The sequence below is a fragment of the Tursiops truncatus genome, chromosome 4, assembly GCF_011762595.2.
Source record: "Tursiops truncatus isolate mTurTru1 chromosome 4, mTurTru1.mat.Y, whole genome shotgun sequence".
NCBI lineage: Eukaryota > Metazoa > Chordata > Mammalia > Artiodactyla > Delphinidae > Tursiops > Tursiops truncatus.
In genome coordinates this window covers 129,051,814-129,123,902 of record NC_047037.1, presented here as the reverse complement: position 1 = coordinate 129,123,902, position 72,089 = coordinate 129,051,814, and the positions used below count along the sequence as shown (strand labels likewise).

The window sequence follows — 72,089 nt, the reverse complement described above, 5'->3', positions numbered from 1 at the left end:
TGGTCTTAAGTAGGGGCTATTCCAATTGTGGGCCAGCTAGTTTGCAGCAGTAAACCCACCATATGTCGATCTTCTTCTGGTGAAAAAGTGTCTGCTGTGTGAGCTTACCACTTCACTGTTGCACATCTACTAACATTTCTGAGAGAAACTGAAAGTCCCCCTACCCCGGGACCTACTTACCATTGTCTGAAAAAAGAAAAAGACAAAATCAAAAAGCAGAATTCTTCCTAAGGTTAATTTCAGAATATATATCCAACATGATTCCATAGGAAGTATTAACATGGTCACATAATATTCACCTCTGGTTTCTCAAAGAACAGAGAAATAATCTTCACATGCATCTCATCTCATCAGTCTATAAAAGCCAGAGACATTTCCAAAAGGAGCCGAAATAGTTTAATACAAACATCTTAGCTTTCGAAAACTGACACTAGTTGGTTATTTAAGAGAGAAATTCAGTTTAGAAAGAAATTGCGGGAGCTTCATGATGGTGGAAGAGTAAGACGTGGAGATCACCTTCCTCCTCAAATATACATCAGAAATACAACTGCATGTGGAACAACTCCTACAGAACACTTACTGAACGCTGGCAAAAGATCTCAGACCTCCCAAAAGCCAAGAGGTTCCCCACAAATCCTGGGTAGGGCAAAAGAAAAAAAAGCAGAGACAAAGAATACGGATGGGACCTGCACCAGTGGGAGGGAGCTGTGAAGGAAGAAAGGTTTCCACACACTAGGAAGCCCTTTCGCGGGCGGAGACTGTGGGTGGTGGAGGGGGGGAGCTTCAGAACTGCGGAGGAGAGCACAGCAACAGGGGTGCGGAGGGCAAAGTGGAGAGATTCCCGCACAGAGGAGAGATTCCCGCACAGAGGAGAGATTCCCGCACAGAGGATCGGTGCCGACCGGCACTCACCAGCCCGAGAGGTTTGTCTGCTCACCCGCCGGGTCAGGCGGGGGCTGGGAGCCGAGGCTCGGGCTTCGGAGGTTGGATTCCAGGGAGAGGACTGGCGACATGAACACAGTCTGAAGGGGTTAGTGCGCCACAGCTACACAGGAGGGAGTCCGGGAAAAAGTCTGGAACTGCCGAAGAGGCAAGAGACTTTATCTTGCCTCTTTGTTTCCTGCTGTGCGAGGAGAGGGGATTAGGAGCACTGCTTAAAGGAGCTCCAGAGACAGGCGTGAGCTGCGGCTATCACCGCAGACAACAGAGACGGGCATGAAATGCTAAGGCTGCTGCCGCCGCCACCAAGACGCCTGTGTGCGAGCACAGGTCACTCTCCACAGCTCCCCTCCCAGGAACTAGTGCAGTCCACCACTGCCAGGGTCCCGTGATCCAGGGACAACTTCCCCGGGAGAACGCACGGCGTGCCTCAGGCTGGTACAATGTCATGCTGGCCTCTGCCGCCGCAGGCTCGCCCCACATACGTGCCCCTCCCTCCCACTGGCCTGAGTGAGCCAGAGCCCCCGAATCAGCTGCTCCTTTAATCCCGTCCTGTCTGGGCAGGAACAGACACCCTTAGGCGACCTACACACAGGGGCGGGTCCAAATCCAAAGGTGAATCCCAGGAGCTGTGCGAAAAAGAAGAGAAAGGGAAATCTCTCCCAGCAGCATCAACAGCAGCAGACTAAATCTCCACAATCAACTTCATGTACCCTGCATCTGTGGAATACCTGAATAGAGACAACGAATCATCCCAAATCAAGGAGGTGGACTTTGGGAGCTGCGATATATATATTTTTTTCACTTTTTCTCTTTTTGTGAGTTTGTATGTGTATACTTCTCTGTGTGATTTTATCTGTATAACTTTGCTTTTACCATTTGTCCTAGAGTTCTGTCTATCCGTTTTTTTTTTTCTTTCTTTTCTTTTTTTCTTTAAGTATAGTTTTTAGCACTTGCTATCATTGGTGGAATTGTTTTTTGGTTGGTTGCTCTCTTCTTTCTTTCTTTCTCTCTTTTTTTTTTTTAATTTTTTTATTACATAAAAATTTTTTAATAATTATTTTTTATTTTAATAACTATTTTATTTTACTTTATTTTACTATATTTTCTTCTTTCTTTCTTTCTTTCTTTATTTTCCCCCTTTTATTCTGAGCCACGTGGATGACTGGCTCTTGGTGCTCAAGCCAGGAATCAAGGCTATGCCTCTGAGGTGGTAGAGCCAAGTTCAGGACACTGGTCCACAAGAGACTGCCCAGATCCACTCATTGGCAAAATCTCCCAGAGATATCCATCTCAATGCCAAGACGCAGCTCCACTCATTGACCATCAAGCTACAGTGCAGGACACCCTATGCCAAACAAGTAGCAAGACAGGAACACAACCGCATCCATTAGCACAGAGGCTGCCTAAAATCATAATATGGCCACAGACAACCCAAAACAAAGCACTAGATGTGGACCTGTATACCAGAAAGACAGGATCCAGCCTAATTCACAAGAACACAGGCACTAGTTCCCTCCACCAGGAACCCTACACAATGCACTGAACTAGCCTTAGGCCCAGAGGACAGACACCAAAAACAATGGGAACTACAAACATGCAGCCTGCGAAAAAGAGTAAGTTAAGCAAAATGAGAAGACAGAGAAACATACGGCAGATGAAGGAGCAAGGCAAAAACCCACCAGATGTAACAAATGAAGAGGAAATAGACAGTTTACCTGAAAAAGAATTCAGAATAATGATAGTAAAGATGATACAAAATCTTGCAAATAATAGAATGGAGAAAATACAATAAACATTTAACAAGTAGCTAGAAGAACTAAAGAGCAAATAAACAGTGATGAACAACACAGTAAATGAAATTAAAATTCTCTAGAAGACATCAGTAGCAGAATAACTGAGGCAGAAGAACGGATAACTGACCTGGAAAATAAAATAGTGGAAATAACTACTGCAGAGCAGAATAAAGAAAAAAGAATGAATAGAATTGAGGAAAGTCTCAGAGACCTCTGGGACAACATTAAACACACCAACATTCGAATTACAGGGGTCTCAGAGGAAGAAGAGAAAAAGAAAGGGACTAAGAAAATATTTGAAGAGATTATAGTTGAAAACTTCCCTAATATGGGAAAGGAAATAGTTAATCAAGTCCAGGAAGGACAAAGAGTTTCATACAGGATAAATCCAAGGAGAAACATGCCAAGACACATATTAATCAAACTATCAAAAATTAAATACAAAGAAAAAATATTAAACACAGCAAGAGAAAAATAACACACTAGGGAATCCCCATAAGGATAACAACTGAACTTTCAGCAGAAACTCTGCAATCCAGAAGGGAGTGGCAGGACATATTTAAAGTGATGAGGGAAAAAACCTACAACCAAGATTACTCTACACAGCAAGGATCTCATTCAGATTTCACAGATAATAAAACCTTTACAGACAAGCAAAAGCTAAGAGAATTCAGCACCACCAAACGAGCTTTACAACAAATGCTAAAGGAACTTCTCTATGTAGGAAACACAAGAGAAGGAAAACACCTACAATAATAAACCCAAAACAATTAAGAAGATGGTAATAGGAACTTACATATCGATAAGTACCTTAAATGTAAATTGATTAAATGCTCCAAACAAAAGACATAAACTGGCTGAATGGATACAAAAACAAGACCTGTACATATGCTGTCTACAAGAGACCGACTTCAGACCTAGGGACACATACAGACTGAAAGTGAGTGGATGGATAAAGATATTCCATGCAAATGGAAATCAAAAGAAAGAGGGAGTAGCATTCTCATATCAGACAAAATAGACTTTAAAACAAAGACTATTACAAGAGAAAAAATAAAGGATACTACATAATGATCAAGGGATCAATCCAAGAAGAAGATATAACAATTGTAAATATTTATGCATCCAAAATAGGAGCACCTCAATACATAAGGCAAATGCTAACAGCCATAAAAGGGGAAATTGAAAGTAACACAATCATAGTAGGAGACTTAAACATCCCACTTTCACCAATGGACAGATCATCCAAAATGAAAATAAATAAGGACACACAAGCTTTAAATGATACATGAAACAAGATGGACTTAATTAATATTTATAGGACATTCCATCCAAAACAACAGAATACACATTCTTCTCAAGTGCTCATGGAACATTTTCCAGGATAGATCATATCTTGGGTCAGAAATCAACCCTTGGTAAATTTAAGAAAATAGAAATCATATCAAGTATCTTTTCTGACAACAATACTATGAGACTAGATATCAATTATAGGAAAAAATCTGTAAAAAATAAAAAAACATGAAGGCTAAACAATACACTACTTAACAACCAAGAGATCAATGAAGAAATCAAAGAGGAAATCAAAAAATACCTAGAAACAAATGACAATGAAAACACAACGACCCAAAATCTATGGGATGCAGCAAAAGCAGTTCTAAGAGGGAAGTTTATAGCAATACAATCCTACCTTAAGAAACAAGAAACATCTCAAATAAACAACCTAAGCTAACACCTAAAGCAATTAGAGAAAGAAGAAGAACAACAACAACAACAAAAAAACCCAAAGTTAGCAGAAGAAAAGAAATCATAAGGATCAGATCAGAAAGAAATGAACAAAATGATAGCAAAGATCAATAAAACTAAAAGCTGGTTCTTTGAAAAGATAAAAAAATTGATAAACCATTAGTCAGACTCATCAAGAAAAAAGGGGAGAAGACTCAAAAAATAGAATTACAAATGAAAAAGGAGAAGTAACAACTGACACTGCAGAAATACAAAGGGTCATGAGAGATTACTACAAGCAACTCTATGCCAATCAAATGGACAACCTGGAAGAAATGGACAAATTCTTAGAAATGTACAACCTTCCGAGAATGAACCATGAAGAAATAGAAAATAAAAAGACCGATGACAAGCACTGAAATTGAAACTGTGATTAAAAATCTTCCAACAAACAAAAGCCCATGACCAGACAGCTTCAAAGGTGAATTCTATCAAACATTTAGAGAAGAGCTAACACCTATTCTCTCAAACTCTTCCAAAATATAGCAGAGGGAGGAACACTCCCAAACTCATTCTACGAGGCTACCATCACCCTGATACCAAAGCAAGACAAAGATGTCACAAAGATAGAAAACTACAGACCAGTATCACTGATGAAAATAGATGCAAAAATCCTCAACAGAATATTAGCAAACAGAATCCAATAGCACATTAAAAGAATCATACACCACAATCAAGTGGGGTTTATCCCAGGAATGCAAGGATTATTTAATATAAACAAATCAATCAATGTGATGCACCATATTAACAAATTGAAGGAGAAAAACCATATGATCATCCCAATAGATGCAAAGAAAGCTTTCAACAAAGTCAACACCCATTTATGATAAAAACCCTCAGGAAAGTAGGCATATTTCCTCAAAATTTCCTCAAAATATTAAACGCCATATATGACAAAATCACAGCCAATATCGTCCTCAATGGTGAAAAGATGAAACCATTTACACTAAGGTCAGGAACAAGACAAGCTTGCCCACTCGCATCACTATTATTCAACAGAGCTTTGCAAGTTTTAGCCACAGCAATCAGAGAAGAAAAGGAAATAAAGGGAATCCAAATCAGAAAAGAAGAAGTAAAGCTGTCACTATTTGCAGATGACATGATACTATACATAGAGAATTCTAAAGATGCTACCAGAAAACTACTAGAGCTAATCAATGAATTTGGTAAAGTAGCAGGATACAAAATTAATGCACAGAAATCTCTTGCATTCTTATACATTAATGATGAAAATTCTGAAAGTGAAATTAAGAAAACACTCCCACTTACCATTGCAACAAAAAGAATAAAATATCTAGGAATAAACTTATCTAAGGAGACAAAAGACCTGTATGCAGAAAATTATAAGACACTAATGAAAGAAATTAAAGATGATACAAACAGATGGAGAGATATACCATGTTCTTGGAATGGAAGAATCAACATTGTGAAAATGACTCTACTACACATAGTAATCTACAGATTCAATGCAATCCCTATCAAACTACCACTGGCATTTTTCACAGAACAAAACCAAAAATGTTCACAATTTGTATGGCAACACAAGAGACTCCGAATATCCAAAACAGTCTTGAGAAAGAAAAACGGAGCTGAAGGTATCAGGCTCCTTGACTTCAAACTATATTACAAAGCTACGGTAATGAAGACAGTATGGTACTGGCACAAAAACAGAAATATAGATCAATGGAACAGGATAGAAAGCCCAGAGATAAACCAATGCACACATGGGCACCTTAATGTTGATAAAGGAGGCAAGAATATACAGTGGAGAAAATACAGCCTCTTCAATAAGTGGTGCTCAGATAACTGGACAGCTGCATGTAAAAGAATGAAATAAGAACATTCCCTAACACCATACACAAAAATAAACTCAAAATAGATTAAAGATCTAAATGAAAGGTCAGACACTAGAAAATGCTTAGGGGAATACATAGGCAGAACACTCTATGACATAAATGACAGCAAGATCCTTTATTACCCACCTCCTAGAGAAATGGAAATACAAACAAAAGTAAACAAATGGGACCTAACGAAACTTGAAACCTTTAGCACAGCAAAGGAAACCAAAAACAAGACAAAAAGTCAACTCTCAGAATAGGAGAAGATATTTGCAAATGAAGCAACTGACAAAGGATTAATCTCAAAAATATACAAGTAGCACATGTAGCTCAATATCAAAAAAACAAACAACCCAATCCAAAAATGGGCAAAAGTCCTAAATAGACATCTCTCCAAAGAAGCTACACAGGTTGCCAACAAACAAGGGAAAGAATGCTCAATGTCATTAATCATTAGAGAAATGCAAATCAAAACTACAATGAGACATCATCTCACACCAGTCAGAATGGCCATCCTCAAAAAATCTACAAAAAATAAATGCTGGAGAGGGTGTGGAGAAAAGGTAAGCCTCTTGCACTATTGGTGGAAATGTAAATTGATACAGCTACTATGGAGAACAGTATGGAGGTTCCTTAAAAAACCAAAAATAGAACTACCATATGACCCAGCAATCCCATTACTGGGCATATATCCTGAAAAAACGAGAATTCAAAAAGAGTCATGTACCACAATGTTCATTGCAGTTCTATTTGCAATAGCCAGGACATGGAAGCAACCTAAGTGTCCATCAATAGATGAATGGATAAAGAAGATGTGGCATGTATATACAGTGGAATATTACTCAGCCATAAAAAGAAGAGAAATTGAGTTATTTATATTGAGGTAGATGGACCTAGAGTATGTCATATCAAGTGAAGTAAGTCAGAAAGAGAAAAAACAATACTGTATGCTAACACATATATATGTAATCTACAAAAATAAATAAACAAAGGTCATGGAGAACCAGAGGCAAGTTGGGAATAAAGACACAGACTTACTAGAGAGGGGACTTGAGGATATGGGGAGGGGGAAGGATAAGCTGGGACAAAATGGGACAATGGCGTGGACATATATACACTACCAAACATAAAATAGATAGCTAGTGGGAAGTAGCTGCATAGCACAGGGATATCAGCTTGGTGCTTTGTGACCACTTGGAGGAGTGGGATAGGGAGGGAGGGAGGCACAAGAGGGAAGTGATATGGCGACATATGTATATGTAAAACTGATTCACTTTGTTATAAATCAGAAACTAAAACACCATTGTAAAGCAATTATACTCCAATAAAGATGTTTAAAATAAATAAATAACCATTTAAAACGTTAGAACTTTGTATATATTTTGACCCAGGAATAAATAATAAATAATAAATATATAAATAAATAAATAACAAAACTTTAAAAAAAAGAAAGAAATTGCCCATCCACCAAATTATTTTAACTTAAAAATTACAGATGAGTATTTATTTACTATTCTTTCAAAATAAGATCAAAGTAAATTTTCTGAATGAGAGTCTGCCAACTCGAGTTCTTTTTCTTAGAAAGAATAATCATAAATCATAACTGTGCCTGTGATATTTGTGACTTTCAGTCTCATTTTTTTTTGTTTTTGTCTTTGTTTTTTTTCGTTTCACAATGTTAATTCTTCCAAGAACATGGTATATCTCTCCATTTATTTGTATCATCTTTAATTTTTTTCATCAGTGTCTTATAATTTTCTGCATACAGGTCTTTTGTCTCCTAAGGTGCGTTTAATCCTCGATATTTTATTCTTTTTGTTGCAATGATAAATGGGAGTGGTTTCTTAATTTCACTTTCAGAATTTTCATCATTAGTGTATAGGAATGCCAGAAATTTCTGTGCATTAATTTTGTATCCTGCTAGTTTACCAAATTCATTGTTTAGCTCTAGTAGTTTTCTGGCACCATCTTTAGGATTCTCTATGTATAGTATCATGTCATCTGCAAACAGTGAAATCTTTACTTCTTCTTTTCTGATTTGGATTCCTTTTATTTCTTTTTTTTCTCTGATTGCTGTGGCTAAAACTTGCAAAGCTCTGTTGAATAATAGTGATGCGAGTGGGCAAGCTTGTCTTGTTCCTGACCTTAGTGTAAATGGTTTCATCTTTTCACAATTGATATCAATGTTGGCTGCGGGTTTGTCATACCTGGCCTTTATTTTGTTGAGGTAAGTTCCCTCTATGCCTACTTTCTGGAGGGTTTTAATCATAAATGGGTGTTGAATTTTATCAAAAGATTTCTCTGCATCTATTGAGCTGATCATATGGTTTTTCTCCTTCAATTTGTTAATATGGTGTATCACATTGATTTGCCTATATTGAAGAATGCTTGCTTTCCTGGGATAAACCTCACTTGATCATGGTGTATGATCCTTTTAATGTGCTGTTGGATTTTGTTTGCTAGTGTTTTGCTGAGGATTTTTGAATCTATGTTCATCAGTGATATTGGCCTGTAGTTTTCTTTCCTTGTGACATCTTTGTCTGGTTTTGGTATCAGGGTGATGGTGGCATCGTAGATTGCGTTTGGGAGTGTTCCTCCCACTGCTATATTTTGGAAGAGTTTGAGAAGGATAGGTGTTAGCTCTTCTCTAAATCTTTGATAGAATTCACCTGTGAAGGTGTCTGGTCCTGGGCTTTCTGTTGGAAGATTTTTAATCACAGTTTCAATTTCAGTGCCTGTGATTGGTCTGTTCATATTTTCTATTTCTTCCTCATTCAGTCTCGGAAGGTTGTTCATTTCTGAGAATTTGTCCGTCTCTTCCAGGTTGCCCATTATATTGGCATATAGTTGCTTGTAGTAATCTCTCATGATCCTTTGTATTTCTGCAGTGTCAGTTGTTACTTCTCCTTTTTCATTTGTAATTCTATTGATTTGAGTCTTCTCTCTTTTTTTCTTGATGAGTCTGGTTAATGATTTATCAATTTTTTTATCTTCTCAAAGAACCAGCTTTTAGTTTTATTGATCTTTGCTATGGTTTCCTTCATTTCTTTTTCATTTATTCTGATCTGATCTTTATGTTTTCTTTCCTTCTGTTAACTTTGGGGTTATTTTGTTGTTCTTTTTCTAATTGCTTTAGATGTAAGGTTTGGTTTTTTATTTGAGATGTTTCTTGTTTCTTAAGGTAGGATTGTATCGCTATAAACTTCCCTCTAGAACTGCTTTTGCTGCATCCCATAGGTTATGGGTCATCATGTTTTCATTGTCATTTGTTTCTAGGTATTTTTTTTTTCATTTCCTCTTTGATTTCTTCAGGGATGTCTTGGTTATTAAGTATTGTATTGTTTAACCTCCATGTGTTTTTATTTTTTACAGATTTTTTCCTGTAATTGATATCTAGTCTCATAGCATTGTGGTCGGAAAAGACAGTTGATATAATTTCAATTTTCTGGAATTTAGCAAGACTTTGTTTGTGACCCAAGATATGATCTATCCTGGAGAATGTTCCATGAGCACTTGAGAAGAATGTGTATTCTGTTGTTTTTGGATAGAATGTCGTATAAATATCAATTAAGTCCATCTTGTTTAATGTATCATTTAAAGCTTGTGTGTCCTTATTTATTTTCATTTTGGATGATCTGTCCATTGGTGAAAGTGGGGTGTTAATCCCCTACTATGATTGTGCTACTGCTGATGTCCCCTTTTATGGCTGTTTGTATTTGCATTATGTATTGAGGTGCTCCTATGCTGGGCACATATATATTTAAAATTTTGTATATTCTCTTGGATTGATCCCTTGATCATTATGTAGTGTCTTTCTTTGTCTCTTGTAATAGTCTTTGTTTTAAAGTCTATTTTGTCTGATATGAGAATTGCTACTCCCGCTTTATTTGATTTCCATTTGCATGAAATATATTTCTCCATCCCCTCACTTTCAGTCTGTATGTGTTCCTAGGTCTGACGTGTCTCTTGTAGACAGCATATATACAGGTCTTGTTTTTCTATCCATTCAGCGAGTCTATGGCTTTTGCTTGGAGCATTTAACCCATTTACATTTAAGGTAATTATCAATATGTATGTTCCTATTACCATTTTATTAATTGTTTTAAGTTTGTTATTGTAGGTCTTTTCCTTCTCTTGTGTTTCCAGCCTAGAGAAGTTCCTTTAGCATTTGTTGTAAAGCTCGTTTGGTGGTGCTGAATTCTCTTAGCTTTTGCTTGTCTGTAAAGGTTTTAATTTCTCCGTCAAATCTGAATGAGATCCTTGCTGGATAGAGTAATCTTGGTTGTAGGTTATTCCCCTTCATCACTTTAAATATGTCCTGCCACTCCCTTCTGGATTGCAGAATTTCTGCTGAAAGTTCAGCTAGTAACCTTATGGGGATTCCCTTGTATGTTATTTGTTGTTTTTCCCTTGCTGCTTTTAATAGATTTTCTTTGTGTTTAGTTTTTGATATTTTGATTAATGTGTGTCTTGGTGTGTTTCTCCTTCGATTTATCCTGTATGGGACTCTCTGTCCTTCCTGGACTTGATTAACTATTTCCTTTCCATATTAGGGAAGTTTTCAACTATAATCTCTTCAAATATTTTCTCAGCCCCTTTCTTTGTCTCTTCTTCTTCTGCGATCCCTATAGTTTGATTGTTAGTGAGTTCAATGTTGGCCCAGAGATCTCTAAGACTGTCCACAATTCTTTTCATTCTTTTTTCTTTATTCTGCTGTGCAGTATTATTTCTCCTTTTTTCTTCCAGGTCACTTATCTGTTCTGCCTCAGTTATTCTGCTACTGATGTCTTCTAGAGAATTTTTAATTTCATTTATTGTGTTGTTCATCACTGTTTGTTTGTTCTTTAGTTCTTCTAGGTCCTTGTTAAATGTTTCTTGTATTTTCTCCATTCTATTTCCAAGATTTTAGATCATCTTTACTATCATTATTCTGAATTCTTTTTCAGATGTCTGGTCTCAGTGGCTTCGGTTGGTTCAGTGGATTGTGTAGGCTTCCTGGTGGTGGGGACTAGTGCCTGTGTTCGGGTGGATGAGGCTGGATCTTATCTTTCTGTTGGGAAGGTCCACGTCTGGTGGTGTGTTTTAGGGTGTCTGTGGCCTTATTATGATTTTAGGCAGCCTCTCTGCTAATGGGTGGCATTGTGCTTCTTTCTTGTTAGTTGTTTGACATACGGTGTCCACCACTGGAGCTTGCTGGTCTTTGAGTGGAGCTGGGTCTTGGCATTGAGATGGAGATCTCTGGGAGATTTTTGGCATTTGATATTCCATGGAGATGGGATGTCTCTTGTGGACCAGTGTCCTGAATTTTATTCTCCCACCTCAGAGGTAAAGCCCTGACACTTGGCTGGAGCACCAAGAGCCTCTCATCCACACAGCTTAGATAAAAGGGAGATAACAGTGAAAGAAAGAAGATAAAATTTTTTTAAAAAGTTCTTAAATTAAAAATAATTCTTAAAAAAAATTAAAGTAATAAAAAAAAAGAAAGAAAGAAGAGAGCAACTAAACCAAAAAACAAACCCACCAATGGTAACAATCGCTAAAAACTATACAGAAAAAAAAAAAAGAAAGAATGAAAATGGACAGACAGAACCCTAAGACAAATGGTAAAAGCAAAGCTATACAGACAAAATCACAAATGGAAGCATACACATACATACTCACAGGAAGAGAAAAAGGGAAATATATATATATATATATATATTGTTGCTTCCAAAATCCACCTCCTCAGTTTGGGATAATTCGTTGTCTATTCTGGTATTCCACAGATGCAGGGTACATCAAGTTGATTGTGGAGCTTTAATCTGCTGCCCCAGATTCTGCTCGGAGAGATTTCCCTTTCTCTTCTTAGTTCGCACATCTCCTGGGGCTCAGCTTTGAATTTGGCCCCGCCTCTGCTTGTAGGTCGCCAGCGTGCATCTGTTCTTCGCTCAGACAGGACGGGGTTAAAGGAGCAGCTGATTTGAGGGCTCTGGGTCACTCAGGCCTGGGGGAGGGAGGGGTACGGAGTGCGGGGCGAGCCTGCAGCAGCAGAGGCCGGCGTGACATTGCACCAGCCTGAGGCATGCCGTGCGTTCTCCCGGGGAAGTTGTTCCTGGATACTGGAACGCTGGCAGTGGTGGGCTGCACAGGCTCCCAGGAGGGGAGGTGTGGATAGTGACCTGTGCTCGCACACAGGCTTCTTGGTGGCTGCAGCAGCAGCGTTAGCATCACATGCCCGCCTCTGGGGTCTGCACTGATAGCCGGGTCTCACGCCCATCTCTGGAGCTCCTTTAAGCAGCGCTCTTAATCCCCTCTCCTCGTGCACCAGGAAATAAAGAGTCAAGAAAAGGTTTCTTGCCTCTTCAGCAGGTCCAGACTTTTTCCCAGACTCCCTGCCAGCTAGCCGTGACGCACTAGGCCCCTTTAGGCTGTGTTCACGCTGCCAACCCCAGTCCTCTTCCTGGGGTCTGATCTCCGAAGCCTAAGCCTCAGCTCCCAGGCCCCGCCCGCCCTGGCGGGTGAGCAGACAAGCCTCTCGGGCTGGTGAGTGCTATTCCGCAGTGATCCTCTGTGCGTGAATCTGTCCGCTTTGCCCTCCGCACCCCTGTTACTGCGCTCTCCTCTGCGGCTCCGAAGCTTCCCCCCTCTGCCACCCACAGTCTCCACCCACCAAGGACCTTCCTAGTGTGTGGAAACCTTTCCTCCTTCACAGCTCCCTCCCCGAGGCGCAGGTCCTGTCCCTATTCTTTTGTCCCTGTTTTTTCTTTTGCCCTACCCAGGTACGCGGGGGAGTTTCTTGCCTTTTAGGAGGTCTGAGGTCTTCTGCCAGCGTTCAGTAAGTGTTCTGTAGGAGTCGTTCCACATGTAGATGTATTTCTGATGTATTTGTGGGGAGGAAGGTGATCTCTGTGTCTTACTCTTCCACCATCTTGAAGCTCCCTTATCTTTTTTTTTTTTTTTTTTTTTTTTGAGTGGAGGGAAAACTTGAAGCGCTCGCAAACCAATCTAACAAATATAAGTTTGCTAAAATCCTACAACTGGCCTTAGGTAAGGAATCACTCAGTGGTGATAGTAGATGAAAGTAATCTACTAGTTATAAGTATTCAGCATTCTATGGACACCAATTCATATGTTTTTTCAAAGAAAATGAGGTTTATTGGTCAATCAAGGAGTAAGTTAAGCAGAGGCCAGCTAAGAGCCTCTACTGTATGTTCTGTTTCTGTTGATAATCCCAGGACAGCTCTTAAAGTACATTAAGAATATGCAGTTAATAATACTTAAATTGCTTCTGTCAACAACAAAGCCAGAGCTGAATTCTCTGATGAGGCTTTAGGTGCTGATACTTTGTATTGTTGCTTGTGGAGGTCCTCATTTTTAAGATATCAGAGGCTTAATGCATGTGTTTGTTGAGTGGGGGAATTTATTTCTCCAGAGACAGGATACAGTTTTGCTTTGGGGCAGGACCAGTTTCTCAAAACAAAACAAAACAAATGTAGAACATAGTTTGAACATAGTTTTTTGAATCTGCCCATGCACTTTGGAAAGTTCTAGCATATGACCCCAGAATTCTGAGCCACAAAGAAGAAGAGATATTTTCATTTGAAAAAAATGCCTATATGACTCATTTTGACTCTACTCAACTCTGCATGATGCTTCTGGAGTCTAGAATGTCTGCTTCTGAATAGCAGGAGTTTCATTCTAAGGAAGGATGATCCTACCAGGATAAAACTGAAATTGTGCTTAGGTCAACCACAGAGTGATTCATGTCCAAACGGTAGAAAATCATCCTCCACCATATTATCAGTCATACTTTACATGGTAGTAAATATTTAGAGTTCATTCACCGTCTGATAGGTATTACACAGTCCAGTATTGGATTTGAAATCTTAAGCACATGTATGAAATTTTATCTGCATCTGACACATGCTGATACACTTAACTTTTAACACTGGTTTTGGGATCTGTTCTGACCATTCCTGCTTTTATTCTTTTGGGCCTTTTGTTTGTATCATTTATATTCTTCTTTTTGAAAAATGCACATGAATAATGTAACTAATGCTTCTCATGCATCTCTTTTGCTTCTGCAGGAGGAATTTTTGAAACTGTGGAAAATGAACCTGTTAATGTTGAAGAATTAGCGTTCAAGTTTGCAGTCACCAGCATTAACAGAAATCGAACCCTGATGCCTAACACCACATTAACCTATGACATTCAGAGAATTAACCTTTTTGATAGTTTTGAAGCCTCACGGAGAGGTAACTATTTTCACACTTCTAAAACCTTCTTTGGGTGATATGTCTGCTCTACAAGTCAACTTCTTTTTGCTACCTGCTCTTTTTCAAAGTGGACATCTCTGTGCAAATGGGTTTGCAGGAACTTTTGGTGCAAGATGTCACTGTCCAGTACAATCTGAACCATCCTAATGGATGTTGCCTAGCTCTGTTTTCTGGGCCTTTCTGATTAGCTTAGCCTTCAGTGCCCTCCACTCTATGATTAACTGGTTCAGCTGAGAATGGAAAATGTCAAGCTTGATCTGTTTTTTCCTTCCTGAGGCTGAGACACCACCATGAAATTGTACAGTGCAGTCAAATAAAACTTTGTGGAAGGTCATACGCAATTAGCATGTGGAAATGCCCACAACACACAGAATTCACAACCTGAATCTTAACAGATTGTGAGCTACTGGGTTTACCTACCATCCTCTCAAATAATTTTCTAACCCCTTTCCACAGATCATAGAAATGTGAAGATTATAAACATTGAATCATTATGTTTTACACCTGAAATGTTATAATGTTATGTGTTGATTATATGTCAATTTTAAAAAAGGAAAAAATTAAGAAAAAAATTAATGGAACGGTACAAGCAATCAAGCAAGCAAGGGACTTGGGGTCAAAGAAAATTAAACCTAGGAGAACAATCTCCACATTTGATTCCCTTTTGCATCTGAAAAGAAGACAAGTTCCTAAAAAGTAATCTAATTTGTACGCAGGCTGCAAGGTTTGTCTCATGGAAAGAGTCATTGGAAGGGTGGGGCTTGTTTGCACATCCTTCAGACACTTCCAAGATGACTCTTTGAAGCCACATTTAACATGCTTGAAGGCTGGCCTCTAACTAGGGAGTTGTTGGACCTCCATACAGGAGTTTGTGTGGGTACATCACCCCAGAATAGGAGAGGCTCTTTCTCTCCTAGAGGAAAGCTTTGCCCATCAAACACACACAAGTAAATGGAATACAATGAATGCCATGTTCATGCTGATTTCTAAGTAACTAAATATTGATTGTTTCCACATAGAATTAACCCAGTTTGGATTGCACCTAGTAGACTCTTCTGCAAGATTCTTAGTGTCCCTTAAAAAAAAAAAATGTGAAACTTTTTTTTTTTTTTTTACTGTATGGCATGATCTTAGTATAAGAATATTTTATTTTCAAAGATGGATGGAGTTGTAGGTACTATACAGGTCAGAGTTGTCTATGACAAATAATAAAATGCTATGTTTATACAGCACTTTAAAGTTTACAAGGCATCTTTACATAAATTATCTCTATGTGTTAGATCTCTATCTTCCTCTCTCCATATCTCCCTTTCTGTGTCTCTGTCTGTTTCTGTTTCTCTCTCTCTGTTTCTCTCTGTCTCTCTCTCTCTCTCTGTCTCTCTCTCTCACACACACACTCACACAAAACATTGTTGAATAAATACCCCAGAAAGCCAACCACATTTAAAATCCAAAGCGTTTTTGTGACCTGAAGTACCTGCCATACTTGTAAATTAAACACCCCCAAAACTTCTTAAAACTGGTAATTTGCTGGCAAACAGAATTCAAAAGGATTGCTTTTTTGTCAAGTAATATTAGCATCCCAGAGCTAAATATTAGCAGGAATCTCAATCCACCGCCTACTCTAGATGAAGTAATAGTTCATATACTTTCATGCCCTCATTTTTTCTTGCTAACCAATGAAAGCACATCCAGAAAATGAGCTTCTGAGGACAGTTTTCACTTCTAGCACTTAATACAGAAAGTTATGTCTTCATACCTCATGTGATAATTCAGTACCGAAGAGCACAGTGTCAGAAAGTTCCTTGTGAACATTTGCTGTCCCACAGATATTTGAAATATGGCTCTCAAATATTACTTATTAATTTTTCTCTCTAAATCAAGTCAGATAATTTTGACAAAGCCATATAATTTTTATACTTATTTTTATTTGTATGATGGCATTATGATAAAAATTGACAATTTCATTTAAATATTTTGCTATTATTTAATTCAAATATTCAACTATTGTTTCTTGGCAGTTCCAAATCCCTTTAAACTAGAATTAAAATGTAAATTTGAAATGTTTTTACATTTATATTTAATGCCAGCATAAATTTATGCCAGCATAAAATGAGTAGGCACTATTTTACATTGTCATAGAAGATAATCTGTCCCAACATTTCTGGAAGGAAATTTGGTTTATATGTATCAAGTGACTTAAAAATATCAATACCCTTTAATTACAGATTTCAATCTACTCAAAGAAAATAATGTAAAATTTAGAGGAAAATATAAGAACTAAGATAAGTGCTTATAATATTACTTATAATAACCAAAAATTAGGAGCAGCTTAAATATTCAGTATCATAGGACTAGTTAAATAAGTAATGACATACTCATGGATTAGGCTATTCTATGACACTAAAAATATACTTTTGCAGAATTTGTGATGACTTAGGGGAAAGGGTGTGCTTTTAGCATTAAACTTAGTGTTAAATACAGAAAGCAATGTATCAAACTGTATCTATATCGTGTTCAATTTTTTAATAAATTAGAACACCAAACTATGAATAGATATCCCAGTGATGGAATTTCAGAGCCTTTTTTCTTCCTTATACTTTTCAATATTCTAAATTATCTCAATGTGTGTATATAATCTTATAATGCAAAAAATAAATAAATGTTAAAAATTAATTTTTGTGTACATGTTGGCTGATATTGAAATAGAAAGAAGCCTGTCCTTGAGCTGGGTCCCTGGGCTCTGGTCAGTTCTGCCACTGTCCAGTGGCCCTGACTCACTTCATTGCCTATGATATTAGTGGGTTGGAGAAAATGTCTTCTAAGATCCCTTTAAGCTATGCTAATCTATTATTCTATAATTAATTAGCTATCAGTATCACTTAACATTCTTTAGCAATTTTTCAATATCCTGGACCTCCTTTCTGAGTTTTGGGAAGGACTGGAACTAAAGTACTCTGCAGCCATCCAGAGAGTCTTCTGAATTCTCTGACCCATTAATACCTTCATTGCCACATTGCCAGATGACAGAACTTGATTTATATGACATTCACTTGGCAAATGGCTTAAAGAATAGCTCTGAGTGCTTCTGGGTAACACCACACCAAGCAAGAGATTTAGACTCCATCTGATTAAAAGTAATGAAATGAGGACTTCCCCGGCAGTCCAGTGGTTAAGACTCAATGCTTCCAATGCAGGGGCTGGGGGTTCGATCCCTAGTTGGGGAACTAAGATCCCACATGCCGCGTGGCATGACCAAATTAAAAAGAAAAAAAAAAGTAATGAAGTGAGACCAACAGCTCATTTTTGTTTGCAGGGAATTGGCCTTGTGATGTGTTGCTAATCATTTCTCCATTTACATCTCTAATATTTAGTATCTCAGGAATATTGGAAGCTGGATGAAGCATATTTCCTCAGCATACAGATGGAGAGTGGATAATAGTTTCCAATAGCGAAAATAAGGAGGAACCATGAAAGGGAAGATTAAATTCACAGAACTCTCTCTTTCTCTCCCCTCTTCCCTGCTTTCCCTCTCCACCCCCTCCTTGTCTGTGGACATCAGCATGTGACCAGCTGGCTCTTGGTGTGGCTGCTCTCTTTGGCCCTTCCCATAGCTCCTCTGTCAGTGCTGTGCAGTCTATTTGCAATGCTCTCGAAGTTCCACATGTACAGACTCGCTGGAAACACCCTTCAGTGGACAACAAAGACCTGTTTTACGTCAACCTCTACCCAGATTATGCAGCTATCAGCAGAGCGGTCCTGGATCTGGTCCTCTACTACAACTGGAAAACAGTGACTGTGGTGTATGAAGACAGCACAGGTATGGGACTCACACAAGCCCTCACATGGCCATGTCTGGTCTGGAAAAAGGGAACCAGAATTTGCTACAGGTCTTGACTCATCAGGCAGAGTGCATGAACATGTTATTTTATATGAAGCTAATTGAGTTTTCTAATTGGGAAATGCCATGTGTAGCTAATTCCTTTTCCTTTTGGTGAGTTGACCCTTTCTGATGACCCATTCATCATCAAACTTAAGGCACTTTTTTAAAAGAAATATCACCTTATTAATATATGTTGTAATCCAATCTGAATATTAAAGATGTAATTTAATGTATCCAACTCTGTTAAGACTGACCACGACTCCATTCTTAAATAATGCAGAGAAAGTTTGAAATTGACCATGAAGTATGATTCCAATTCAATAAGTAGCTGCATTAATGCCTTGAAAAGTTTCTAAAGTACATACACAGAGGAATAATGTTAGAGGTTGTATCAATAAAATCTGACCATTTCATGCGAAAAGGACTATGAACCCCAGTAATGAGCCCTTAGTGAAGCTTGCTTTGTTCTGTCTGCTTATTTTAGGATGCAGGACAGACATGGGGTGCTCAGCGCCTCACTAGACATTTCTCTGACTCTCTCCCATTTGAAGTTTCTCTCACTGGCGCCTTCCCCCTTTGCCTCCTGTTTACATTTTGAGGTTTGTTGGAGTTCCAGATCCCTTTTATTCAGTTAAATTCTTCCAGTGACTCTTCATTGTCCACATAGGAAAGTCCAATTCTAATTTAACGCTCTTCACCATCTAATCATTTTCATCTCCATTAACCCAGGCACCAGCTGCTCTACATCCCTGTACTGTTACATCACTTCTTAAATACCCCCAAGTCCATCCCTACTCTTTCTTTCTGAGGCTGGCCCCTAACTTTGGATAATCCTCCACATAACCCCCAAGGTGATAAGCTCCCTCATTCTCCATGATCACACCCAAATATCATTTCTTTTTAAAGCTCACTGAGACGACATTAGGAATTAGTAGCAGGGTGTAAATATAAGCATTATATCACATGCTTCAATTATCTGCTTAAATGTTTTTGAGACTAGGAATTCCAAAAAGTTGGAGTTTTATCTTTTTATAATCTGCTACCTAACACAGTACTGTTTACTTTCTGAATATTTTTTCTTCAAGAATTGAAATTAGCTCCTTTCCTTAATCTACACATTTGGTAATAAGACTAATAAAAGTATCAGTGAAAATTAACAAAGCAAAGCACTTTTGAACTTTTTTAATAGTATTTCATTTTTTTCACTCATTTCCAAGAGCCTCCTCTATTTGGCACTAAATCCTGCTTCCATTTTAAACTGTCAGGTAAAAGTGACTATTGTGATTGGAATTCTTGTTGTTGTTTGTTTGTTATTTTTGTTTGTTCGTTTTTGCCGTACGCGGGCCTCTCACTGTTGTGGCCTCTCCCGTCGCGGAGCACAGGCTCCGGACGCGCAGGCTCAGCGGCCATGGCTCACAGGCCAAGCCGCTCCGCGGTATGTGGGATCTTCCCGTACAGGGGCACGAACCCGTGTCCCCTGCATCGGCAGGCGGACTCTCAACCACTGCGCCACCAGAGAAGACCCCGGAGGGAGTTTTGCCTCACATCTCTCTCTCTGGTGCCTGGATATTCTTCCCATCAGTCATCTACTTCTCTCTGACTCCCTCATTCAGAGGTGACCCTAGGCAATGCGAAATCACTGCTCATTGTTCATCCCCTCTGCTTCTTTAGACCCCTGGTGGAAGCCTGGCTTCTATCCCTTCACACTCTTCAAAAAGAGCTGAGAAGCTGAGCACCAAATGCAGTGTGGAGAATATTCAACAGTTTCTGCTTTCTCAAGGCTAATCTTAGTGAAATGTAGCCATAGCTGATTTTGTAGGGCAGGGACCAGGAAGCTTTTCTCTCAAAAGGGTTACATACTATATAGCTTAAGCTTCATGTGCCATAGTGTCTTGATCACAACTATCCCACTCTGCTGAGGTAGCAAGAACACAGCCACAGGCAAAATATAAATGAACAGGTATGTTGTGTTCCAATAAACCTTTATTTACAACAAACAAGGAAGCCAGTGTGACTGGATCAGACTGAGAGGGGAAGGGTGGTGGGGTCAGAGAGGAGGGTCTTCATGATCATGGAGGGCTTTGTAGATTATTGGAAGAGCTTTTGTTCCTCATGAAATGGGAAGACATTGGAGAGTTTTCAGAAGAGGAGTGACATGATCAGATTTATACCATAAAAAGATCACTCTGGCCCTTGTATTAATAAAATGTCATAGAGAGGGAAGCATAAAATTGGAGGCTACTAGAGAAATCAAGGCAAGAGATGAGGTGATAGCAACAGAGGAGTAAGAAATGGTCAGATTCTGGAAATATTTTGATGTTGAGCTGGAATAATTCTCTGAGGGGTAGAGGCTGAGTGAGAAAAATAGAGGAGTTAAAGAGGACCCTAAGCTTTTTGGCCTGAGCCAAAAGATGGAGTTGCCATTGCCTGAGATGGGGAAACGGATAAATGGACATAGTTTGGAGAAATAAGGCTATCAGGAGTTCAGTCATGAATATGTTAAGTTTGATTTTGCAATGTCTACTAGACATCCAAAAAGAGGCAATGAGTAGGCAGTTAATATATGACTCTAGAGTTCAGGAATGTGGTGTAGGCTGGGGATACAAAATTGAGGGTCCTCAGCATATACATGGGACTAGATGAGGCCATCAGAGAAGTGAGCTGCAGACAGATGTGTTCATAACACAGTACTTAAGAGGGATTTTTTCATCCACGGTTGCCTTAAATCATTTTTCTCAACACACCAGAGCCATGAGATTTATAAAATGCAACCTGCCATAAAGAACTATTATCTGTCACTTACTTAAAACATAGTCTCAAAGCTTTACAATGAGGATTCATTTGAGATAAGATTAATATACATAAAAATGTCAGTGATTGAAAGAAACATTAAATCCAGAAAGAAAACCCAAGAAAAATGACAACCACAAAAATCACAATAACTAAATTCTTGAAGTGCTGACTGATTGCCATGCATTGTTATAGTTATTTTATATAATTAACTCATTTAATATGCTCAACCACCCCATAAATAAGTGCAATAGCTACTCTTTGGGCTATATTTAAATAGTGACTTAGATTTGTTATGCTTATTATATTTTCCTTCATTTCCCCATAGAAAATAGAAAGAATATATTGTTCGGAACCAAGAATCTTGACGAGCCCTAAAATTTAGACTTGAAGAAAATTAAACATTTTGACATAGGTGATTAAGCCAAAATGTAAACAATCAGTGCCAAGTAAAAGAATAAGTGAATCATTTCACCTTAGCAATCACAATTCACACCTCTGTGTTGTTATGATGACTCATGCTAGCCAAAACACTCTACCACATGCCCTCCCAAAATTCCACCTGAAATAGTTGGAGAATGGAAAGTCCTTGGCATTCAGCACCAGCAAGATAATATATTATAGTTCACTTTTTTCTGCCCTTACTCTTTTTTACCCTTCCTATTTACCCACTCCAGTCCCCTGACCAGAACCCTATCAAATTTTCAGAGTTCTGCTCAGGAAATCAATTTTTAGATATCTCATGGTGGTTTATTATTTTTAGCTACCATTGATATTGGCCAGAATTTAGGACCAAAACATACTGATAGAGCTAAATGCAGCATAGTTAATCTAAAATATTTTGACTAGATTCTTCTATGAGGTTCTTTGCGATCAAGGAACACAATTTTTCTTTTGGGAAGTCTTTAGCCTTTTTTGATGCACTTTTGAAAAATCGTATGTATGGAGATCTGCACTTATAAGTGCTGTATTTCCACAGGTAATTCACTCACTTACCCATCTCCTTTTCTCAGTTCTGATTTTTTCCTCCTCTCTGGAGGGTATATAGATCCCCTTAAGAATCCTGTTAGATTTGGATACATTAATATACCAACAGGTTTGTGAAATGCCATTTTGCATGTTTCCAAGTTCAAATGAAGATGAAATTAACATTTAAAATGTGCGATCTTATCTTTGGGTCCCAATGGTTTATTACATTCATTTTTATGACATCAAATCCACTGTTGTGGTACAATGAAAAGGGAATTGGACTAAGACTCAAGAAAACATAGGTACTTTTCTTTTAAACTGCTGCTCATTAAATATAACTAAGACTGTCCAGAAATGGATTGAGTTGCAAAAATTGAGGTAGAGAATTTCTCGAACCAAGAGGTGTTCAGCAGCAGCTGTGTAGCGGGAATTCATGCATCAAGTAGGGGCTTGACCTTTAAGGTCTCTTCCAATTTCTGGCTTCTGTAACTCATTTTCAAGGCCAATCCAAACAATTAACCTCACTGTGCCTCACTTTCCTTACTGTAAAACAGCACTGACACCTATCCACCTCAGAGGTATATTCTGAGGTTTACTGAGCTATTTATAAGACATGCAGGATACTTCATAAAAAAGGGCAATGCAAATAGCAAAGTTTATTATTATTTAAGGAGAAGACAGGGAAATTTTTAAACAGCTACTGGAAATAGCATGTTCTTTTTTTCTCCTCCATATGCTCCACCTGTTCCCAGAGTCTACGTGCATACAATCAGCACTTTTCTGTGTCATATCTGAGTGCGCAGAGTAGATAGATGGCCAAAGAAAGAGTTTAGAATTTGAGCACTTTTGAATGTTATCTTTACATTCAGAGCCCAGATCAAACTCATGTGAAATAAACAGACTCCTTGCTCTCAAGCACTTTTCAAACCAAAGGTGCAATTTCCAATTGCATTACTAGAGGTGGGAGTGGATGCAGGAGGCTCATATTTTGTCTTTTTATTAAGAAAGATTTGAACTTACAGAAAAATGGCAAGAAAGGTACAATGAACTTCTGTACATCCTGCATCTAAGTTCAGCAGTTGTCATCATTTGATCACATTTGCTTTGATGCTCTATGCTTCTCTCAATATAACAACAGCAACAACAAGTAGTAGTATTGTCGATTTGAAAGTAAGTGACAGACAGCATGACCATTTTACCTCTAAATACATTAGAGTATATTTCCTAAGAACAAGGACCTTCCTTTTTATAACCACACTACAGTTATCAAACACAGGAAACTTAACACGGATACAGTTTTTAACATCTATATCAATATTAATGTCTATATAGATATATACGATATTCTAGTTTCCCTAATTGTCCCAATTGCAGTTTTTTTTTTTTTTTAATCCAGGATCACTCACTGCATTTAGCTGTCAGGTCGTTTTAGTCTCCTTTGGTCTAAAACAGTCTGGCCTTCCCTTGTCTTTCATGACCTTGATATTTTTGAAGAGTCCATACCAGTTTTACTGTAGAATGTCTCTCTATTCGGTTTGTTTAGTTATCTCCTTTTCTGCATTTCATTTTTAAAGTGTCTCTCCTACAATGGACTAGAAAATCCATCACCATTGCCAGGTTTGCACACACCCTTACCATTCTCTGCAATTGGAGTCCCATCCTAGAAGCACTGGGTCACTCTGGCAGGGCTGGCATCCACACACAGGAGGGCCATTAGCAAAGTGAGGAATTGTGCCTATATCAATTTTCTTTCCCTGAAGTAACGACTTGTTTAAAGACAAGTTTTAACTTTTTACAATGAAGTGTAATGGATTGCTGGATTGCTGTAAAATGCAAATAAAAGGGAAAGCTTTCTCTAAATTTTGTCTCCTGTGGACTAAAAAGCTTTTCTAATTGTAAATTGTGTGATGTTTGCTAATGAAGGCAGCAAGGCTTCTTTTAAGCAAACAATTGCTTCGAAAGAGAAATGTAAACCTCCCTGTTTCTTGCTCTTTGTTCTTCCTACATCTTGGGTCTGTAACCTTTAAATCTGCTGATCTTCTCCTTTCCTGAGGCCAGTTCACCTGCATATGGACAAAAAGAGAAAACTAGGGCTTAGTAGTGAGTTTTTCTGAAAGGTAAATTTAGTCCAATTAAAAACTAATCTTTTGTACTGAGTTCTCCTTTCTCCTCTATTGGTATTAAAATAAATTTCTTTTGTGAAACAATTGTGAAAGCTCACAGTTACTTTTTTTGAGGAGGGAACCTGTTTATTAACAGCTTCATTTGCCAAATAAAGGCTGAATGTTTTATGCTGGTCCAAATTTTTTAAATTTTTTTCTCTATTTATCCAGATATTTATTTATATAGTTAGTTAGTCATTCAGCCAGTTAGTTAATTGATCTTAAATCTCAAAGTCAGGAGGAGCCGCTGATTTGATGAAAGAGCCCTAGCTTGGGGAGTCAGAGGTGGAACTAGCTTTAAACCCTGGATCTGCCACATGATAGCCTTACACAACCTTGAGCAAGTTGCTCCAGCCCCCGTCAGCCTCAGGTCATAGTTTATCAAATTAAGTAATAAGTGATGCCCCATGCATAATACAAGATGTGTTCATGTTATATTTCCAGCCCTTAACATGGATGGGACTTGGCATGGAGTGAACATCCAGAAAATGTTTTCCCATAAAACTGAATGAATGAAGGGAGAGAATATATTCAACTTTAAATGCCATTAACATGCATCTAAGTCATCATGATAGGAAAATGAACTTCAAGATTGACATTCCATTTAGCAAAGAACAAAAGAGCAGTTCATTGCAGCATATGAAATGTATTTCTTAAATATTTTTCCCATTTTACTTAAAGGCCATGTTGATCTCCCTTGTGGTCATGCTCAAAAAAAAAAAAAAAAGGAAGCGATTGCAAAGCAGGAGGGCGATAGGAAAAAAACAAACAAACAAATAAACAAACAATAAAAACAAGAGAGACTCACAAGCAGCCTGGAGTAAAGAAGAAAGGAGAATGGGTACCTCTTTCTACTCTTTACCTCTCTTATCAAATAATCCAAAGCTATATCTGGTCCTTCAAGCACCAACAATTTGTATTTGTAAGGCATGATGGTGACATGGAAAGATGTAAGGCATGATTTGTAAGGCATGGAAAGACTGAGTGCTAGACTCACAAGCAATTTGAATCCATAGCTCCTCCTATCTTTGTAACCCTGAGTAAGTTACTTAATTGCTCCAAGCCTTGGTTTTCTTACTTGAAATTATGAAGATGATAACCCTTGCTTCATAGGGTTATTGTTAGGATTAACAAATACACAAATCCATGTGCTCAGTTTTCTTCCATTAGGACTCATCAGTTGCTCAGGACAAGTGATTCTGGAAGTAAGAGGACAAGTGACTCACTGGTGCTTGGGAGCCTTCAGTCACATTGGTTGATTTGAAAAGAATCAAGAACCCAGGAAGTCTATCATTCTAACAATTTCTATTTTTATGTTAAAGAAATTAAAAAGGATAATGAGGGCTTCCCTGGTGGTGCAGTGGTTAAGAATCCACCTGCCAATGCAGGGGACACAGGTTCAAGCCCTAGTCCGGGAAGATCCCACATGCCGCGGAGCAACTAAGCCCGTGCGCCACAACTACTGAGCCTGCGCTCTAGAGCCTCCACGCCTGGAGTCCGCACGCCTAGAGCCCGTGCTCTGCAACAAGAGAAGCCACCGCAATGAGAAGCCCACGCACCGCAATGAAGAGTATCCCCCGCTCACCTCAACTAGAGAAAAGCCCACATGCAGCAACAAAGACCCAGTGTAGCCAAAAATAAAATAAATACAATTTTTTTAAAAAAGATAATGAGCACTAAATCTTGATACAGTTCTACAACTCCTTCCTTCCTTGCCCTGGTCCGCTTGACTCTGAAGAGTAGCTTACAAATTTACTGTACTTCAGGACCACACCTACCCAAGGTACAGAGGAATCTTATAACATCTTAGACACAAAAATGTAGCTTCTAGGGAAAACAAATAACTAAATAAATAAAACAAGAAAATTAAAAAAGTGCATCAAGTCCAGAGGTAGCTGGCATCCATGCTGTGTCTTGCACAGTGCATGCCACAATTTCTATCTGAATAGTGACAAAGCTTAATATTTCCTATTGATTACTTGAAGCTGACACATCCTGAAGGCACAGACTGTGTAATAAAAAATATTCAATTTTCCAATGGTCGTCCTTGAGTAAGAGCCAACATCATGCAGTGTAGCGAACACCAGTTAATATTAGGGGAAATAAGATGGAGGCTTCATATAGCTATTGGTCTTGCCCTATTAAAGCACTTCTATTAAAAAAATGGTGCAGTTCGGTGGATTCATATTTGTGGTGAATTAAACATTCTTCATCAAGTTAGTTGGCTGTATACACTTTCCTACAATTACCAATGGTGTATTTTTAAAGAATTTGTTTCTGCCCTTATTATCATAATCTTTTAAAATTCTATCATCTTTTCTTTTAAATCAAGAAAGTATTTTCCCATACGATGTTCAATTATATTAGAAAGAAAATACAATAAGCCATTTATAAATAGCTTATATGGCAGGAACTGGAAGATTATATAGAACAGTCCAACCAATTAGCTGGTAAACAGTATGTTATATATAAACACTTGCTGAAAGGTTTACAGAGGTTTATAACCCCAAGAAATTCTAGTGTTCTAAAGTGAATGGGTGTTATCCATTTCAAAAAGCATCTTTGGAAACTTCAAGCAACTTTTTGTTTACAAAAGTTTTACAGTATTGACTTGATTTGTTAAAGATATGTGGTGAAAGCTGGAGAGGACAGTTGCATTCTAAAAAATTCAGAATCCTCTTGGGAAAATTGTGCTTCCAGCCACACATACCCACAAAAGGAAAATACAGTATAATCCATATAGAAAGAGGAATTTCATAGAAAGAGGAATGACAAATGAGAAGTCAATAATGTAACCTTTAGGTAGATGGTGTCTTGATACATTTTGGGAATTATATGAGTTTGCCTATAAATGGCAATAAACATACTTTGGACAGAACAGTTTGTTGCATGATTGAATGTCATTTTCTAGGTCTCATTCGTCTGCAAGAGCTCATCAAAGCTCCCTCCAGATATAACATTAAAATCAAAATCCGCCAGCTGCCCTCTGGGAATAAAGATGCCAAGCCTTTACTCAAGGAGATGAAGAAAGGCAAGGAGTTCTATGTGATATTTGATTGTTCACATGAAACAGCCGCTGAAATCCTTAAGCAGGTAAGAGGGGTAAGAAGGAGGTGAAAATATTAGGAGATGAGTTCGTTTATCTTTCTCAGACATGCCATCTGCTTTCACTTAGTGCAGCATGATAAAATGCCAGCAGTCCACTTTAGGCTGAAGATTGCAGATTTCAGAACCCTTTTAAAGAGTCATAGGGCTCAGACCTCTTTGAAGCCTCCTGTTCGTATGTAGTTGTAGATGTGTGGTCCTGTGTACATACTCGGAGATATATAGATCCTGCCAGCAGAGATTGAGAGGAGAAGAGTATCATTTCAAGTTGATTAAGCATCTCCTCTTTTATGTCCGTTGAAAAAAAACAAGCTAGATTTCATTTACACAATGCCTTACTTGTCCTAAATACATCTTCCTCATGGCAAGACCTCTTTTGTCAAACATGCAAGATTCCAAGCACAGTGGAAAAGGGGCATGGAGAGAGTCACGGAAAAGATGTTTCTCTCTTCTAATTTATTACAGACAATGAGCTGCCATGCATTAATCTCCACGGGTAATGTGGGTGGAAACAATAAATTGTGAAATCTTATATAAATGAAAGATCTTAATAACATTAAGAATGATAACAACAGTGTTAATACTTTCTGGGCACTTCAGGATATAGCACTGGTCTTATGTCTAAGAAAGAAAACTCAGAATCAAAATAAAAAATAGATTAAAAATAAATTTAAAAAAAAATTAAACCTAGACTCGTAGTTCTCAACCCAGGGTGATTTCACCCCCTCGGAAACTTCTGTCAATGTCCAGAGACATTTCTGGTGTCATATTGGGGATGGTGGCACTTTACTGACAGCTAGCAGTTAGAGGTGCTGCTAAACATCCTATAAGACACAGGATCCCCCACCCCCACCCCACAACAAAGAACTACGTAGCCTAAAATGCCAATAGTCCTGAGGCTGAGAAACTCTAGCATAGACAGAGACAATGGGAGAGGCAAGCCAGATGTTTAAAATAGAAGCACTAATAAAAAATCAGGGGATTGAATTTTGGGGAAAGTAGGAATAAAATAGCCAGGTTATATTTACTTGGCCTAATGGGTGCCTCTCTATATTTAAGTGGTTACTGTGGCATGAGGCAATGTTCTTACCTAAAATGGCACAAGGTGTTATTACACTTCCTAGTTTAAAATGTCTGGGGTGTACTGTTGGGTTGACTGGTAATGGGCACTAATTTCACAAGTATACCAACCCCTCCATACAAATGCAGAACTGTGGATTTCTGAGTCACTTAGAAGAGCTCTCTGGGTGCAGTCATCCAGCCTGACTCTCCAGTGCTATATCTCACACTGGAAGGGCATTTCTCAGAAGCCCCTGAGTCATAGAACATATTATAAATTGTGGTTGCAAACAATCGTAGACGTCATCAAGGCTAATCCTCTCACTTTATAGGAGATAAAATAACTTTCCCAGAGCGACACAGCCAGGAACGGGCACTGAGCCTCCTTTATCCCATCTGATTGTTTCTCCACAGTGACACGTTGCTTCTCTAGTTAGGCAGACTATCTGTTGCTTTCTTCTAGACTATAGTTGCAATAACAAGTCTTTAGACATTATAAGTACCTCTCAGTAAAGAAAGCAAGCATGCTGCAGTGATGTCAGCAACTAAAGAACTTGAAAGGTGAATAAATATCATCAGCTTCTCTTTATCTTAAGCCTTCATCTGAGAATTTAATACAGTTATTAAAGTGTATAATGGAGTGTGGGCCAGAAATGAGAAAAACACCCAGATTTTATGCATAGCCCTCAAAATGCCAAGAAGTATCCCTTCCCAAGAGTCTTTCTTAACAGAATCTAGGGACTTCTGTTACATTTAAGAGAATGATTTGGTGATGAGGATTCTCTTAGTTAGAAATCCACTTGGCTCACATAACTGGTCATATCTCTCCCAAAGGGCAGGCTTGGAATAGGCAAGGGAAGTGCCTGATGGCCATGGGCAGGGGCTGCTAGAGTTTCTCCTGTATTTTGATAAATGTGGATATAAAATTCCTTTGATGTAAGTTGTTCTTTCCTTGTGGCATGGAGATTATATCATTCAAAGGAAAATTAGAAATAAAAAAAAAAAAGACACAGAAAATCATCTAAGAGAAGCCCTCTCAAGAAATGTCTGTCAGGGGCAAAGAGAAGTAGGATTAGTTCCACTTTGCGCAAGCCATTGGCACAAACATTTTTCTCCATCCTGTCTTACCATGTTTTATCTTGTGTTTGCTTTTACTAATCACGTGAATGGTACGATTGGCTGTGAAGCTTGAGGGAAGTGACTCAAAGACTGTTCATCCTGTCTTTGTTCTAGACCCATGATCTGAAAAGATTGGGAGGGGTGGAGAACTTTTTTAAAAGCTTCCAGCATGAAATCCTTACCTTACTGCATGTGAAAGAACTGTTGCTCATTGTGAAATCACAGCAAAGGATCCAGGTTGGTTTAATGGGCTTCATTTGGACCTCCAAGAGGCTCTTATGGTTTGAAAAGTTATAAAGAAGACCATAGGACTTTCTGTTCTAGTCAAGATGAGACACTAGTACTCTGTGTGATTCCATTTTAACTTGCTCCATTAGTCCTGGAAAACAACATGTAGAAACTCTTTCAGAGACCTTTCCTGAATCTGTCTGCGGAGTGTCTCTAGGGAGTCTGAGGGTTCAGGAGTTCAGGGTCCTGTTGCCAGCCACTGCTCAACCACCCTTTCTCCTGAGAGAAAGAAAGGAAGGAAAGAGACTTATATCTTTTACTGAGGTACCAAAGATGGTGTCTCGCACCCTGTATATCATGGTGTCTCGCACCCTGTATATCAGTTTATCCTGAAGTAAATTTGGTATTCTCACTTCAGAGCTGAGAAAACTGAAGCTCAGATTGGTTAAGTGCCTCATACAAGGTCATTCTCTGAATAGCCAGCCTGCCCTATGATCTCAGATCCTGAATGCCTACTTTACCATAACGGGCCCCCATTTCATAATGGATAACCATTCTGAACTAGGCTTCCAGAAATGTCTGGGAACACAACCGCTCGCTGCTGGTCTCCTTTAGATGAAATTAGTATTAATAGCTTTTACTTCTTTGGTGACTAAAATCACTGCTGAGAAAATTTTCTCTTCCAGGTCAACGTATCTTTCTTCTCATGCACATTTCCCATTATTTCCCTGTACTTCCCTGCACCTTCATCATATTTTACTACTTTTTAATGATTCTTAAGAAAAAATAAATCAAATGCACTTTAAGGAAGATATTTGACATTTATCTAAAAGTAAAAATTGGGGAAAAGTCTATAATTATTCTTGGGCATGATAATCACTTCAGCAAAGTGATTATTTCTATTCATATTTAACAAGTACTATATGATGAGAATCTGAAAATTTATTTCCCCCAAATTAGTTAGAAATTCAAATGTCAAGACTTGATTAGGCTACAGGGGAGCACGGCTCTTATAACAAGAAATGGTCTTCGTGAATTTCTGCAGTCTGAGAGTGGCCCCAAAAACCAGCAGCCCACACATGGGACCTGTCAGGTCACTGCATGTCTTCTTCTCTCCCTGTCCATGCATCACCTCCCAGCAGGCATCCTGCTGCTTTTAGAGGATGCTGATCTCTCCTTAGACTGTCTTTAATGTGGAAATCCCAGGTCCCCAGCCCCTCCTCACCCCCACACCCCCCACGTCCCTCTGTCTTCCCACTGATGGCTCACCATCCACCGCACTTGCACCTTCACTCTGAGTATGGTTCTCCCAAGGGAGTGGCTGATGGAAGATGAATTTAAGGCTGAGGCACAGGGGAATTCCCTGGCAGTCCAGTGGTGAGGACTCTGCACTGCCACTGCAGGGGAACTAAGATCCTGCATGCCACACAGTGCAGCCAAAGAAAGAAAAACAAAAACAAAACAAATAAAGGTGAGGCACAGGGTAGGACGACTCTAGGTAGGGAATTCCTAACATGTGCCTAGTGCCATGCTGGGTGATAAGCAACCATCTCCTTTAATTGACATAATAATCATTGATATAATTAGTACTATCTTTTTTTTTCTGGAAATGAAAATTGAAGCTCAGGGACAGCGTTAATTTTATCTACTGAGCATGCTTTTAATGCGAAAATCTGTGGCCTGCATTATGTGACCCATCCGCCCCCTCCAGCCTCCCTGCCAGCATCCAGCTTCCAATACACTATTTCAAGGGCACTCTGCCTGGTCATGTAACATGCCCTCCTTTCCCTACTTTATGGCCTTTGCACTTGCAGTTGCCAACACCTGGAACATTCTTTTCCAAAGTCTGCCTCACCTAAGTCTTCATGATTAACTCTTGGAAGATAAAGGAGAAGAAACTATTTTCTCATTCCTTATGACCTTGCACTCTACTTAGTTGCTCTGTAACCCTAATAAAAATCTATAATTAATTAAGGACATTGATTCATTTGTTATCTCTATCCCCTACTATACTGTAAACTCCAAGAGGATGGGAGCTTTCTTTGTCTTGTTCTCCCAAATCCCCAACATCTATTACATTATTTGACACACAATGAGTGACCAATACATCTATGTTAAATGAATAGTTGAAATGAATGATTCAAGAACTGTGCTTAGAAGCTCTTAATCAGTAATCTCCCAAATCACCTTTCTTCCACTCCACTCAGTATGCTGAACTCTCAACTCTTCCAAGCACATTTGAACAAGTCACCCTTCTGTGCCTCAGTTTCCTCAAAAGGAAGGTTTCATTCAACCCTGAAATTCTGTATTATTAAGAACTGTAATGCATTTGAGCTAATGATTCTCCTTCCTGAAAATAAATTTGCCTTTTTGGAGAACTGCAGAGTCGTTTTCAAATCCTGTAATAGGATTGAGAAAGCAGGTCACTACCTCAAGCATAATGAAACCTAATGGGTCTCTGATAGGGAGGGAAGGGATTCAGTGGTGCTTCATCTAGAAGGGAAGCTGTTTCAGGGCTGGGCCAATTCCCTGAGCTAGAGAGTGGCCAGTGGATGAGCATACTGTTTCTGACTCAGGAAAACTGCTGTCTTGTTTACATAAACAAGTGCATCAGAGGGGAGATGTTTTTCCTCCTTCAACACTCGTGGCAATGAGCATTAAGCTATAATTGAGCCATTAGCCTCCATAGAACATTTTAGTACCAAAATATTTTGTAGAATTATATTGCATTTTCTCCTGTCAACATTTGTGTGCTTTTGTTTCTATTTTGTTTTTTCTTTTGTTTCAATTAACATAAAAACAAGACCAGGCAGAAAATGTATTTCTTAAATGCTTGGCTTCCCTCTGCTAAGAAGTGCAATAGCAATGCTGATTAATCAAATAATTTTGTGCATGGATTTTTGTCCCCATATAAGTTATGCCTAACATCTCTGACCAAGGCAAGCAGAGGTAGTTAGATGGGTTTCATTTCATGTTTTCACAGGACAGAAGTACCATCAGCCTTCATCTCTTAGGACAGAAAACATCAAGTCAAGCAGTACAGCTGTGATGTGCTAAAAGGTTGCAATTCTGTGTTTGGGACCTGTACCAGCTAAGTCAGATCCCCAAGTCTGTTATTTCTAATCATAAACACATAAAATAAGCCAAAGACCTTAGGGCTACATTTTACTCAACACTTATTATGTGCCAGGCACTGTGCTAAGCCAGTGAAATGCATCACTCATTTAATTTTTATGAGAAAATTCTGCATACAAGAAACTGACAGATTTCAGAGAGATTTTGTAACCTGCCCAAAGTCACAGAGCCAGCAAGTGGCTAAGCTGGGATTTGAAACTTATCTCAGGATTTAAAAGAAAAATAAAGTATCCTATTCTGCTACTGTTATGTACACCAAGAAGTCAACTGATTCTCCAAGTAATGGAACCTGGAACACATTTTAGTTAAGCTTCATACTTCTTGGATGTGTTATTTCCTTGATTCTCAAACATCCAATCATCTCTAGTTTACACAAGTTCTCAAGAAATGTTGTTTATATTGAAGCCAAGTAGTGAATGTGATGCGGACATAGTAAGGAAATTCATTTTTTCATTCAACACGTATTTGTTGAGCACTGATTGAAGGTGATAAAGATACAACAATGAAAACAACAACAAAACCCCAAATCTCTGCCACCTTAAGGCAAAAAGAGACCTTGAAACTGCATGTCACAAGAGTTTAGCTATCTAATGACAATTTACTGGTTGGAGACCATGAAGCTAATTTCTAAAGCAGTAGGGGACTGTGACTAGAGTCTTAGACTGAAAGTTGGGAGATGCAGTTGCAAACTCTGCTCTTCCCCTAATAAGATAAAATAAATGCCATTTATTGGGTAGTCATTGTGTGCCAGAATAGGCTATGTATTTGACTGGAGTGTTATCTATTTACTGCCTCAAAATATCCCATGTTACATATGAGAAGAATGAGGTTCCAGAGCATACACTCAATAGCAAGGCTGGAATTTCAAACCAGGGTCTAATGTGCCTCTGATCTGAGTTTCTTAGCCCGTCTTAATATGCTACTTTGAGCGAGCCTGTTTGTTTTTCTGAGACCCAGTCACCTCACCTGTAAAATAGGATTGTTGGATTAGATTCTAACTGTTGCTAAGCTTCCCTCCAGCTCTGAGCTTCCATGCATACAAGGAATCAAGAATCCTCTTACTAACATCTAGACATAAAGAACTTGCACATTGCCTTGTACTTAGTAAGCTTTCAAAGAAATGGGGAAATAATTAAGCAGTTCATTCTTTTGTAAGGTTTTTTAGAGTCCTTTGGTAGTCTTTGAGATACTTAATTGATGAGAAGTTCATTACTTTGGATAAATCCTGACAATGTAATCATGTTGAATCTCAGTTTATACTAACTGGATGATAATTTGCAGTTATATAATTTTTTTGATAACACATTCCTATTCTAATTATGTTTCTCTCAGGCTGATATTAAAATCTCTTTACATTTCCTGAGCACATTGTTTGGATTATAAAGAGCGGTTCATAGATGTGAGTATGTTATTAATATACACAAGAATTAATTGACCTCTATGAATAATCAAAAAGTTACTGAAAGGGTTTGCAATTTGTTTGTATTCTTAGTGTACAGGATGCCCTTTTGAGGATGCTCTAAAACCTCCAATGAGTAGATTTTGAAAAGGACTTAGATTTGTTTCAATCCAAATTGAGAGGTAATAAAAATCACATATGTGCCTCAGAAATGCTCTAATGCTTAATTCCAGCTACATCAAAATTTGGCTGTAATAGGCAATAAGAGAAATTATCTTTGCAAGGAAGGTGGGGGTAATTTAAAAGGAATCATGTAAGGAATTTGAAGATGTGTATAACAAAAAGCATGTCTTAAGCCTGTAGCAGGATCAGTGATCCTCAGCTCTATTCAAAATTTTGAGGATGTCTGTGCCCCTCGGTGTGACTTTCTCAGGGGAAAAGATCCATAGCTTCTATCTGATTCCCTAAAGAAGGCTGAAGACTGAAGCAGGTTAAAAATCACTTCATTATGTTAACCATACCTGCTTCTTCAACCCTTCATAGATGCAAGGTTTTACCAAAAATATCCCTCCACCCTACTTTCCCCGTGACTGTTAGCCACATACTTTCTGTTATAAGCATGATTCTGTAAGATCTAAATGTCACCATTTATTCAGTTGACATGTATTGGCTGTTTTCTATGTGCTAAAGACTGTGCCAGGGTAAAGGGAGAATAAAGTGCTGTGAAAAACTTCAATGTATTGAATGAGGTTATTTAGTAGAGGACTTAGTTATTTGTTCTTTGCTGCATCTGTAAAATAGGAATGTCATAGCCCATAGCTCATGCTGTTTTGAGAAATGTTAAATGTGACAATGCCTATAAGGCACTAAGCAGCCCACCACTGATGCATGAAGTATTCCACATGTTATGGATTAACATCGCCAGTATTATCAGTGATATGGTATCTAGGCAGAACTACAAGAGTGATACAGTGCTTCCCAATCCTAACTCTATCACTGCATCACCTCCTCTATCATATCACAATAGTGGTTCCCAAACCTCCTTTCAGTCTGAATTACCAAGTCTCACAACCTTATGAGGATCTCATCTGATGTCATTAAATCTCCATGCCAGACTTAACATATTGCATCTTCCTACTCATCCTTTCCCCCGCCAACCAGAAATACCATTCGCTTACTCAAGCCAGAAACCTGGGAATCTCCTTGACTCTCCCTCACCTTTCCTATTTATTAGTTACCAAATGCTGTAGATTCTGCCTTCTAAATATGTTTCAGATTCTACCTCCTTTTCTCCATCACTTTCATCATCTTCCTCCTGTGCTAGAACAATTGATCTCTCAGTCACAAGTCCCCTCCCTCTCCTTTTCTCTACCCAGCCTCCATGTGGCCTCAAAAACTGTTCATTTTAAATAAAATATCTGATCTTACACCTCTCAAGTTTGAAATTCCTGAGTGCCCGCCCCACCCCTTTATTGCCTTAAGTATAAGCCCGCATTGTTTAGCATGCCATGCAAAGCCCTAAGCACCTTGTGTCCACTGCCATTATAACATCAAGCACACAAAAATATCTATTATTATGTGTATCACACAATTTTAACAATTGCATTACAATTTTTTTTACAAACTATCCTTCCCTTTTTTTTTAAAGCAGTACTTTTTTTTTTACTTTTCTGAAGATTTAAATTTATTTATCTATTTATTTATTTATTTTTGGCTGTGTTGGGTCTCCGCTGCGGTGCGCGGACCTCTCACTGAGATGCCCCTCCCCTCCCGTTGCGGAGCACGGGCTTCAGGCGCGCCGGCCTCAGCAGCTGCAGCACGCAGGCTCAGCAGTTGTGGCGCAGGCGCCCAGTTGCTCTGCAGCACGTGGGATCCTCCCAGACCAGGGCTCAAACCCGTGTCCCCTGTATTGGCAGGCTGACTCCCAACCACTGTGCCACCAGGGAAGTCCCAAACTATCTTTTCTTCATGAAAGCTGACCCCATTAAAGAGGCCAAAGTTCTTCCTGAAAGATCACTAAAGGGATTTAAAATTGGAATCTAATTAATTCTAATATCTAAAGAGATGTTATAATAGAAGAGCTATGTAGGTTTGAATTCCTGACAGAAGGAGGAAAAGTGAGTAAGGCTCCCCATAATACCTGCAGCATCATCCATGGTACAACCTTTTATAATGGAGGCCAGCTCTCTGAACAAGAATAGAGGGGCAACTTATCAAGCTCTCTTGGCTTGATGGATTCATTCCTTATGATAAAGATCCAATTCCTGTCCTTCTAACTTTGCTCTCACCAAAGAACCATATGTTTTTATTTGGGTTCTCAAAGTACAGAAGGACTTCGTACAAATTACTGACTTTCCTCCCACATATACTTCCTATTATAAATATAGCACAAAGAGCCCAGGATTGAAATCAAACCTGGGTTCAAGTACTATAACTATGCTCACATCTATAAACTGGGGATAACACTTCCCTCCCAATAGTAGATAAAGAACCTGTTACAGCAGTGGACATGTTGTAACACTCATCAAATAGTAGTTTTGATCATTATTGTTATCCCTTTAAAATATGAGTTTGGTTAATATAAATCAGTGGTTCTCAGCTCTGGCTGTATGTAAGTATCACCTGGAGAGTATTGGTGTCATAGATACCAATGCCTAGAACATACCCTAGACCAAATAAATCAGAATATTTAGGGATAGGGTACAGTCATGGGTGTTTTCAAAGAGTTCTTTGGAGATACTAATGCACTGAGAAACACTGATAAAAATAATTGTTTTCTAAGCCTGATAGCTACTAGATAAATTGACAAAATAAAGTCATCTAAAAAACCAAAAATCTGAGAAACAGGACCAAAATTATGATAACTTTATTGTGCTACAGAGATATCATGAGACCAGCAAGACCACCATTTAGTGACTACATGACTAATCTCTCCCTCCAAAGGTCACCCTCAGGCAAATTTGAGGTATAGTTTTTATTACCACCATTACCAAAGAAGCTTATTGCACAAAGATTACAGTGTATGCAGCATATTCTCTGTTAAATTTCCAACTTCAAGATTCGTTCAGTTCTTTGCTGTTAAAACTTTTCTTCTACTGTAGTCTTTCTTATACCTCATATTTCCACCAATTTCCCTTGGATATTGCAGAGAGTTTATTCTTTGGGTTCATGTAATCCTCCAAAAGCTCCACTCTCTCCTATTTGCCACGTTGCCTATTTCATTCTGCTAGGGGAAATCTTTTTTTTCCTGCTCTGTTGTCAGCAAACTGTACTCCTTAAATAGCATAATCTCTTCTGCTGTGCACCTGGATGATGCCATGTGGCTCTTCTAGTAGGATTATCTTCTGAAGCTAAACTAAACCCCATTGGGCTCCACTCCATTTATTAATATCTATTAGTATCAGCTTCCCTTCTTCTTCTGACCATACCTCTGGAGAGAAGCTTATAAAGGAATTAAGACTGAAAGATACTCTCAAATAGTGCAGCTATTCCATTCACTTACACTGTGTGGAATACTCTTTGCTTTCCTTTGATTTCACTTGGAGGCATTAGGAAAGTGGCCTGGGTTTGTAAATGGCATAGCACTATCTTCGAATGGAAGGAAAACCCTAGACTCTTTGTGAGTAGCTGTATCTGTGTACATGCATGTGGTTAGTATATGGACATGAATGGAGGGGCACAAGGAAATTTAGAAAGTTTTCAACTTCAAACAAGTCATTTTTCCTCTTGATACATGCTCTTGATATCAAAACACCAAAATTGTGCAATCTCATAGGCCATAATCCCAGAAAGATGAGCAAATGTGGAGTGTTGGTTTCATATTGCTGCTGTAACAAATTATCACAAATGTAGTGGCTTAAACAATAAAAATTTACTCTTTTACAATTCTGGAGGTCAGAAGTCTAAAATCAAGCTGTTGACGGGGCTATTTTCCTTCTGGAGGGTTCAGGGAATATCTAATTCCTTGTCTTTTCCAGCTTCTAGAAGCTGTCCTCATTCCTTGGCTTGTGGTCCCATATCACATTGCCTTTCATTCCCTCTGTTTCCATCTTCACATCACCTCTCTGCCTTCTGACCATCTGCTTCCATCTTATAAGAACCCTTGTGATTACACTGGGCTCACCTGGATAATCCAGAGTAATTTCCCATAAACTAAGATCCTTAACTTATTCACATCTGCAAAGTTCTTTTGCCATGTAAAGTAACATATTAGCAGATTCTGGAAATTAGGATGTGGACATTTTTAAGGGGGCATTATTCATCTTACTCCATAAGGATATGGGTAGTTTTCTACATGTCAGGGTTTTCAGGCATCCAGTGTTATTTTTCCATACACTCCACTGTTACCTTTGTAGATATGTTACAGTCATTCAGTGTTGTACGAGTGTCTTTTTTTGCATCAATAAAGATTGATCTAAAGGCCTAATTTACCTAGTTAATTCTACTGGTGACAACCATTAAAAACTATGTTGCCAAAGGAGCATTCTGCTCAGAGGATAGTGCAGTTGCAGCCTAAAGTACCACAGTTGGCAGGTGAGAAAAATCTACACCCTAGAGCTCAAACTTTCTTCTTAAAACTGCTTCTCTGAGACTTGATATTATTCAACTGGTTTCCTGAAGATTTATTTTATGCTGAAATAACTTATTTCTATCTTGAGGTAAAAACATTATTTTAGCCACATTGTATGTCACATATTTGGAAGTTGTTCACTTGAAATTATTGACTAGAAATCATGTCTGATGGTTTAGAATTTATCCTGATACTGAGAAGGCTATAAAAGGAGCAATACACTTTAGGTTAGTCAATATAAACTTCTAATACACCTATTTTTCAATGGAAAGATGTAGTAATAAAAACCCTTATAAATATTATAAGAATCCCTCAAAAATGCTTAGGAGCACTCCAGGTTCCATTTCAAGTTTCTTCTACGATGATAGCAGCATTATGCCAATTATTTGTGATGTATGAATTGCTTTTAGCAATGGATGCTGAGAGTTTGTGGAGAATTGCTGTCTCCATAGCTCTGCATTGCCTTCAGGAAAATGATCCTGTTGAAATGTGACATAGGCCTCTTTATACCAGGACATGTTATGGCAAGATTTTTCTCAGAGGCTTTCCAAGTGTCTTATAGACCAACTCTCTCACCAACCATAGGAATTAGACTCCACAAACTCTCTTCATCTAGACTTGGACGAGGGTTCTCAAGACAAACTAAAATATGGTCTTTGTGATGCTCAGGCTGTATGTGATACATTTACTCATCTAAATCCAAAAGACCGTCTTTGCAAAGAACAACAGAGCTCGACCAGGAAGAATCAATACTACTGTGAACAAGGCCATGAGAGTTCTATTGTAAAAGTCCAGAGAACAGCTGGGCAAATGTGGAGCCATGATAGTTAATGAACAACAGTGCTTCAGAGAACCTTGATAACAGTGGGGTCATTAGAGTTGTCCTTCCAAGAGTCAACTGTCAATGAGTTCTTTTTTTTTTTTTAGCATGCTTATTAGAGTATAATTGCTTTACAATGGTGTGTTAGTTTCTGCTGTACAACAAAGTGAATCAGCTATATGTATACATATATCTCCATATCCCCTCCTTCTAGCGTCTCCCTCCCACCCTCCCTATCCCACCCCTCTAGGTGGTCACAAAGCACCGAGCTGATCTCCCTGTGCTATGCAGCTGCTCCCCACTAGCTATCTATTTTACATTTGATAGTGTATATATGTCCATGCCACTCTCTCACTTCGTCCCAGCTTCCCCTTCCCCCTCCCTGTGTCCTCAAGTCCATTCTCAAAACTGAGTTATTTGTAGTGAGGTGGATGGACCTAGAGTCTGTCATACAGAGTGAAGTAAGTCAGAAGGAGAAAAACAAATACCATATGCTAACACATATATCTGGAATCTAAAAAAAAAAAATGGTTCTGATGAACCTAGGGGGCAGGACAGGAGTAAAGATGCCAATGAGTTTTATTCTGCTTTCTGATGATTCATTTTGACTACAAAAGAAAGAAAACAGTAATTATTTTCTAGCCACTGAAACAATAGAATAGTCTGTGGCATTTCCATAATAGCATAATACAGAGAAAGCCTTCACGTAGGTGTCAGCCTCTCCTCCCTTCACTCGTTTAAGGATTGTGTTATCTAGATAGAAAGGAATGTCATACGTATGCAGAGTATGTAGGACTTTCAGTATTTTGGTATTGTTCTCTGTATTAGCCAGGGTTCTCCAGAGAAACAGAACCCATAGGAAATATATATGAAGAGATTTATTATGAAGAATTGATTCACTTAACTATGGAGGCTGAGAAGGCCCACAGTCTGCCATTTGCAAGCTAGAGACCCAGAAATGCTGTGGTATAATTACAGTCTGAAACTATAGGCTTGAAAATCAGAAGAGTCAGTGGTGAAAATCTCAGTCAAAGGTCAGGAGAACGCCAAAGTCCCAGCTTAGGCAGTCAGGCAGGAAGGAAAAGGGGTGAATTCCTTCTTCCTCTGCCTCTTTATTCTAATCAAGCTCTCAGTGGATTGGATGATGCCCACCATATTGGGAAGAGTCATCTGCTCTCTCAAAAGCTTATTTCATCTGGAAACAGCCTCACAGACACATCCATAAATAACGTTTAATCTGGGCACCCCTCGGCCCAGTAAAGTTGACATGTAAAATGAACCACCATCATCTACAAGAACTTTTGAGTTCTTATCATTGATTCTGCAAGGACATAGAATATGATTAACTATGAATGGTATTTTGTTAGAGGCCTTTTTGTTACCCTAACCCAACCCAGCTATATCAGATCTGAATACTTCATCTCTCTTTATGGAAAAAAAAATATTCCGCTTCTCCCAACCATGATAATTTATTCATGTTATATCTTTATTATACAAAGAACTGAAGCAGCCTAGAAAAATACATTTGAAAAAAGTCATAAATATTTTTTAAGAAAGGGACAGAGTTGGTACCAAGGGAAAAGTTAAAGAAAAACATAAAGCTGAATGGCATTAGCACATAGAATATATACCCTATGTTCCTGAGTAGTTGCTAATGGAGGACCCACAATTTTGACCCTAAAGTCTCTAGTAATCAAAAGAAAGTCATGACATACCTTGAAGTATTCATAAAACAGACAATTGTATTTATTCAGAAAAACAAAACAAAAACAAAAAAATGGCTTGTCTGGCACTGATAATCATGGTAGTCACTTGTCAGGGTGAGTGAGATCTCTGGAGGGTGACATATGTCAGTATCTTTCCCACTTCCTTGGCCAAAACCAGTGCATGGCTCCACCCAAGCACAAGGGGCCAGGAAATACAATCACATCACATTGGAAAATTGGAAATGGCACTAATGAAGTCCACGCTATGGGTCTTCCAAAATCAAGAAGACTAATAGGTATTAAATACATCCCTACTATAGATATAAAATGTTATTGAAAGGGCTAGGTTTTTACAGTCTATCAATCTATGTCAATAATAAGGTTTCAAGTGGATATTTAGTAAGAATAATTCTGTTAGGAAACAACCATTATTAAAGTATTGGTGGAAGCAATTAAGGGGAACGTGCCATCAGTACAAATAGTATTGACAGCCACATTTATTACTTATTAGTGTGTGTGATGTGATGTGTTTTGCACCATTAAAAATGATTTAAATAGAGCCAAAACTAGTTCCTAGTAATACTGTCTTGGTAAAGTGTACACTGCCTAAGTCAGTGCCTCCTGGTCAATCCAGCAAAATACAGTAAAAAAAATTCAAACAAGGTAGTGTTTGTTAATAAAAAGTCAGTTTTGCAAAGAACCATTTAAAAATCCCCATATCATGATTACACTATTTGAAAAACTGACATTTATCTTGATATGACATTTTCGTAAACCGTTAATGACTTTTAGCTGAAATACCAACATGCAGAGAGAATCGTGGTGTGAATGCTATAGAGTATAAAGTATACTACCATTTGACAGCAGAGCAGCCAATCCCAACCAGTATACAAACGATTATAAAGAGCTTTGGTGCTCTTGGCTTTATTTCTATCTAAAAATTTCTCATTCACCCATGTCCTAGAGAGTCCATAAAATTGACAGCTCAGTGATCCATGACTATACTTTTTTCTTAATTTTCATTTCTAGGAAATTCAAGGGAAGAACCAGGAAGCACTGACCCAGGCACTAGGTAGGAAAGTCAAGAAGGGGTACTTTTCTAGTATATCAAATAAAAAGTGTATCTGGAAGTCCCAAGGATTCTTTCTGCTACAAAAGCAGGTCCATTAGTTATTTATTCACTGCATCTGCATGACTCTTTTCTAACATTAAGTAACAGACATATCAAATGAATATTTGCTTCCAGAAATTATAAATAATAATAATTAGTTGAATGGTTGCTTAAAAAAAAAAGCCTATACTCTCAAATGGTGATCAAATGCCCCCACAATAAAGTTTAAAAAGAAAAATTAGCCCATGTGAAAAGCTGGAAACTCAGGTGCCTTTGTGTTTTTTCAGCAACAATATTTTAAACCCCAGTGTCCAGGTCTATATCTTGACATAAAACTTTCCAGTTCCCTTTTAAGAGATAGTCTTGCCTGCAATTATACTAACAACCTAAATGAAAAATTGAATTCCTGACTGACCTCAGCAGGTTAGCTCTTTATGCTCCAGTGATATAAGAGACCAGCTAATAAGAGCTCACCATGCATGATTTTCAATGTTATTGATGGCCCTAAAGCAATCCTACCCTTTTAAAAATCCTTTTGTGCACCTGGTCTTGTTATCACCATAGGAATGACTTACATACTGTGGGCTTATGATTCATAGAGAGAGTTTCCTGTCATTTTTCTTGCCTTCATGACATTACAATTTCACCAAATATTCCTCTGGTTTCCATGTTAGCAGAGAGGGCATAAGAAGTGTCAGATCTGTGCTCATGTATGTTACATGCCATCTCCAAATACCCTCTCCATTTTTTATCCCCTTTCATGTAAAATCATTCTAGTTTACATATCTTAGACACCTTATAAGAACTTCAATAACTTGTGTTGCTTTTCTGAAGAATCTTTTCAATCCATCTTTTCAACTGAAGTTATGAAAGTCCTTGTTCCTTAATGCAAATGGACATGTTTTCCATAAAGCAGTGATTATCAGCCACTGCTGTGAAATACAGAAGCTCCACTCTCAGAAATTCTAATTCTGGATGTCTCTGGGATGGAGCCTAAGAATATCTGATTTTAAAACCTCCAGAGGGGATTTTCATTTGCATCCAGAATATATCAGAGTTGTGGGGGAACTGTCTTGAAAGTTTCATTTCTGAGTCTTCTGCATTCATTTCTATGCAAATACCAAAAATACAGCACTTAAACAGTCCTTTGTGACCTGCACCAAGGAAGGTGATACTCTTGATTTAAAAGATTGATGACAATATCTTATCTCCAAAGCATTTGCAACTGTTTCTTCTCAGTGGACACCATTTTCAGGAATCCAAAAGTAAGATCACAGTTTTAAGAAACTATCTCTACCTAGAACCCCTGTCCTTTCTGTCTACCTCCTTCTTGCCCCTCCCCACCAAATAAAGACAATATACACAGGATGTTTGGAACTGTCAGGGTCCCAATTAGGTAACAGACTCAGAATTAAGAGGCAGCGAGACTTGGTATAAAAATAGTCCCCATCCTTCTATCTATAAACAATCCTCTCTTCCCCTACTCACTCTATGGGATAAGATGGAAAAGGGGTAGAGAGAAGGGTTTCCGAGATATACATATTTATAAATCCTCATTCAAATATATCTACATATCAGTATTGCCAATTTAACATTTAATGAGTTTTACTCTGAGGCATTATGATAAGTACTAAAGCTAAGGAGATCAATAAAATATATATCTAAGCATAGGATTACTCAGAAACCCAGGGAGTAGGAAAGGCAAAACTCTCTGCCATTATGGACAACTCCAGATATAAAATTTGTTGAGCATAAACTATTTTTAAATTTGATCGTCAGATCAATTACTTCCATGAAGGTCAAACATAGCATACTGAAAGTGCATTGGATGGAGGTCAGTGGCCTGGATCCTAGCTCCACATCAATAATTGGTTTGTCTCAGGTTTCTGATCTACTTGGTCTATGGATTTCCAAAGCCCCTTCCTATTCTATGCCTCCAAGCTATTGCAGTCAACCTACTAATTATCTATTTCTTATTATAATTCTGTTTCTGATTCTTCTCTTATTTCTCTTTTGCAGATCCTGTTCATGGGCATGATGACTGAGTACTATCATTACTTTTTCACAACCCTGGTAAGCATATCTGGTGGAAATGTATTCCACACTATAAAAAAAATCTTCAGTTATTTTTAAGTCAGCCCCACCAGTGTCAAGGCAAGTTATTGTCATGGAGATTTGTTTTACTTTCCTAAGAACCCTCTAAATCCAGAAATGCTGAACAGCAGGTGTCTTCCTTCCTTTCTTTCTTTCTTTCATTCTTTCTTTCCCTTTCTTTCTTTGTTTCTTTCTTTCTTCATTTCCTTCCTTCCTTCCTTCTTTCTTTCCTTCCCTTTTTCTTTCTTTCTTTCTTTCTTTCTTTCTTTCTTTCTTTCTTTCTTTCTTTCTTTTTCCTTTCTTAACTAGCATCAATGCAAGTGCACCCAGAAAGGAATTCAAATCAAGCTTTCATTAAATAGAAACTGCCAAAGTACAAACTATTAATAAAGAAGAATCATCTACATTTTCTATATACATTAGAGGGCACACTGAAGTGTATCTTGGCATTCTTTGATCTGACGTGATTTCCCCACCTGTGTCCAGTGGATAGCTGGATTAGCCAAGGTTCACCTGTCAGGTGTTTTGAAGACCGTCAAGATAAAGAGCTTGGGAGATGCTTTCCACGTTGAACATTTTTCATCATAAGAAAAATCATGGCTCTAAGCTGGAGAAATTCAAAAGAAACTATACAACTTTAAATTTTGACAGATTATCAGATCAAGGAGAATGATTCAGGCAGTTAACAAATCAAAATGATGTGATAGTTCTCGCCACACACACACACACACACACACACACACACACACACAACACACCTCTCCCAACACATACACTCCACTCTTTTACGTGAGAAGAAAATACAGAGCCAACCTCCGTTTCTAACCTATAAAAGTGTGTCGACTAAAATCTACCCAGATTTTGGGAGATTCAGTAAGAGTATCATTTTACCAAATAAAACTGGCAAGGCAGGCTAGTACATTAGGGAAATCAAAGAATTTGGAACAAGGATCAGGCAGCTACCATACACATACTTCTAGAAGTAGTAAATTCAACTCCTAACTCAAGTATTTCTAAGAGCATGAAGGGTTGCAGAGGATGCCATGAGACAAATGCTTTGGGGCAGTTGTCAAAATTATCACTGCTCCTGAGCTTGGAGCTAGGGAGTGGGATGCAGGGCAGAAATTCCTGAACTAAAGTTTCCGTGGTCTTCCCTCCTTCATTGACATCCTGATCAGGTCCTCTGTCAGAACAGTTGAGGGAGACCCTGAGAACTGGAAAGTATCTTACTCTGATCACAAATATGGTCCTTTCCCCATCACCATGAACACATAGGTCTTACTCAAGGTGAGATTGCCATCTGCCTTAGAACTTCCTATCCTTCCCAGGTGTACACACCAGTTGAGTTAGCTTCATTGAAGTTTGAGAAAAATATAAACAAAGAAACCTAAGAAGGTTGGTCTTCAATGGAAGGACAAACCAGTTGCCCTCACACTCTTTCTTTCCTCAACCTCCACTAACAAGGGGATGTTGAAAATTGGGCCTCAAATTTTCCATATTGTATATTGCATAGAAACAATTTGGAAACCAAGCTAATTTTGCACATGCTTAATGTATCCATTTTAGCACATTGTATTTTTGTACTGTTGAATTAATAAGGGATTCAATATGCATCCTGGAAGTTTCTGTCTGAACCCCCTGTATCTTGAGTAACTTACCTTCTATTCATTGAGTGTGCTAAAGGAATCATTCTTCCTTGGGTCTTATTCTTTAAATTTGCTTCTTTAAGCAATTTCCTTTGGTTTTATCTGCATTCTGCCATGCTTTGCTTTTATATTCCTACCACTCTTGCTCATGAGTATTAATGAAACTTAAAGAAAAAATTAGTTAATGCAAGGGAAATAAATATAACAATTTAAAAGGCAGTATACTTTTTCTTACATGAGCGAGTTCAGAGGTGCATTCTTATAGTTCTACAGTCTAATCCAAAGTTATCTTGGGAAGAACTAGTGATGTAGAAAAGAGTTATTCAAAATAATAAATCTATATGCATCTTCTGCACATATAAATCATGGAGTGTTTCTGAAGCTACTTCTCTTTAGTAACCACTATCATCAGAAATAATGTACTGTTTTGTATTGTTCTTTCATAAAGCAGTTACATTGGTAAGTAACTTTTATGGAAGTTTTTCTCTTTTATTAACTGTTAAATGCTATTTTGAAAGTTTGGTTTATTCATAAATGTGAGATATTTTAATGATATGTTTTAGTGTCTAACATTTCTTTACAGGAAAAAGTTGAAATAATCACTTAAGTCTATTTTAAATATGAGTCAACATAAACTTCTGGTTTACACTCAGCTTCACCTGTAATGGAAAATACTAGAGTGGGTTCAAGTTTTTTCCCTGCATCATTATCTAAAAGGGAACAAATACTACTGTTAAGATACATCAACACAACCATAGGCTCCAGTTTATTCTCTGAAGAGAACACTTTGGTTCTTATTCTAAGCTTGTGAAAATGCTAACTCTTTCTACTTTTATCATTTTTAATATTGCTCAGGACTTATTTGCCCCAGGCATTCTTTATGCTCTCATTATATGGGACATAGGTTATTTTCAGTGAGCAAGGGAATGTTTTTTTTTTCTTTTTTCTTTTTTGCTGAGAGTTATCTTTCCATCAAATGTATATGCAAGTTCCAAACTTCACCTCCTTTGCAAGATTCAAGGCAGCCTGGGGCAGCAAGTTTTGAGGGAGAAGGGTGGTACTACCACTGACAAGTGAATCATTCTCAGACCAGTCACATCACAACTCAGAACCACAGTTTCCTCATCTAGAAAATAAAAGCAGTGAATCAAATGGACACAAAGATCCCTTTCAATTCCCCAAAGACTATATCCTAGGAACAGAATTCTCTAGCTTCTCAGAATGTCACATCCTGTTCCCAAGGGCATACTAATTATTGGCAGCTAAATTCTTGTTCTTGGTTTATACCAACTTTAACGGTATTGCAAAAAAAAAAAAAAAAGAAAAAAGGATGAAAATGAAAACTAATTACTTAGAGTTTGTCAGGCAGCATGCAAGTGAAAAACAAGAGGAAATGTTCTTTTATAGAACCAGTGTGATGATGGCTGCCATTCTTGTTTTAATCATTTGTTGCTTCTACAATCATTAGTTCTCTTTTGCCTAAAGAGCACAGAAAATGTTAACTCTTTCTACTTTTATCATTTTTAATACTGTGCAGGACTTATTTGCTTTAGATCTGGAACTCTATAGGTACAGTGGTGTAAATATGACCGGGTTTCGGCTGCTTAATGTTGACAATCCTCACGTGTCATCCATCATTGAGAAGTGGTCCATGGAGAGACTGCAGGCCCCACCCAGACCTGGGACTGGCCTTTTGGATGGCATGATGACAGTAAGTAGTTTTAAAATAAAATCATTTGAGATGATGTTTGATTTCCTTAGAGGTTAGGTTAAGAATCTCATATGCTTGGGCTTCCCTGGTGGTGCAGTGGTTGAGAGTCCACCTGCCGATGCAGGGGACACGGGTTCGTGCCCCAGTCCGGGAAGATCCCACATGCCGCGGAGCGGCTGTGCCCGTGAGCCATGACCGCTGAGCCTGCGCGTCCGGAGCAAAAAAAAGAATCTCATATGCTTTTCATAGTGAGAGGAAAAGTGTTATAACCTGTGCCTTGACTTGTATGAGAAGAGGAGGAAACATTTTATGTACAGTAAGTTCCCTACATCTGAACGAGTTCCCTTCCAAGAGCACGTTCGTAAGTCCAATTTGTTCGTAAGTCCAACAAAGTTTGCCTTGGTACCCAGCTAACACAATAGGCTATATAATACTGTACTATAATAGATTTATAATACTTTTCACAGAAATAATACATAGAAAACAAACAAACACAAAAAATAAAGGAAACATTTTTAATCTTACAGTACAGTACCTTGAAAAGTACAGTAGTACAGTCCAACAGCTGGCATACAGAGGCTGGCATCGAGTGAACAGGCAAGAAGAGTTACTGACTGGAGATGGGAGAGGAGGTGGGAGATGGTAGAGCTGACAGATCATCAGCAATAGGAGACGGAGGGAAAACTGCAATTTCACTCATGCCTGAAGTTGATGAAACACACATTTGAATCTTTGAAAGTTCACAACTTGAAGGTTCATATATAGGGACTACTATTTTGAAAGCCTGTGCATGGCTACTATCAAAAACTGCTATTTTCAGCTTCCTGAGAGTAATGGCCTCAGATAAAAAAGTTAACAGGTGTAGCCACCACTATCAGCCAAATGGAGACAAAGCATAAACAAAAGCAAGGGTAAGTGGGGAGAGGGTTGCCCCTGGGAAAGTGACCTTGGGAAGGAGGGAGGGAAAGAGAGGAGCAAGCTGCCTATAAAGGTTCTGCAGAACCAGCTTGCCTTCCTCACTTCTGCTACATCTCAGCAAGCAGAAGTGCATGTGGAAAAATCTGGATTTCCATAAAGTTGGTGTGTTCACATTCTTCCCGTCCTGGGTACATGGAGGTACACCTCTGCAGACACTGACAGTGCTTTATACCAGCCATATGTCGCTCTCGAAGCAGATGCCAAGCCTGCCTCCTAAGGAGAGACAGGTACTCTGCTGAACAGATAAATTGCAAACTGCCTCGTCAGAGAGCTTCTCACTAACATCATTTGTCTCTTGTTGTCAAATGCACTTCTCTAATGAAGCTCCCTGTGTGATGGAAGAAAATTGCAGGAAAAAAAAAAAAAGATTTCTGTGCTGGAACAGTGTCATCCAAAGGAAAAGATATTGGGAATGTGGGCAGGTAATAGCATTTCAAATTGACATAGTATTTCATTCTCTGTTCCCATCATCAGGAGAAACACTATTGCTTTTAAGATGCAATTTACTGGTAACTGAAAGGTATCATCGCACATAGAAATAAACTTGAGATTTCTCTTCTTTTTCTACCTTCTTTAAATGAGGTACAAATGACAAAAAAGAATAAATGAATAAATGAAGTGGTTCTGGAAGATCCCATGTTCAAGGTCTCTGTTTTTTTAAACCTGAAATAACTCAAAATACACAAAGAGATCTGAAAGATAATGATAGAAAGCATTTTGGTACAAATGAGTCTTAAGATGATTTGAAACATTGCTTTGAATAAGAGTAAGTAGAGAATACCCAGGGAAATAGTAGACTTCTGAAAAGGAAGAAGAAAAGCTAAAGAAAGAGAGAGAAAAGGAGGGAGAGGGAGCGAGTGAGCGAGAGAGAAAGAGGTGCTAATTTTGGGGGGGGGGTTTCCTGCTGGATTTATAATTCCAGTGTGTTCAAATATGATTCAAAATCTTCTGCCCATACCCCAACCCCACCTCCCAAACAAGATCTCTATCACAGGATGAGGTTTTTACCTATGCTTGGTATGTACGTCTAAAAGAGTTATAGTTTGGAGCTATATTAACACAGATTGTGGATTCGCAACAAACATCAAATATTCATCACAAGTATGGCTTAATGTAGCAAAGAAGTGCCTGTTCCCTTCAGTTATACTGAGCTGACACAACAGTTTGTACATATTGACTGAGATGAGGCAAACCACTGAATGAGGGAGATAGAGCCATTCCATTCTCACCCAATCAGGCCCAGCGGTCCTGTGGACACGAAGCATGGCAGAGCCAAGTTCCCAGTGGATGAGAGATCCCATTCAGTCTAGAGTTTCTCATTGTCTTTTCATCTAACCAGAGGGGTCTCTGTTATTATTGCTGTTATTGTTATTATAATAAACTATAAAAAGGAAATGGGGATTTATTAGGACAGAAGACGGTGGCTCACCAGGTTGCTCTAAAATTGGGTACAGTAGCTATATTAGGGCATGACATTATTAGTCGAAAACAGTGGTAGCACTCAGCTGCCCACTAGTAGTCGGATCCCATCGTCATTTCAAGATAGAGCCTTGAAATTGATCCTGTGAAGCATAGTGTTGACCTTTATTTATCCAAAGAGTCCATTTTGCAGTTCACTGTTTCCTTTTGGCTTCTAGTAAAGGTGGCTAATTTGGGGATATAGAAACAGAGTCACAGAAAGGTTAAAGGACAAGTATAAGGGCATCCAACGGACTGATCATTGAGTCAAGAGAGCACACCTCAAGTCCCCAAGCCCGGGCCCAGCGCTAACAGGTCTTTGTTCTCAAATTGCCTCTGTACTCAAACTCTTTCTTCTCTACCTTAAAATTAAAAAGTCCTTTGCTTTCAATTCCACTGGGCCTATATATCTCAGGTCCAGCATTCCATTCATTTTTGCACCTCCAGGATTTGCTGCTTCCATCGCCTAGAACCTTCCCTTCTTCAGGTTTGCTCAAATGCTACCTCACCGGAGAGCCCTTCTATGAACCTGCTACCTAATATAGTAGTCCCCTTCCTGTTATTCCCCCTCCCCTAACCTGCTTTACCTTTCTCTGTAGCCCTTATGACAATACGTATATTTATATTTGTTCGTTGTCATCCCCTATAACAACATAAACTCCATGAAGCTGGAGATTTTGTCTTTTCATGTTCTGCTCTATTCCCAGCACTAGGAAAGGGCTGGCACAGAGCAGATCTTCAATAAATATGTATTTAATACAGGAATTAATGTGCTAAATAAATATGAATTGAGGTCTACTAAGACTCAAGATATTAAATGAAAAATATTCATGTAGGCCAGAAATAATACTGCAAAAGTTCAAAGAGAGCGTCTATAAATGAGAAATGGACATGATTAGTAAATAGATTATTCTAAAGTAATAATATTATTTGAAAAATTAGCCATAGACTAACCACCATTAATATTTAAGTAATACCCTACTATAATGGAATTTCTTTCTCCTAAATCACACGCATTATCCCACCATTCTCCAAAGTGAATTTCCCTGTAGCCCTTTATAGTCATATTTTTCTGTGTGCCGCATACATACACAGATGCACATACGAATATATAATATAGGAATTTTTCTAACTTATGTATTTTTACTTTCCACCTGCTTATCTATTTTCCTCTTCAAAGTTTTAACTATTAAGAATTTCTTAGAATGTCATACACTAAAAATATCCTCAAAGAATAGTATTATGTCAAAACACATCCAAATCTGAAAATAAGAAGAAGTAGGCCATGTCTAAGCCCCAAAATTTTGACTTCAGATTTAAGAAACATAAATTTAATTAGAGAAAAAATATTGACTTTAAAAGACAGGGTACGGGCTTCCCTGGTGGCTCAGTGGTTGAGAGTCCACCTGCCGATACAGGGGACAAGGGTTCGTGCCCCAGTCTGGGAAGATCCCACATGCAGCGGAGCGGCTAGGCCCGTGAGCCATGGCCGTTGAGCCTGCGCATCCAGAGCCTGTACTCCGCAACGGGAGAGGCCACAACAGTGAGAGGCCTGCGTACCGCAAAAAAAAAAAAAACCAAAAACAGGGTTAAAATTGAGTTAAGAAGACTGTTACCGAGTCAATAGAGTTCAAAAATAGTGAAACTCATTATTTGAAAACATCTTGAGATATTAAAAAGTGTTTTATCAACCAAAATGTTAATTAACTTTCTTGAAGTTTAGAGTGATTTTGTAAAATCTACTTCATTCCTTTTCTCTATGTTTAAATTTCTCTCAGCATTTGGGCTAATTTGATCTATTGGCTTTTGAGGATAGACTAGAGTAATTGAGTGGCCCATTCTCAGATGGAGTCTTCTCTGATTTTGAACCTAAAATTGTGTATGATTCAATACTGCAGTCATGGGAACAGCAAAACATCGATGTCATCTGCCTTCCCAGTTCTTCAAATGCACTCACGATGAGTAGTTAAGTCAGTACCCTTATCTTACATCTAAGTCTTTCCTATAATGATCCACAGAGAAGACCACTTTGAGTGTCCAACTTTAGTGTCCACTCTGAGTGTCCACTGTTACCCTTGTGATGAAAGACAATAGGCAGTGAGATTCAGTAGAAAAAGCAAGATCTTTCCAGATAAGGAAAACCTAGTTTTTAGTCTTTGCTATATCCCTGAATAACTAAATAACCTAAATTATTTAGTCTTTCTGAACCTCCTAGCTCATCTGTAAATCTCTATCATAATACTTTACAGATATCAGATAACATATATAAAGCCTTTAGGACATAGAATTGAATTTACTTGATGATACCTGCTGTTCTGCCAATTTGTAGTCAATCAAAGAAGAACAAAAGACATTCTGAAATACAGAGGCAGAATTATTATTCTGTCTTATTGAAGCCAGAATCCATTTATTTACAAGAGACACATTCCTCAGTTTGCACATATAGCCAAAGGTGGCTTATTCCCTGGGACATATGTGACCTTGTATGACCAGTAGCATCACTCAGGCCTGTTTTCCAACTCCACATATAGTTCTCTTTCCTCTATTCCTGTCTTTCTCAAAAGCTGGTAAATACTCATTGAGGCTCACAATATGCCAACTTCTGGGTCAGTCCTCACTGGACATGTCAGAACTGCAGTCCTAATTACTGAATTTCTAGACTGTGAGTACATGGTGATATCTTTGCTACCTTCTACAATGTGTTTCTAAACCCCAACTCTCTCTTGAGTTGCTCTCCCCTACTTTCTGCGTGCTCACCACCTCTCCTAGCACTTTCATTCCCTCAGAAGCATCCACACCCACCAGCTTTTGCTACCTAGCAGGGCTCATGTAGGCAAAACACTAGTCCTCCCACCCTTATCAGAATCCTCATCAGTTCAAGAGGCATGTCTCAGAAAAGAGGGAAACCAGCTAATTCATACTGAGGCAAATTTCTGTTAGCTCTATGCTGTGGGTGAGATATTTGCATTGTAATAGAGGAAAATGTTAACACCATGAAAGAAAGGAAATGAGGGGGATGAGGTATTATTTTAAAGTATTTCCCTCCTAGAGAACTGACTTGTCTATCCATATCAGGTTAGTGAGAACGTTTCTAAATTTGGAAAGAAAATGGGAAATCTATACTTTTTGCTCATTTGCTTTCCAAAGACTAGGTCTCCCTATCTCCTCTAGCTTTCTCCAACAACAGTTACATACCAGACAGGCAGAAAAATGTGAAGACTCCATAGGGCCATATCATGTTTTTAGTCCTCATCCTTAAGGTGACGTAGCATCTCATTGTTTTGTATTGGGGTCTCCAAGGCCACATTCAGATTTGATGATTTGCTAGGACTCACAGAAATCAGAAGAGATGTTATACTCACAGTTACAGTTTATTACAGTAAAAGGATACAAATTAAAATCAGCAAAGGAAAAAGTCACAAAGGACCAAGTCCAGAAGAAACCATGCATGAGCTTCTAGTGGTCCTCTCCCACAACAGTTGCATTGACAGTGCTTTATTCTCACAGCAAAGATGTGTGACAACATTATGAAGTGTTGCCAACAGGGAAGCTCATCTGAGCCTTGGTGTCCAGGGATTTTATGTGGGGGGAGGAGGGTCAGTCACATAGGCATAGAGCACCTACACAGCTGACTTTAGTTGGTCTCCAGCCACTCCAGAGGTCAAACTGATATGGCATGGTCCAGAGCCCCAAGTGAACAAAAACAGGCATTCACCATAAATCACACCGTTAGCATAAACTATTTGCATTACCCAAGACCCCAGGGATACAACGATACTCTGATCAGGCAGGATATTTTAAGGAGGTAATCTCCCAGAAGCCAGTCAAAGGTCAATCCTTTCTTCGGAATGTGCAGAGATTGAACATCCTGAGCCCTCTGAGTTAATCCTTTATTGCACATCATTGTAATAACCAAAACATTATGCATTGGCAAGAAGCTCACTTTCAATATGCCTGTTTCATGATACACGTTGTTGCAAAAAGGTTCTCTTACAGGCGTTGAGCACTGTGGTCTCTTCCAGGCTTTAGATGCAAATAAAATGTGAACACAAACATATTTGAAACACAAGCCAGTTTTTTTTTTTACATTTACATAAAAAGGCTTGAGAGTTGCTGTAAGCAGGCCTCCAGCATAAAACTGAAAAGAGGAGGAAATTCAGTGGTAGTTCATTTGTGCTATAAAATACTTAAATATCTCCTCAATTTAAGAAAACACTTTATGACAAGGGGAAGCATAGTTTAAGAATAAATGTTTTTTTTTCCTTGAATTTGGAAAGCACTGGTCAGGCCTATAGTTTTGAACCTTGTTATTACCTGGCCCAGTGTAGAGACAACCTTGACAAAGAAAGTTAAAATCCTAGTCTCTACGTTAAGTTTATGAAAAAGTTAAGATCATTGGAATTCCTCTCCTCACACTTCTCTATCAAATCAATCAGCCAGTTATTGAATATATATACAAAAGTGTTTCAAAAAGGCATATTGCACTGCTAAAAAGGTCCAGGTCCCCATAGCTTAGTGGTTAAGAGCATGAGCTCTGAAATCTAAACTTTCATCCTGAGATGGAATCTTCATTCCTTGCTTTACTGGCTACATAACTTTAGGCAAGTTATTAAAGTTGTTTCCTATATCTCCAAGCCTCAATTTCTCTGTCTGTAAAATGGGGACAATACCTACATCAAAGGTTTAACTTCAGTAATTAAAGGAGACAACTTGTAAAATGCTTATAGTGCCTGGCATGTAGTTAATCATCAATGGATATTGACCACTGTTGACTTATTATTATAATCATTAAATCATCAGACAAATAGTTGGTTTAGAAGCAGTTCAGCTTTGTGGTTGAGAACATAAACTCTAACACTAACTTCCTGCATTTGAATCTTGGCTTTCCCACCACTAGTTTGGGGGCAACATTTAACCTTGTCAATTCTTCATCCATAAAGGAGTAGAAGTCATGGTGAAGATTAAATGTTTTCAAAATATTTGAAATAGCACCTGACATATGAGTGCTCACTAAATGCCAGCTACCATGATAGATTACATTTTTAACAGTCTCATTCTGTCAATAGATTAGCCTTAGACTAGTCACTTAATTTCCCTTTCTGATCTATAAAATGGATTATATCAGTCTTGAACTGACATGACCAGAATATTTTTAAGCTTTAACAATTATCACCATCACAACTTCTATATATCACTCATATTAAGTATGAGTGAAGCAATTAATCTTAGAAATACATCATAAAACCTTGGGATTATACAGTTTTCACAAAAGTGTATTTTATTTTAAGCATGAAATAATATTAATTCCTTCAGCAAACATTTATTAAACAACTTTTATGTGCCAAGAACTGTGCTAGCCACTAAAAAATGAAGTTGAGCACTTTTATCAAGAAAGAGATGTAAAAACAATAACTATAAGTATAGTATATGGAAAATGCAGTGATAGAGATTGCACAGGATAATAAGTATTCAAAGTAGAGATATTCTCTGGACTCAAAGATTAATAGAATGCAAGATGTAGTTCCCCTTATTTTCTCTTTCTACCTCCATCAAGACATGTTCAATAAATGATGAATAAATATATGTTGAATAACTCAACTGATTTTGGAAAACTGCATGATAGTCTTCATTATAAGACCTAGATTCTTGGTTTAACTACCCAATTACTGGCTATATGTATGACCTTACACAAATCAATATACTGTCTGGAGGTCAATTTCCTACATAATAAATAGTTTAATCCATCTATTCTGCTTATTTTGTGGGGTTGTTGAGAATTTCAAATGAGCTAATATATTTGAAGTTGCTATGAAAATCCTCAAGTAAAATATGAAGGTATTATAAGATTTTATCCTTAAAGAAAACCACAGGGCAGTATATTTTATAAAATGCTGAGAGCATTATGTGAAATTTTGCAAATGAGAGAAATTTCATGAGGAGTTGAAGAATATGTCCAGCTCCCCAAAGGAATGACTACTTATAATCTCTACCAGGAAAGTAAGTGCTAACAAGAGTACATATTTTCTGAGGAAGTTCCACATGTCTGTTCTTCAGAAGGTCTCTTCAAATCTGCCATTGAATTTCACTCTATGACTACAACCTTCTTGACTCTGGTAAATGGAAGTGTCCTAACATGAGTATCCTTATCTGAAAATCACATGTTAATTTTACTCACAATACTTTCTTTCTACCAAATATAAACAAGTAAATAGACTGATAGATAGGTAAATACTGAGAAACAGAATCCAATATTGAACCTCTAACTCAATGTAGTTGATCTTAACACTGGGCTTACCATAAGACATTCCAAAAATATTTGTTCCCTGAGTCAAGTCTTTTGTGGCTGATCAAAGTTCCGTTTCTTTTTTTCTTTTTAAGAACTTAAAACAGAGCAGAGCCATGACTACAATTTTTTCTGGCATTTGAGATATTATTTTAGAGAAAAATAAGTATTGGAGAATGACAGGTGTTCAGCTGGAGAATAAATGGCTGCTGAGTTCAGAAAAATAGAAGATAAGGAAGCAGGCAGAGTGATTACTCAGGTAAAGGAAGCTAAGCAAAGATGAAATTGAAGATGTGGTGTGTGTCTTCCTCCACAGACTGAAGCAGCTCTGATGTATGATGCTGTGTACATTGTGGCCATTGCCTCCCACCGGGCTTCCCAGCTGACTGTCAGCTCCCTACAGTGCCATCGACACAAGCCATGGCGCCTTGGACCCAGATTTATGAACCTGATCAAAGAGGCAAGTGATGCTTGTTCACAGTTAAGTTCTTCCTTTGGCTTAGTGCTTCTGGACTTGTCCAAGTGGTGAGGTCCTTCCCATTTGGCTCTGTTGGCATTATGTCTATAAGAGATGAGAAGGCATCATCAACCAGTCTGCTGGGAATTCACTGTTAAAAGTTTGTCTAGAAGAACTGTCAGGAACTTTCCAGTGTGATGCTGAGAAGCTTTAAAAAGCTACCAGATCATAACATTCACCACCCTTCATTTCAACTATAACCCCAGCTTCTGCTGGCCCTCCACACATGTTCAAAAATAGCTCGCAGGTGCTTATTCTATGGCCTGTTGAGTCAAGGGGTAGGTTGGTCCATCTCTGAAGAGTACCAGAGATAATTCCCATGTTGTCAGCCTCTAGTGCCTCTAGTCCCAGTGGTTTCCTAAGTCTTGGGTTCTACAGGACTGAACAGAAGGACCTCTTTGTTCTAACGATATACTGATTATTTCTCCATTTGTCAGCTAACTGGAAAAGTCTGGTACCTTTCAAAACCTACCACATGTACTAAAGGATTTTCAAGAGTACAGTGTTTGGGAAAGAAAAGAATTCTCACTGCTATTTCAGGGCAATAGCCCTGAAATCTTGGGCACCCATTCCTTTCCTCTAAGGCTACTTGACATCCCTTCACCAGACCCTGTTCTAAGATCCTGAGATGCCTTATAGACATGTATTCTTGGATTATCTTTGACCCCAACACACATTTCAGAGTGTGTCTGGACTTGACAAGATGAAATAAGGTACTTGAGGGCAGCCGGGCCTGACTGAGGATACACCATACGCTGTGATGCTGTTCTAATGTTTTCTCTATGGGATGCAGAGATTTACCTCTCAAGTGAAGAGTATCTTTATTCCTTTCTGTACTGAAGTAGGATGGGGTGAGACAAAGCCATAAAAGAGAAGAGTGGCAGGGAACATAGTGCAAGAGAAGAATGCCCAACCAAGAGCAAGGGAGAAATCTAAAGAAAGTTACCTACTTAGGTCTTTATCTCTGCTAGTCTCTTCAGCACCTACAGACCCCTCTTCAGGCTCTTCAATCTACTTCCTCATTGAAGGCTGGCTCTGATCCGTAAGGGTCAGGACCAGAGAGACAGGCAGTATGAAGGTTAATACTACCCAGGCTCCAAACCAAGGTTATTTACAAGGCTGGGACTGAAGTATGGCTAACAGCAAAGAAGTGCCTTGGGCACACAATTTAAGGAGGCACTTATTCTCAAGCTTGAACCCTGCATTTCCAAAAGACTGAGAGAGAGTGCTTCCTTAAATTATGTGCCCTGGGTCCCTCTCTTACCTCATCCTATTCCTGGCATTGTTATTTGGGTTTAAATTCCAGCTCCACCAACACTTATGAGCAATGTAACCTGGATAAGTTACTAAAACTCCTTGTGTCTCAGTTTTCTCACCTGTAAAATAGGAATAAAATCTTCTATCTCACAGCATTATTGTGAGGATAAAGAGTAAAGTTAATACTTGTGAAGAGCAGTGCAGCAACATAGTAAGAATCTGAAACATTAGCTATTCTCTTACCATTGGAATGCACCACTCATAACAGCTCTTGTTCAGTTCTACTGAGGATGATGCCAGGAATTTAAAACTGGCAATAGAAACAACAACAGAGAAATCACAAATAGGCATAAAATGACCCGTTCAGACAACTACATACATCTGACATACTGTGCCTAATAGGAAAACATCACACAGCCTCTCCTCTCCCTGCAGCGATCATAGTTATGTCCTGAATCACCATCCTGATCACCTTGATCTTTAACAAGAAAACAGCTGGATTCCTTTTATCTCATACCAGTGCAAGGAGAGGCATGAGACAACATGAAAGCTTGGGATCAAACACTCTGGAACACCCTAAGCACCTTTTTTCTTGTACTTAAGTTGCATAAGAAGGTGAAATTACCAAGTGATCTTTAGATACGTTTAAAGAAATAATGAGCTCTAAGATGAGGGACCACATTGAAAGCATTTGACATTCAGTTACTCCAAAAAACAGATTCCCCATTCTCAGGCTCCACAGCTGGGGGTAGAAGGGGAGGTGCATTAGAAACCTTGTGTTCATCTTTTCTTTTGTCTCCTGAGTCACGATGCCTTATACTGCCTTTGGCAGGGTGTAGGCATCTGCAGAGAAAATGGGAAAACTGGTTAACCAGGAGTAATGCCCCAGCCTGTTGAAAGACTGGCACTGAGGGAATTCTGAGACAAACTAAAACATGCAGAAGTGAGAAAATGCAGATATTTCTTTCAGTGAGTACCTAATACAACAAAACTTTGAAGCTAACAGGTTTTATTAGGAAACATGAAATAAAGCACTTGGTCCTAAAACTTCCCCTGGTCCTTTCTTTTAGTAACTATCGTTTTCTAAATGATTTCCAAAACTATAATCAGAAATAATGTAAATAAGCAAGTCAGCAGATTGAATTTATGGGGTGAAGATCAAATTCGTCACAGGAGGTAAGACTGAATTTACGGGATGAAGATCAAATTCGTCACAGGAGGTAAACTTCCTGAGCAGAGAGGTATTTGTGTGTGCACTAACCCCTGATAATTCCACACATCATTTAGAATCAGTAAGCCTTTCAGACAGATCTCTCAGGCTACCTACTTTTCAGTGTTTTTAGGCTGACCAGAAAGAGAGAAAGACTTAAAGAATATTTCAAACATGATAGGGTGTGTTATAGTGTTATCTCTCTGGGCATTTGCTAAGCAAATACATATTAAGAAATTATAAATTCCCATTCAACAAGAATTACTGGGACTCCATTATATAAGTAATATTAACTTGGTGCTCTAGGGGATATTTCCCCAAAATTACAAGATGTGGTTTCTACTGTCTACTAATATAAAAATTCTATGTAGTGGAGGAATAGCAGGCTTCATCTGAAGATTTCATTTGAACCCACACTCTTCAGCAGGATATGCAAGGTCCCTAGTGATCTGGTTCCTGACCTCCTGTGCCATCTCTCTCATCTCCTGCCTTAATCCCAGCACTTGCTGAACCTATTGTGGCTCCCTGAACTTGTCATATGCTCCTTCCAAATTCTCTTGCCTCTGATTGAAGTGCCTCCCCTGGGTCATCCTTTATGACCCAATTCAAGCACTAGCCCCCGTCTGCTGGCCCTGACTCACAAATTCAGGCTCCTCTCCTTTATTACATCTGTTGTTAGACCATGGTATTTGATTGCATGTCTGTCTCCAAGCTGTGCTTTTCTAGTCTCGATTCCCTAGTCCTTGCACAATGCTGAAGGTAGAATGAGCACCCGATAAATAGATGCCAAACAAGTAGATGAATGGATAAGTGAATGAGTGAACAGCAAAGGAACTGAAGACCATATACAATCTATGAGCAAGTATTATAGCTCAAACTCCCCGTATATGAATATCATACTCAGACACAATTCAATAAGGCAGAAACAAGGGCCTGGGCTAGACTTGTCCACTGGGGTCCTAGGTTCTAGTGAGAGAGTAAGGCAGGGGTCCTAGGAATAGACCAGCCTATTTAACTGTGAACTGAGAGTGTAGACCCTGAGATTTAATCAGTTTGCTCTCTGTGTAAACCTAGTCATTTAGCCTCTTTTTTTTTTTCTCAGTTCCCTCTTCTATAAATTGGGGATAAAATACCTACTTCACATGTCTGTAAGGATTACATTTAATATATGTACAGCCTAGCAAAATGTCTGGCTTACAGTGATTGCTCAAGAAAGGGTAGCTACCATTAAATGGAAGGTCCTTGTTAAAATGTATCTCATATAAGGTGGCGGTCAGGAAGAAATGAGGCAACACGTATAAAACTTTAAGTGTACTGCCTAGCATATGTAAGCAGTGCATTCTTGCTGTTGTTATTTGACAGCATCACTGTTATTATTGAGCCTAAGATGAAGTAGCAGTGCTTATAAAAAGAAGGACAGGACCTGGCAGTGGAAAATCAGTCGTTCAATGGAGACAGTCATGCAGCATACAAGCAGCCAAATGCAGTGATGCCAGGGATGGAGGGAGCTTTCAATCATCAAACACACACGACTGTTCAGGAGGGACCCAAAGACATTAGGTAACAATCAGCCATGCTGAGGTAATAGAAAACCCTGGCAAACGACATCTCAGGTCAGTCCGGGAAATGATAGCTGAATGTGGGGTGAAGAAGCTGAAACACTTCTTGTTTGTAGCCAGAGTTACTCTGGACCCAGAGTAAGTTCAAGCTGGCCGTGGGGAAATCAGTGGGAATAGCTGGTAAAGGAGCAAAAAGCACATCAGAGCATCTGGGAGGAAGAGAGTCTGAAATCACAGGTGTTGGGAAGAGCAGTAAATGGTGGGTACGGCAAAATGAATCAGATTTTAGGTTAAATCAGGGGTTCTTAACTATTTCCTGGGTTACAGACCCTATATTAAAACTGATTTAAACCATGTACCTGTTATTCCCACAAAAAGATTTGTTTGCAATCTCAGGGGCCTTACAAACATGCTGGTCTCCTTGAAACTCATGTTATACACACACAATGGAATATTACTCAGCCACATAAGAGAATGAAATAATGCCATTTGCAGCAACTTGGATGTATCTAGAGGTTATCATACTAAGTAAGTCAGAAAGAGAAAAACAAATACTGTATGATATCACTTATATGTAGAATCTAAAATATGACACAAATAAACATATCTATGAAACAGAAACAGACTGACAAATACAGAGAACAGACTTGTGGTTGCCAAGGGCGAGAAGAGTGGGAGAGTGAAGGATCGGAAGTTTGGGATTAGCAGATGCAAACTATTACATATGGGATGGATAAGCAACAAGGTCCTACTGTATAGCAACAGGGAACTATATTCAATATCCTCTGATAAACCCTAATGGAAAAGAATATGAAAAATATATGAAATATATATATGTATAACTGAATCACTTTGCTGTACAACAGAAATTAACACAACATTGTAAGTCAACTATACATCAATGAAATGAAAAAAAAAAGTGTCTGAACTGAGTATTTAAGGCAGAATTTGCTTAAAATCATGTTCCAGTTTGGTGACCAGAAAAAATATAAATGAAACATAAGGAGTTCTGATGGGCTCAGATGGAGTGGTCCCATGTGGAAGTGGCGAGAAATGAGTTTACATAAATATGGAAAGACAATTGGTTTCCACCTGAGAAATTCTGCTGAGAATTTCTAATTTTATTGATGATTTATAAAGAAGTCACTGTTCTTCAGGCAGAAACAAAATGATATTTTAGACAGTTTATATTCGTAGCTATGTGTAAGTTTGATTGAAACAGAAAAACCCACAATGATTATTGAGGAATTGTGGACATCTTTGTTCAGAAGTAATCATCACTCATAAAGAGCTAAAAGGGAAAAAAATGTTCAAGAGAAATAAACAAATGTTTCTTGAATTAGCCTTAATTTCTCTCCAAAATTTAGACCAAAATGAACTTAGGTCTAAATTCATTCATTTTCTTCCCTGTTGGAAAAATCCATCTGGATGTCCTGCTGCCACCCACATATCAACAAATTCCCAAATAGAACCCATCAGTTTTATCTATTAAAATTATTATCACTACTGTAGGCCCAATGTCAATGAATGATGATGTAACCAGTATATCAAACAAACACAACTAGTGGGACAACAAACAGTTTATTTTGTTCCTACTGCCCATTTAAAATTATTTAGTGAAAATTGCATAGAGACTATGATTTTTTGTTTACTAAGGTAACGGCAGTCCTAGAGGTTCTTTCAGTTGAACTTCAACTTATGAATTATACTATGTAGTCTAAGACATTAATCAAAAGTGCAACTTGATATAACATCATATTTCTCCTCTCCCTGAGCTCTGCTGGAAGACTCTAGGGAAATGGAGAGATGGTGGGCTCTCCTCTTTCTCCTTTCCTTGCTGACTTCCTCACCACACCCTTAGCTGCTGGACCTCCTACCAGGCTCAAAAAGTGTTAGGACAACAGTCCCCAACCTTTTTGGCACCAGGGACTGGTTTGGAAGACAATTTTTCCACGGATGGTGGAGGAGGGGGATGGTTCAGGCAGTAATGCCAGTGATGGGGAGTGGCAGATGAAGCCTCCATCACTCACCCTCCGCTAACCTCCTGCTGTGTGGCCCGGTTCCTAACAGGCTACAGACCTGTCTGCGGCCTGGGAGTTAAGGACCCCTGTGTTAGGACACTTCCTGCTTGGCTGGGCTGCTCAGTGTTCTCTAAGCTTAGCAGGAAATTCCTACATTAAGCGGGTGCCCCCGTAAGCCTGGTAGATTTTTAAAGCTTAGAGTTCCTATTGGGCAGGCTCTCCTGATGTTTCTTTGACTCAGACCAGTGGATCCCTGTTTCAGATGGAAGAGTATGGAGAGTTCTCAGCCCCTTGAAATCCAGTAGTACACCTCTTGCTCTTTCTGCTGAAGTCTCCTCACCCTTCTAGACAGTCCTATTGACTATAACCCAAGCCTATCCCACCCAGGTACCATGGATACAAATCTGGTCCACAGGAAATACCTACTCATTCTAATTCAGGGAATACCTCTAATTGCAATGCAGCAGACTTCTGCTTGGCCCATCATTTCAACTGGTCAACTCTATATAGACTTCTTTTGTCACTTGGGAGTCACACCATAGTCCACCTCCACTTTCTCATGTTTGCGTCAACCATTGCTCTTCTGCATCTCCAACTGTAGCCAACCTATTTCAGATTTCTCCAAATGGCTCCCTGGAAGGAAGCTCCATTCACCAAGAATGGAATTAGAAAACAGTATCCTAAAGGCAGAGGGGTGTGAACTCACAGAGAGGCAACAGCTCTGTCCAGAGAAATCTCTTCAGCATCCACCTCTACCACACATGTGACCCTTTGTATAAATCCTTGATCTAGAACAGTCTCTGAGGGGGCTTCCTCTGTACGTATGTATAGGAAACTTGGGAGTGTCTAACTACCTACTCTAGTATCCTGATATCCATCATCTGGGCACCTGACTTGACACATCACAGTAAGATAGGACATATCACTCAAACCAGACCTCTACAAGTTTGTCTAAATTTCTTCATCCAACTCAGCACACTCATTGCCTTAATTCCCATCAGACTTTCTATCCTAAATATTTTTTAACAAACTTCCTTACCCACTGCCCTCATCATTTCTTCCCTGGACCATTAAAATAGCCTCTAACTAGGCCCCATATCTTGACTGTCAGCCCTCCTACAACTGTCGTCACCATATAAGCAAAGTGATGTACAAGAGTGCATAGTAGGTATTCTACCCTTTAGAAACACAAACTTGCTTATAGTTTCCTGCATTCACCATGCTTTTCTCATACAGTAAAGATAGGTGAGTTTCTCTTTTCCTGGCAAAACTGACCTCACAACACCACTTTTGTCATACTCCTTTCAGTCTGAAAAGCACCGCCTCCCATTTTTCATGTAGCTGACTCTCTCTCAGAGTTAATTCTCCTAGTCCAGTAAGCCTCTCTCTAACCTTTATTTGGGGATGGATTCTCCACTGGACTTCATAGCTCCTGTACATCTCTATGTTAGCATTTCACATGCTTCATTCAGACACTGTAAGATCTTTCCCTTGGACAAGGACAAAATCAATTTATCTTTGTGTCCTCACGTTGCTGTGCAGTACACGGCAGGCATTTAAAAGATGCTTGTTGAACTGAACCCAGGAAGCTAAAATCTAGCAAACTCTTATTAAATTTCACTGAGCTGATACTTTATTTTAAACCATGTAAATAGTTCCTAATTGATCTGGTCCAAAATAAATTTCCTACATAAGAGTGAAACATTATTTACAAATGCCAAAGTATATGGTATATCACTGAGAACTATATAAAATATGGACAGCTTTCTGCCACTGTTTGGTTATGAAAATGTAATTTATTGATTTATGTTGACGGAATGAAGATTAGAAATTTGAATACATAAACAAAATATTCAAAGTCAAGCTTTTAAATATCAAAGAGTAAAAGTTAAAATTCTCCACTGAGGCACCTATATTTGCTTTGATATTTATTTGGACTTTTACTTAGTATGTCAGTATTGAGAGGATTTTGTGGGGTTTTTTAATGGGATCCAGGTGAAAAAAAAGTCCCTAGAGAAACATAGGCTTTGCCATGATTTTATCCTGCTGTGGCTCCAGTAACACTTCCTGTTATGCATACAATTTGATTTTGATTGCCAGGACAGGCTGTCCCTTGAATTAATTAGATGACATTGGATCTGGCAGCAAACTCAGTCAAATTTCCACTCTTCAGAAAAATTTCCATTTATATTTTTCATTCCACACCTATTGAAAATTACCTGCATTCTGACTCCTAGCTTGCACTGTGTACATGAAACCCATTCATCCCAGCATTCTCTCATATTTAGGACATTTAGACCTAAAGGAAGAGAGAATTCTTCAGGTCTTGCTTCAGTTCCCTGTACAACTCTGGACAAAGAAATGACATCCGTTCCTAAATGTTCGAAGTTTACAATTTTAACCAATTATATGCATTGTCTCATTTATAACTAAGGTGCTAAGATATCTGCCCCTGAAATATTCAGTCAGTGGCTAGGTGAAAAATCACCTGTCAGAAATGTTGAAAGGGGATGTCAGCATAAAATGGGAGGTCTGCCAAGTTCTCCTTAGTTTATATGATTCTAAATAACATTTTTATTTATGAGAGAGCATTCAAAGACTCATGTCAATTATCATCTTCCTTCCATTCATCTACTAATGTCCTGGCTCTGCAAGGTTGATTGAAGAATTTGCTTTCTATACTACAGTCTGTTATGTAGGTGTGTACATGTGAATATGTACACATGCACACATGTGTTTAATCTATTTAAATGAATGCCATTTTATAGATGCACATATGTGTATATTGTGTGTATGCACATACATATATGTGCATGTATGCACACATTCATATACATGTGTGTATGTGCCTATACATATATATGCATGTATACATATCCACACACACATAGAGAGAGATATGGGGATGTGTGGGTGTGTACATTTTTGTATGGATATATACAAATTTTGTGTGTGTGTGCCTACATATATTGTGTGCATATATATTTCATTCATCAATTTTCTTTTCCAGTTAATCTTACTTAACTTTTGGAATATATCTAAGTTGATGCATCTTTATTATTTATCCAGTTCATTCATTTTTGTTGAAATCTAGTATTCCATCATTCATTCATTCAGCAAATATCTCCTAAATACTCAATATGTTGCAACCACTATTCTAGACACCAAGAATGCAATGGTAAGCAAAACAAAGCCCTTGCTCTCATGAAACTGATACTCTAGTGGGGGGATCAGACATATATAAAAGGCAATATTGTACTTCAGATAATGACAAGGATTATCAGAAAAGCAAAACTCAGGAGAGGTAAGCTGTGCAGGAGGAGTCCTTGAAGACAGAAATGGGCATTACTGTGTTATATAGGGTAGTTAGAAAATACTTCATAAAAAATGTGAAACTTGAGTAAAGTCCTAAAAGAAAAGAGGGAGCAGGACATGTAAATATTAAGAGAGTAAAGGATGCAAGCAGAAGGACAACTTATGTATTAAATATACTTCAGGGTACTTATCCATTTCCCCACGAATGGATATTTTGGTTGTCTGCTTTTCTTTTACACATCCAAACAATGCTGTGATGGACATCTAAGTAATAGCCTCTATGCACAAATGCAAGATTTGCTCTAGAGCAGCACTGTCCAGTAGAAGTACTATGTGAGTCACATAGATTTTCTAGTAACTACATTAAAAACTTAAAATAAACAGGTGCAATTAATTTTAATAATGCATTTTATCTAACCCAATATATCTAAAATATTAGTACTTCAACATGTAATCAATATAAAAATTGCGATTTTACTTTTTTCATAAGTCTTTTAAATTCAGTTTGCATTTCAAACTTATAGTCCTCAATTTATACTAGCCACATTTCAAGTCCTCAATAAACTTGGTGACTAAATAAATAAATTTTTAATAATACAATATCCCACCCAATCAGGCTAACTAGGGAAAGATGTGAATTCAACCCATGTGGAATCCACATTTTTGTCTTCATAAACAAAGAACATATTGATTAGCTATAATAAGTATATATCCAACAAAGACAAAATTTGATTAACGTGACCAAAGTAATATAAGTAATTCAAGACAGAATGATTTGATTTCCAGATTAAATTGATCACATAATCTAGATAATTAGACAAGTGCCTTATTCCCACCCACTTCACACCCCCTGGGTCTCAGATTTGTATTTCTGCCCATTTAGTTGATTTGCAAGTACAGAAGCTAATTCATTCTATTTTGGAAAACATGCCATCACACAAGCCAATGCCAAAGCAAACCAGTTTATGATAAAAGAAAAGGCAGGTGCACATTCTAAGATAAATCCTTAGGAAATAAAAAAAAAGTTTACCCAGAGTTCATGGCAAAGATATAAAGTCAGCAGATTTAAAGTTGGAAATCAAATATTGGCAAGAAAAGCCACTATATTTTTAAATTATGCAGTGATCCATGTAAGCTGTTATTGCAAGATAATGGGTTATAAACAATACACATAATAGTTAAAATAATTATATATTGAACAGATGAGAATATGATAAATGCATTATTTCAGTTCCTGAAATAGTTGACATCCAAAGAAGTTATGTGGTCTAAAGATTATGTTTATCATTTCTTCCTTTGCTTAATGTTTATTTTCATAACCACTATTATGTATACTTCAGATTTTGTTTTAAATAGCTTTTCTGAGAACTGGCTTAAAATTGCGGGTGACTGGACAGAGATCACATTGCTTAGATAGAGGATGAATTTCAGATATTTGTCATTGTGTTATACTCCAGGGACCTGAGTAAGACAATAATTGTACAGTTAGTCCATCAGGGCTATGTTTATACCATGGATATAGAGTGGGCCTCCTTTAATTAAAAACAAATGAAATAACACCGCAATGAATCACATTTGTTAACTTTTCTATTCAGGAAACAGAGTCAGGTGCAGACAAGTTTTTGAAACACATAAAATCTTTTCTCTGTTCTCTTTTCTCTGCACCATCTCCCCCAAGATAACTTTATCTCTTGATCTTACTCTTAGTAATTTCATGATAAAGTGTTAACGAAAAGAAGGTTTGCTAAATGAATGAATGACTGTATTAATTATGGAGTCAGTAAATGCTTAAAAGTGTCATTCCCTTCATGTCATTCCCTTCAGGCCAATTTCTAAACTTGAAAAGCCTTCAAAACTCAAACAAAAATCTCCTTAGAATTGAATTGCTGTATAAGAGCTGATTTTGGTGGTGCAAGTAAACTAAATCTGACTGCCCCTCCAGTCTCACCACCATAGGCACCATGGCCTTGAGAGGGTCACATGATTTCACTTCTTTGACCTGCAGGTCGTACAGTCCACTTGTCCAGATCTTTCTAGAAGAAGAAGAAAGGGGACAGGAGAATGGGGTGAGGCATGAAGATATGTTTCTCCTCATTGTAATCCTGTAACTCCTCCTAGGTCTCACAGCCGGTAGGAAGAAAATCCTAATTCCCAGTCTTGCTACATTCCCACTGCATTTCTTCTGCTACTTGAAGTGTGTAACGTTTGGAAGTGTGTAACTTTTGGAAGTGTTACTTTATTCAACCATACTTTCTACATATATTTTGGATATCTATAAAATGCAGGTGTTGGACTTCAAAGATGAGTAAACCATTTCCTGCCATCAAGGAATTAACAATCAATTGAAGAAGAGATAGTTAACACAAATAGTTAACATAATATACAAATATTATGTATAAATACCTAAGAAATACACAGTTGATAAAATACAAGTAGTTAACAGTTAACATAATACAAGACCTAATAAAGTATACTAGAGAAGTATCCTTCTACAAGAACAGAGACCATAACCATATTTTTCTCTGTTAAAAGATTTGCATCCCCTAACTCCAAATTTTTCACGATTCCAATTTGAACAGCAGCATATTTTAGAATAACCCCCCTAATGACTGCAACACTTCTGAAATGTGACTGGGTAGCCATTTCAATATGCAGCGTTTGTTTTCAAATACTGCATTGCTAATGGAACCCATTCTTCAGGTAATCAAGGCAAAAAGGGAGACTCCTTGCCAAAGGTTAACATTGAAAATGTGCTGAGTGATTCACTTAGTATAATTTATTGATTGTTTTTCAGAATTCCCAGACTAGAAATAGTGTGCTCAACATGCATAAAAAAATTGATGGTGCTAGACATTGATATCAATCAATAAAATTAAGAACAGGGTATATGAATCAATTAATGAAAACTAGAGAGAGGATTGTCAAACACTACCCTACTAATAAAAATCCTACTGGACTTACAAATAAAAAGAGAAGTAATGCTTTCCAGTTGTGTTCAGGTCTGCCGAGTACTGACACCTACAACTCAGTAATCAGTCTAAAGCAGCCATAGTTTAAAGCTAAGTTTCCAACAATAAAATTTAAATTCAGATTCTTTTTAACACAGATAACCAGTCAGCAGCACTATTTTCCTTTATTAGATTTGCGTGTTTGACTCAGCAAGTCAATTGCTTTTCATGACTTTGAAGCAGAATAACCCATTTAAAGAAAGAAAGATTAATAATGTGCATTGTTATATATGTATAACAACTCTCCATTTACTCTTTATCATAATGTGTTAAGGTGCTGTGTTTCTAATATATGTACACACACACACACACACACACACACACACACACCAGTACACGTCAGTCTTGGAATTCAAGAAAGAGTCCAGTGTCAACTTAGTCCTATCATTCATGATCTATGTAACTTTGAGTAAATCACATCAACACTTTGTCTCCATGAGTTCAAAATTCTATTAATATGCCTTTTAAATGTCCTAAAATGTGGGAGATTGATCAACTACTTTTCCACTCGAATAGTTTCACCAACTCCCTGAGTACCTTCCTCTGTGCCTCATGTCAGACAACCCAGGAACATTGTACAGAGAGAAAAACTCACAACCTGTGGGCAGCCCACTGGAATAAAGTCTACATAAACTTGGTGGTCAGATTTACCCTAGAGTATTTACCTGTTCAGTTATAAGAATTGACCTATTAACTCAGCTCACAATTTAGAGTATTAGAATATAAAGTTTCTCTTCTCTATTAACTAAGTGGTTTCAAGTGCTTGTCTTGTGGGGAATGAAAAGATCACTGTGGTCCCTGCCAGCGAGGTGAAGGGGGACAGCCTTGAATGTTTCACAAGAGCCTAGGACAGTGGCAAGGCGAGGATACCTTTGAGGATTGAAAGCCAATTGCACTGGGAGCCCTTTGTCCACCCAGATTGGATTAAATTGAAGTTATCAGGAGCAAAAATAAAAGAAAACAAAATCACAGACATGCAATAGGAAGGAAATATGAAGAAAGAAGAAGAGATCTTGCATCAGTGGTGACTCATAGGTGCCTCTAGATGAACCAGGGGTCTTTTTGGTGCCCACTGGTAGAGAATCCTCCTCACTTAACTGCCCACCCAAAGTGCAGGAGGGATGTAGGGCTAATCCTTCCAGGTACCAAAGGCTGACTGTTCTAAGAAATCTCATGCACTGCTCAGAAAAAGGAAACTAACGCCAAAACCTACTGTTGGGTCAAGGTGCAGACCTTTTTCAGTTACTCCCAAGTCAAGTGTTAGAGAGTGTTCAGAAGCTTAACAAGGAAATAATAATTATTGGAAAAGAATAAATAGGAACATACATGGTTTAAATGGTTTATATCTATTTGCTCACTTGATCCTCACAACAGCCCTATGAGTGTTATTTTCATTTTATATAAGGAAACAAGAGACTTAGCAAGGTTGGATAATTGTCCAAAGGTTACAAGCTAGATCATAATCCATCCAGGTAGAACATGAGCAGGCCAATGATCTCAATCTCTGTACTACACTGCCTCTGTAATCTAAGATTTCAGAATTTTGACATGGCTAGATAGAGCCTTAATCTCTACCCAGTGATATCCAACTAGCATTCCCTCAAAGCCTTGACTATACTTTATTCATATCTGTGCTTTTGTTTATTTTAAAATATATCTGATAATCCTGTGATATTCAAAGCATTCAGCAAAGTTCCTCAGAATCCTCTGTGGCACAGCTGTGCTTCTACCCCATGAGTGCCTGAAAAGGCACAGATGCCGATGGTCCAGAGTTTGCTCTGCCCTGAATAATAAAATGATCAGGGGTTTTACTGCATCTGGTTCTCTTTGAACAGTGAGGATTCAGACTTCTTTGATGCAAAATATGACTGTGTCCATTACAATTCTTATTACTCTCATTTACACTTACAGAGTACTAAAAAAAAAAAAAATTGGAAAAGCTTAGACTGAAAATATAGTAACCCATAACTTCTCTGAAAGTTCAGTGATTCAGCAACTTCACCTCTCTGGCAGAATTACTTTATATTCCCTACCTGGCAGTATAGAATGATAGGATGTTCAATTCCCTCATACTGAAGTTGGGGAGATTGAGCTAGAGGGGTAGGCACAGCAGTCTCAGAGCACCAAAAACAGATCAGCAAGAACATTTTGGGTACTCATACACTGGTTATGTGTTCTTTCTTGGATACTATGCTAATACACTGGGTCATCTTCTCAGCTGAGTGCTGTCTTTGGAACCAGAAAGTATGGATCTGAATCCTCACACCCTCATCTCATAAGACAAGGCTAATGATTTTTACACAGTTGCAAGAATGAAAGGAAATAGCATTTGTGAAAGTATCTAGTACATTTGACAAGAGATG

The 72,089-nt window shown here is 38.3% G+C and overlaps 1 protein-coding gene across 3 annotated transcripts; it reads left to right on the top strand.

Moving 5' to 3' along the window:
• Positions 1–12,407: 12,407 nt before the first annotated feature.
• On the top strand, positions 12,408–59,967 carry LOC101335705 (glutamate receptor ionotropic, kainate 1). Of its 3 annotated transcripts, none has more exons than XM_033856011.2 (7): positions 12,408–12,880; positions 14,425–14,592; positions 18,176–18,433; positions 27,329–27,510; positions 44,689–44,742; positions 47,947–48,120; positions 57,156–59,967. In XM_033856011.2, exons 2-7 carry the CDS (start codon positions 14,520–14,522, stop codon positions 57,366–57,368), a joined length of 954 nt encoding a protein of 317 aa, XP_033711902.1. In that variant the 5' UTR covers positions 12,408–12,880; positions 14,425–14,519; the 3' UTR covers positions 57,369–59,967. The 3 variants fall into 3 exon arrangements, 2 of the variants coding, with proteins under 2 accessions (XP_033711902.1, XP_073660531.1); XM_073804430.1 differs by lacking the exon at positions 12,408–12,880 and adding an exon at positions 12,895–13,172; XR_012331587.1 differs by lacking the exons at positions 12,408–12,880; positions 27,329–27,510; positions 44,689–44,742; positions 47,947–48,120; positions 57,156–59,967 and having other exon boundaries at positions 14,427–14,592; positions 17,988–20,479.
• Positions 59,968–72,089: the final 12,122 nt, after the last annotated feature.

Excerpts from the sequence above, each read along its gene's own strand:
- LOC101335705 (XM_033856011.2), top strand. The coding sequence starts at position 14,520 with ATGCCTAACACCACATTAACCTATGACATTCAGAGAATTAACCTTTTT. Across the intron at positions 14,593-18,175 it reads TTTTGAAGCCTCACGGAGAG|CATGTGACCAGCTGGCTCTT; the intron begins GTAACTATTTTC and ends TGTGGACATCAG. Across the intron at positions 48,121-57,155 it reads TTTTGGATGGCATGATGACA|ACTGAAGCAGCTCTGATGTA; the intron begins GTAAGTAGTTTT and ends CTTCCTCCACAG.